Genomic DNA, 72089 nt, shown 5'->3' with positions numbered 1-72089 from the left:
AACCACCCAGATCTTCGGCAGGACCTCTACACGTACGCCAGGTGCAGCGAGTCACGGTGTTAGGGCCCATACTGTGAAAGGGCCGTACTTGAAAAGTGTTTTCGTTGTTTCGGGGCACCATAGGTCCCCTTTCTTATCGCAAAGATGGCCTTTTCCTCTGCTCCTTTGGCACGCAGGGAAAAGGACTTCACGGCGTTCGGCCTATAGCCACTCGTGGGAGGGCATCTTCCCATTAACTTTCGAGAGTGTACGCCTGCAGCGCCCTCGATCATGACTGTTCTTTGAACACACTAAACTGCACTCTCATTTCGAGGAGGGAAGGCACTGCATGGGAACTGCTTGTTCTCTGAGGGGAAGCGCCGGCGCCTGTTCAATGCCTTTGGAAACGTTTTTGCCTCGCCACTGTGGGGCGTACGTTGTGCCGCTAAGCTCACTTAGCATCTATATGTGCTAGAAACTACTCTCCGGGGGAACACATCGCTGCCCAGATCACGCTCAAGGTATCACTCTCTTGGCGAGGAGGCACCTTCCGCGAAAGCTGCGCGTTGGTAGCCTGCTTGCAAGTTGCGCGTTTCGTGACAGGACGCTCTTGGTGATGCTGGCCGAGCTGCCCTCTGCCTCCCTGCTCTTTGAGAAGCTGTTTGGAGGATACACTCAGCGCAGCCTGTGTGCAAATGGTAGGGCCTTCTGCATCTCTCAACGAACGAGTTGACCTGCCCTCGTCCCCGGTGCAAAGGGCCTAACCACAAGCGGACGCTCTGAGCCCCGAGGTCCACACGTCAACACTCCAAAGCCCTCACAGGCGTCACAGACGTCCTGCTGCCACCTCCCCTCTGAACGCAGCCTGCCACCTGGCTGGGCCTGCGGCTCTGCAAACGGTTTGTGGACAGAGCTCCTACCACTCTCCTAGCCGAGGGAGTCCAACGCAGGGTCTCCTGTAACGTTTGCAGGCAGCACCGTCTTGTGGCACATCTCTCTCGTTGTCCCTCACCGCCACCTATACGTCCTAAGCCGGGGCAACAGGCTACTGCGGGGATGGACGAGGCTCGCTTACTGCTTGGCCTCCGCCCCCAGAGAAGTGAGTGCGGCGGTAGAGAGGCCTAGTCAGAAGAGCTCCGGGACGTCTCCGTCCCAAAGTTGTCTTGCCCCAGAGCCCACAGATGTCTTCCAGCCCAGGACGGGATGCGCCGCTTAGGAGTTCTTTCTTAGGCTAAGCAGCGAACCGTGCCATTGCATCTGTCCACCTCGCGCCGGCCGTTGGCATCTCAGAGCATTTTCCCACCAAGCTCCTTGGCTCTATTTTTGCGGAGTCCACTCACTTAAGGACCGCTCTTACTTACCGATGAGCTCACTAAGGGACTACCGGTATTCAGTATGCCCATCGCCTGTAGCAAGCAAGCTGGCGCCAAAGCACTGGCCTAGCTGCATGCAACCTGGGGCCGAAACATGGCCCTGCTTGCCAGATACAACAGTCTTGACTGCACAGGGAGCCTCCGGAGCCTGGGGCCTGTGGGAGGAGGCGTCGGTTACAGTCCAAGTCACTACCTTGATCTCCGGAGAGTCTCACTGCCACCAGGGAGAATCTTTTAGTCTGAGAGGGCAGTCTGCCGATAACGCCTTTGCGGTCCCTGCATTCCTCTTACGCTCCGGACCCCTAAAAGTAGCGGGGGCCATGCATTCAACGTTCCAAGTCCCTTCCTGCGGACCACGCATGCTTGTGGAGCGAGGCAGCCCAAGCCGGGCTGCTTGCATCCAGTTCATGGTCCTTTGGCGTCTGAAAAGAAGGCATCCGGTAGCTCTCCTGGAAACCACCCAGATCTTCGGCAGGACCTCTACACGTACGCCAGGTGCAGCGAGTCACGGTGTTAGGGCCCATACTGTGAAAGGGCCGTACTTGAAAAGTAATGTCGTTGTTTCGGGGCACCATAGGTCCCCTTTCTTATTCCAAAGATGGCCTTTTCCTCTGCTCCTTTGGCACGCAGGGAAAAGGACTTCACGGCGTTCGGCCTATAGCCACTCGTGGGAGGGCATCTTCCCATTAACTTTCGAGAGGGTACGCCTGCAGCGCCCTCGATCATGACTGTTCTTTGAACACACTAAACTGCACTCTCATTTCGAGGAGGGAAGGCACTGCATGGGAACTGCTTGTTCTCTGAGGGGAAGCGCCGGCGCCTGTTCACTGCCTTTGGAAACGTTTTTGCCCCGCCACTGTGGGGCGTACGTTGTTCCGCTAAGCTCACTTAGCATCTATATGTGCTAGAAACTACTCTCCGGGGGAACACATCGCTGCCCAGATCACGCTCAAGGTATCACTCTCTTGGCGAGGAGGCACCTTCCACGAAAGCTGCGCGTTGGTAGCCTGCTTGCAAGTTGCGCGTTTCGTGACAGGACGCTCTTGGTGATGCTGGCCGAGCTGCCCTCTGCCTCCCTGCTCTTTGAGAAGCTGCTTGGAGGATACACTCAGCGCAGCCTGTGGGCAAATGGTAGGGCCTTCTGCATCTCTCAACGAACGAGTTGACCTGCCCTCGTCCCCGGTGCAAAGGGCCTAACCACAAGCGCACGCTCTGAGCCCTGAGGTCCACACGTCAACACTCCAAAGCCCTCACAGGCGTCACAGACGTCCTGCTGCCACCTCCCCTCTGAACGCAGCCTGCCACCTGGCTGGGCCTGCGTCTCTGCAAACGGTTTGTGGACAGAGCTCCTACCACTCTCCTAGCCGAGGGAGTCCAACGCAGGGTCTCCTGTAATGTTTGCAGGCAGCACCGTCTTGTGGCACATCTCTCGTTGTCCCTCACCGCCACCTATACGTCCTAAGCCGGGGCAACAGGCTACTGTGGGGATGGACGAGGCTCGCTTACTGCTTGGCCTCCGCCCCCAGAGAAGTGAGTGCGGCGGTAGAGAGGCCTAGTCAAAAGAGCTCCGGGACGTCTCCGTCCCAAAGTTGTCTTGCCCCAGAGCCCACAGATGTCTTCCAGCCCAGGACGGGATGCGTCGCTTAGGAGTTCTTTCCTAGGCTAAGCAGCGAACCGTGCCATTGCATCTGTCCACCTCGCGCCGGCCGTTGGCATCTCAGAGCCTTTTCCCACCAAGCTCCTTGGCTCTATTTTTGCGGAGTCCACTCACTTAAGGACCGCTCTTACTTACCGATGAGCTCACTAAGGGACTACCTGTATTCAGTATGCCCATCGCCTGTAGCAAGCAAGCTGGCGCCAAAGCACTGGCCTAGCTGCATGCAAACTGGGTCCGAAACGTGGCCCTGCTTGCCAGATACAACAGTCTTGACTGCACAGGGAGCCTCCGGAGCCTGGGGCCTGTGGGAGGAGGCGTCGGTTACAGTCCAAGTCACTACCTTGATCTCCGGAGAGTCTCACTGCCACCAGGGAGAATATTTAGTCTGAGAGGGCAGTCTGCCGAAAACGCCTTTGCGGTCCCTGCATTCCTCTTACGCTCCGGACCCCTAAAAGTAGCGGGGGCCATGCATTCAACGTTCCAAGTCCCTTCCTGCGGACCACGCATGCTTGTGGAGCGAGGCAGCCCAAGCCGGGCTGCTTGCATCCAGTTCATGGTCCTTTGGCGTCTGAAATGAAGGCACCCGGTAGCTCTCCTGGAAACCACCCAGATCTTCGGCAGGACCTCTACACGTACGTCAGGTGCAGCGAGTCACGGTGTTAGGGCACATACTGTGAAAGGGCCGTACTTGAAAAGTGTTGTCGTTGTTTCGGGGCACCATAGGTCCCCTTTCTTATCGCAAAGATGGCCTTTTCCTCTGCTCCTTTGGCACGCAGGGAAAAGGACTTCACGGCGTTCGGCCTATAGCCACTCGTGGGAGGGCATCTTCCCATTAACTTTCGAGAGTGTACGCCTGCAGCGCCCTCGATCATGACTGTTCTTTGAACACACTAAACTGCACTCTCATTTCGAGGAGGGAAGGCACTGCATGGGAACTGCTTGTTCTCTGAGGGGAAGCGCCGGCGCCTGTTCAATGCCTTTGGAAACGTTTTTGCCTCGCCACTGTGGGGCGTACGTTGTGCCGCTAAGCTCACTTAGCATCTATATGTGCTAGAAACTACTCTCCGGGGGAACACATCGCTGCCCAGATCACGCTCAAGGTATCACTCTCTTGGCGAGGAGGCACATTCCGCGAAAGCTGCGCGTTGGTAGCCTGCTTGCAAGTTGCGCGTTTCGTGACAGGACGCTCTTGGTGATGCTGGCCGAGCTGCCCTCTGCCTCCCTGCTCTTTGAGAAGCTGTTTGGAGGATACACTCAGCGCAGCCTGTGTGCAAATGGTAGGGCCTTCTGCATCTCTCAACGAACGAGTTGACCTGCCCTCGTCCCCGGTGCAAAGGGCCTAACCACAAGCGCATGCTCTGAGCCCCGAGGTCCACACGTCAACACTCCAAAGCCCTCACAGGCGTCACAGACGTCCTGCTGCCACCTCCCCTCTGAACGCAGCCTGCCACCTGGCTGGGCCTGCGTCTCTGCAAACGGTTTGTGGACAGAGCTCCTACCACTCTCCTAGCCGAGGGAGTCCAACGCAGGGTCTCCTGTAACGTTTGCAGGCAGCACCGTCTTGTGGCACATCTCTCGTTGTCCCTCACCGCCACCTATACGTCCTAAGCCGGGGCAACAAGCTACTGCGGGGATGGACGAGGCTCGCTTACTGCTTGGCCTCCGCCCCCAGAGAAGTGAGTGCGGCGGTAGAGAGGCCTAGTCAGAAGAGCTCCGGGACGTCTCCGTCCCAAAGTTGTCTTGCCCCAGAGCCCACAGATGTCTTCCAGCCCAGAACGGGATGCGCCGCTTAGGATTTCTTTCCTAGGCTAAGCAGCGAACCGTGCCATTGCATCTGTCCGCCTCGCGCCGGCCGTTGACATCTCAGAGCCTTTTCCCACCAAGCTCCTTGGCTCTATGTTTGCGGTGTCCACTCACTTAAGGACCGCTCTTACTTACCGATGACCTCACTAAGGGACTACCTGTATTCAGTATGCCCATCGCCTGTAGCAAGCAAGCTGGCGCCAAAGCACTGGCCTAGCTGCATGCAACCTGGGGCCGAAACATGGCCCTGCTTGCCAGATACAACAGTCTTGACTGCACAGGGAGCCTCCGGAGCCTGGGGCCTGTGGGAGGAGGCGTCGGTTACAGTCCAAGTCACTACCTTGATCTCCGGAGAGTCTCACTGCCACCAGGGAGAATTTTTTAGTCGGAGAGGGCGGTCTGCCGAAAACGCCTTTGCGGTCCCTGCATTCCTCTTACGCACCGGACCCCTAAAAGTAGCGGGGGCCATGCATTCAACGTTCCAAGTCCCTTCCTGCGGACCACGCATGCTTGTGGAGCGAGGCAGCCCAAGCCGGGCTGCTTGCATCCAGTTCATGGTCCTTTGGCGTCTGAAACGAAGGCATCCGGTAGCTCTCCTGGAAACCACCCAGATCTTCGGCAGGACCTCTACACGTACGCCAGGTGCAGCGAGTCACGGTGTTAGGGCCCATACTGTGAAAGGGCCGTACTTGAAAAGTGTTGTCGTTGTTTCGGGGCACCATAGGTCCCCTTTCTTATCGCAAAGATGGCCTTTTCCTCTGCTCCTTTGGCACGCAGGGAAAAGGACTTCACGGCGTTCGGCCTATAGCCACTCGTGGGAGGGCATCTTCCCATTAACTTTCGAGAGTGTACGCTTGCAGCGCCCTCGATCATGACTGTTCTTTGAACACACTAAACTGCACTCTCATTTCGAGGAGGGAAGGCACTGCATGGGAACTGCTTGTTCTCTGAGGGGAAGCGCCGGCGCCTGTTCACTGCCTTTGGAAACGTTTTTGCCCCGCCACTGTGGGGCGTACGTTGTTCCGCTAAGCTCACTTAGCATCTATATGTGCTAGAAACTACTCTCCGGGGGAACACATCGCTGCCCAGATCACGCTCAAGGTATCACTCTCTTGGCGAGGAGGCACCTTCCACGAAAGCTGCGCGTTGGTAGCCTGCTTGCAAGTTGCGCGTTTCGTGACAGGACGCTCTTGGTGATGCTGGCCGAGCTGCCCTCTGCCTCCCTGCTCTTTGAGAAGCTGCTTGGAGGATACACTCAGCGCAGCCTGTGGGCAAATGGTAGGGCCTTCTGCATCTCTCAACGAACGAGTTGACCTGCCCTCGTCCCCGGTGCAAAGGGCCTAACCACAAGCGCACGCTCTGAGCCCTGAGGTCCACACGTCAACACTCCAAAGCCCTCACAGGCGTCACAGACGTCCTGCTGCCACCTCCCCTCTGAACGCAGCCTGCCACCTGGCTGGGCCTGCGTCTCTGCAAACGGTTTGTGGACAGAGCTCCTACCACTCTCCTAGCCGAGGGAGTCCAACGCAGGGTCTCCTGTAATGTTTGCAGGCAGCACCGTCTTGTGGCACATCTCTCGTTGTCCCTCACCGCCACCTATACGTCCTAAGCCGGGGCAACAGGCTACTGTGGGGATGGACGAGGCTCGCTTACTGCTTGGCCTCCGCCCCCAGAGAAGTGAGTGCGGCGGTAGAGAGGCCTAGTCAAAAGAGCTCCGGGACGTCTCCGTCCCAAAGTTGTCTTGCCCCAGAGCCCACAGATGTCTTCCAGCCCAGGACGGGATGCGTCGCTTAGGAGTTCTTTCCTAGGCTAAGCAGCGAACCGTGCCATTGCATCTGTCCACCTCGCGCCGGCCGTTGGCATCTCAGAGCCTTTTCCCACCAAGCTCCTTGGCTCTATTTTTGCGGAGTCCACTCACTTAAGGACCGCTCTTACTTACCGATGAGCTCACTAAGGGACTACCTGTATTCAGTATGCCCATCGCCTGTAGCAAGCAAGCTGGCGCCAAAGCACTGGCCTAGCTGCATGCAAACTGGGTCCGAAACGTGGCCCTGCTTGCCAGATACAACAGTCTTGACTGCACAGGGAGCCTCCGGAGCCTGGGGCCTGTGGGAGGAGGCGTCGGTTACAGTCCAAGTCACTACCTTGATCTCCGGAGAGTCTCACTGCCACCAGGGAGAATATTTAGTCTGAGAGGGCAGTCTGCCGAAAACGCCTTTGCGGTCCCTGCATTCCTCTTACGCTCCGGACCCCTAAAAGTAGCGGGGGCCATGCATTCAACGTTCCAAGTCCCTTCCTGCGGACCACGCATGCTTGTGGAGCGAGGCAGCCCAAGCCGGGCTGCTTGCATCCAGTTCATGGTCCTTTGGCGTCTGAAATGAAGGCACCCGGTAGCTCTCCTGGAAACCACCCAGATCTTCGGCAGGACCTCTACACGTACGTCAGGTGCAGCGAGTCACGGTGTTAGGGCACATACTGTGAAAGGGCCGTACTTGAAAAGTGTTGTCGTTGTTTCGGGGCACCATAGGTCCCCTTTCTTATCGCAAAGATGGCCTTTTCCTCTGCTCCTTTGGCACGCAGGGAAAAGGACTTCACGGCGTTCGGCCTATAGCCACTCGTGGGAGGGCATCTTCCCATTAACTTTCGAGAGTGTACGCCTGCAGCGCCCTCGATCATGACTGTTCTTTGAACACACTAAACTGCACTCTCATTTCGAGGAGGGAAGGCACTGCATGGGAACTGCTTGTTCTCTGAGGGGAAGCGCCGGCGCCTGTTCAATGCCTTTGGAAACGTTTTTGCCTCGCCACTGTGGGGCGTACGTTGTGCCGCTAAGCTCACTTAGCATCTATATGTGCTAGAAACTACTCTCCGGGGGAACACATCGCTGCCCAGATCACGCTCAAGGTATCACTCTCTTGGCGAGGAGGCACATTCCGCGAAAGCTGCGCGTTGGTAGCCTGCTTGCAAGTTGCGCGTTTCGTGACAGGACGCTCTTGGTGATGCTGGCCGAGCTGCCCTCTGCCTCCCTGCTCTTTGAGAAGCTGTTTGGAGGATACACTCAGCGCAGCCTGTGTGCAAATGGTAGGGCCTTCTGCATCTCTCAACGAACGAGTTGACCTGCCCTCGTCCCCGGTGCAAAGGGCCTAACCACAAGCGCATGCTCTGAGCCCCGAGGTCCACACGTCAACACTCCAAAGCCCTCACAGGCGTCACAGACGTCCTGCTGCCACCTCCCCTCTGAACGCAGCCTGCCACCTGGCTGGGCCTGCGTCTCTGCAAACGGTTTGTGGACAGAGCTCCTACCACTCTCCTAGCCGAGGGAGTCCAACGCAGGGTCTCCTGTAACGTTTGCAGGCAGCACCGTCTTGTGGCACATCTCTCGTTGTCCCTCACCGCCACCTATACGTCCTAAGCCGGGGCAACAAGCTACTGCGGGGATGGACGAGGCTCGCTTACTGCTTGGCCTCCGCCCCCAGAGAAGTGAGTGCGGCGGTAGAGAGGCCTAGTCAGAAGAGCTCCGGGACGTCTCCGTCCCAAAGTTGTCTTGCCCCAGAGCCCACAGATGTCTTCCAGCCCAGAACGGGATGCGCCGCTTAGGATTTCTTTCCTAGGCTAAGCAGCGAACCGTGCCATTGCATCTGTCCGCCTCGCGCCGGCCGTTGACATCTCAGAGCCTTTTCCCACCAAGCTCCTTGGCTCTATGTTTGCGGTGTCCACTCACTTAAGGACCGCTCTTACTTACCGATGACCTCACTAAGGGACTACCTGTATTCAGTATGCCCATCGCCTGTAGCAAGCAAGCTGGCGCCAAAGCACTGGCCTAGCTGCATGCAACCTGGGGCCGAAACATGGCCCTGCTTGCCAGATACAACAGTCTTGACTGCACAGGGAGCCTCCGGAGCCTGGGGCCTGTGGGAGGAGGCGTCGGTTACAGTCCAAGTCACTACCTTGATCTCCGGAGAGTCTCACTGCCACCAGGGAGAATTTTTTAGTCGGAGAGGGCGGTCTGCCGAAAACGCCTTTGCGGTCCCTGCATTCCTCTTACGCACCGGACCCCTAAAAGTAGCGGGGGCCATGCATTCAACGTTCCAAGTCCCTTCCTGCGGACCACGCATGCTTGTGGAGCGAGGCAGCCCAAGCCGGGCTGCTTGCATCCAGTTCATGGTCCTTTGGCGTCTGAAACGAAGGCATCCGGTAGCTCTCCTGGAAACCACCCAGATCTTCGGCAGGACCTCTACACGTACGCCAGGTGCAGCGAGTCACGGTGTTAGGGCCCATACTGTGAAAGGGCCGTACTTGAAAAGTGTTGTCGTTGTTTCGGGGCACCATAGGTCCCCTTTCTTATCGCAAAGATGGCCTTTTCCTCTGCTCCTTTGGCACGCAGGGAAAAGGACTTCACGGCGTTCGGCCTATAGCCACTCGTGGGAGGGCATCTTCCCATTAACTTTCGAGAGTGTACGCTTGCAGCGCCCTCGATCATGACTGTTCTTTGAACACACTAAACTGCACTCTCATTTCGAGGAGGGAAGGCACTGCATGGGAACTGCTTGTTCTCTGAGGGGAAGCGCCGGCGCCTGTTCACTGCCTTTGGAAACGTTTTTGCCCCGCCACTGTGGGGCGTACGTTGTTCCGCTAAGCTCACTTAGCATCTATATGTGCTAGAAACTACTCTCCGGGGGAACACATCGCTGCCCAGATCACGCTCAAGGTATCACTCTCTTGGCGAGGAGGCACCTTCCACGAAAGCTGCGCGTTGGTAGCCTGCTTGCAAGTTGCGCGTTTCGTGACAGGACGCTCTTGGTGATGCTGGCCGAGCTGCCCTCTGCCTCCCTGCTCTTTGAGAAGCTGCTTGGAGGATACACTCAGCGCAGCCTGTGGGCAAATGGTAGGGCCTTCTGCATCTCTCAACGAACGAGTTGACCTGCCCTCGTCCCCGGTGCAAAGGGCCTAACCACAAGCGCACGCTCTGAGCCCTGAGGTCCACACGTCAACACTCCAAAGCCCTCACAGGCGTCACAGACGTCCTGCTGCCACCTCCCCTCTGAACGCAGCCTGCCACCTGGCTGGGCCTGCGTCTCTGCAAACGGTTTGTGGACAGAGCTCCTACCACTCTCCTAGCCGAGGGAGTCCAACGCAGGGTCTCCTGTAATGTTTGCAGGCAGCACCGTCTTGTGGCACATCTCTCGTTGTCCCTCACCGCCACCTATACGTCCTAAGCCGGGGCAACAGGCTACTGTGGGGATGGACGAGGCTCGCTTACTGCTTGGCCTCCGCCCCCAGAGAAGTGAGTGCGGCGGTAGAGAGGCCTAGTCAAAAGAGCTCCGGGACGTCTCCGTCCCAAAGTTGTCTTGCCCCAGAGCCCACAGATGTCTTCCAGCCCAGGACGGGATGCGTCGCTTAGGAGTTCTTTCCTAGGCTAAGCAGCGAACCGTGCCATTGCATCTGTCCACCTCGCGCCGGCCGTTGGCATCTCAGAGCCTTTTCCCACCAAGCTCCTTGGCTCTATTTTTGCGGAGTCCACTCACTTAAGGACCGCTCTTACTTACCGATGAGCTCACTAAGGGACTACCTGTATTCAGTATGCCCATCGCCTGTAGCAAGCAAGCTGGCGCCAAAGCACTGGCCTAGCTGCATGCAAACTGGGTCCGAAACGTGGCCCTGCTTGCCAGATACAACAGTCTTGACTGCACAGGGAGCCTCCGGAGCCTGGGGCCTGTGGGAGGAGGCGTCGGTTACAGTCCAAGTCACTACCTTGATCTCCGGAGAGTCTCACTGCCACCAGGGAGAATATTTAGTCTGAGAGGGCAGTCTGCCGAAAACGCCTTTGCGGTCCCTGCATTCCTCTTACGCTCCGGACCCCTAAAAGTAGCGGGGGCCATGCATTCAACGTTCCAAGTCCCTTCCTGCGGACCACGCATGCTTGTGGAGCGAGGCAGCCCAAGCCGGGCTGCTTGCATCCAGTTCATGGTCCTTTGGCGTCTGAAATGAAGGCACCCGGTAGCTCTCCTGGAAACCACCCAGATCTTCGGCAGGACCTCTACACGTACGTCAGGTGCAGCGAGTCACGGTGTTAGGGCACATACTGTGAAAGGGCCGTACTTGAAAAGTGTTGTCGTTGTTTCGGGGCACCATAGGTCCCCTTTCTTATCGCAAAGATGGCCTTTTCCTCTGCTCCTTTGGCACGCAGGGAAAAGGACTTCACGGCGTTCGGCCTATAGCCACTCGTGGGAGGGCATCTTCCCATTAACTTTCGAGAGTGTACGCCTGCAGCGCCCTCGATCATGACTGTTCTTTGAACACACTAAACTGCACTCTCATTTCGAGGAGGGAAGGCACTGCATGGGAACTGCTTGTTCTCTGAGGGGAAGCGCCGGCGCCTGTTCAATGCCTTTGGAAACGTTTTTGCCTCGCCACTGTGGGGCGTACGTTGTGCCGCTAAGCTCACTTAGCATCTATATGTGCTAGAAACTACTCTCCGGGGGAACACATCGCTGCCCAGATCACGCTCAAGGTATCACTCTCTTGGCGAGGAGGCACATTCCGCGAAAGCTGCGCGTTGGTAGCCTGCTTGCAAGTTGCGCGTTTCGTGACAGGACGCTCTTGGTGATGCTGGCCGAGCTGCCCTCTGCCTCCCTGCTCTTTGAGAAGCTGTTTGGAGGATACACTCAGCGCAGCCTGTGTGCAAATGGTAGGGCCTTCTGCATCTCTCAACGAACGAGTTGACCTGCCCTCGTCCCCGGTGCAAAGGGCCTAACCACAAGCGCATGCTCTGAGCCCCGAGGTCCACACGTCAACACTCCAAAGCCCTCACAGGCGTCACAGACGTCCTGCTGCCACCTCCCCTCTGAACGCAGCCTGCCACCTGGCTGGGCCTGCGTCTCTGCAAACGGTTTGTGGACAGAGCTCCTACCACTCTCCTAGCCGAGGGAGTCCAACGCAGGGTCTCCTGTAACGTTTGCAGGCAGCACCGTCTTGTGGCACATCTCTCGTTGTCCCTCACCGCCACCTATACGTCCTAAGCCGGGGCAACAAGCTACTGCGGGGATGGACGAGGCTCGCTTACTGCTTGGCCTCCGCCCCCAGAGAAGTGAGTGCGGCGGTAGAGAGGCCTAGTCAGAAGAGCTCCGGGACGTCTCCGTCCCAAAGTTGTCTTGCCCCAGAGCCCACAGATGTCTTCCAGCCCAGAACGGGATGCGCCGCTTAGGATTTCTTTCCTAGGCTAAGCAGCGAACCGTGCCATTGCATCTGTCCGCCTCGCGCCGGCCGTTGACATCTCAGAGCCTTTTCCCACCAAGCTCCTTGGCTCTATGTTTGCGGTGTCCACTCACTTAAGGACCGCTCTTACTTACCGATGACCTCACTAAGGGACTACCTGTATTCAGTATGCCCATCGCCTGTAGCAAGCAAGCTGGCGCCAAAGCACTGGCCTAGCTGCATGCAACCTGGGGCCGAAACATGGCCCTGCTTGCCAGATACAACAGTCTTGACTGCACAGGGAGCCTCCGGAGCCTGGGGCCTGTGGGAGGAGGCGTCGGTTACAGTCCAAGTCACTACCTTGATCTCCGGAGAGTCTCACTGCCACCAGGGAGAATTTTTTAGTCGGAGAGGGCGGTCTGCCGAAAACGCCTTTGCGGTCCCTGCATTCCTCTTACGCACCGGACCCCTAAAAGTAGCGGGGGCCATGCATTCAACGTTCCAAGTCCCTTCCTGCGGACCACGCATGCTTGTGGAGCGAGGCAGCCCAAGCCGGGCTGCTTGCATCCAGTTCATGGTCCTTTGGCGTCTGAAACGAAGGCATCCGGTAGCTCTCCTGGAAACCACCCAGATCTTCGGCAGGACCTCTACACGTACGCCAGGTGCAGCGAGTCACGGTGTTAGGGCCCATACTGTGAAAGGGCCGTACTTGAAAAGTGTTGTCGTTGTTTCGGGGCACCATAGGTCCCCTTTCTTATCGCAAAGATGGCCTTTTCCTCTGCTCCTTTGGCACGCAGGGAAAAGGACTTCACGGCGTTCGGCCTATAGCCACTCGTGGGAGGGCATCTTCCCATTAACTTTCGAGAGTGTACGCTTGCAGCGCCCTCGATCATGACTGTTCTTTGAACACACTAAACTGCACTCTCATTTCGAGGAGGGAAGGCACTGCATGGGAACTGCTTGTTCTCTGAGGGGAAGCGCCGGCGCCTGTTCACTGCCTTTGGAAACGTTTTTGCCCCGCCACTGTGGGGCGTACGTTGTTCCGCTAAGCTCACTTAGCATCTATATGTGCTAGAAACTACTCTCCGGGGGAACACATCGCTGCCCAGATCACGCTCAAGGTATCACTCTCTTGGCGAGGAGGCACCTTCCACGAAAGCTGCGCGTTGGTAGCCTGCTTGCAAGTTGCGCGTTTCGTGACAGGACGCTCTTGGTGATGCTGGCCGAGCTGCCCTCTGCCTCCCTGCTCTTTGAGAAGCTGCTTGGAGGATACACTCAGCGCAGCCTGTGGGCAAATGGTAGGGCCTTCTGCATCTCTCAACGAACGAGTTGACCTGCCCTCGTCCCCGGTGCAAAGGGCCTAACCACAAGCGCACGCTCTGAGCCCTGAGGTCCACACGTCAACACTCCAAAGCCCTCACAGGCGTCACAGACGTCCTGCTGCCACCTCCCCTCTGAACGCAGCCTGCCACCTGGCTGGGCCTGCGTCTCTGCAAACGGTTTGTGGACAGAGCTCCTACCACTCTCCTAGCCGAGGGAGTCCAACGCAGGGTCTCCTGTAATGTTTGCAGGCAGCACCGTCTTGTGGCACATCTCTCGTTGTCCCTCACCGCCACCTATACGTCCTAAGCCGGGGCAACAGGCTACTGTGGGGATGGACGAGGCTCGCTTACTGCTTGGCCTCCGCCCCCAGAGAAGTGAGTGCGGCGGTAGAGAGGCCTAGTCAAAAGAGCTCCGGGACGTCTCCGTCCCAAAGTTGTCTTGCCCCAGAGCCCACAGATGTCTTCCAGCCCAGGACGGGATGCGTCGCTTAGGAGTTCTTTCCTAGGCTAAGCAGCGAACCGTGCCATTGCATCTGTCCACCTCGCGCCGGCCGTTGGCATCTCAGAGCCTTTTCCCACCAAGCTCCTTGGCTCTATTTTTGCGGAGTCCACTCACTTAAGGACCGCTCTTACTTACCGATGAGCTCACTAAGGGACTACCTGTATTCAGTATGCCCATCGCCTGTAGCAAGCAAGCTGGCGCCAAAGCACTGGCCTAGCTGCATGCAAACTGGGTCCGAAACGTGGCCCTGCTTGCCAGATACAACAGTCTTGACTGCACAGGGAGCCTCCGGAGCCTGGGGCCTGTGGGAGGAGGCGTCGGTTACAGTCCAAGTCACTACCTTGATCTCCGGAGAGTCTCACTGCCACCAGGGAGAATATTTAGTCTGAGAGGGCAGTCTGCCGAAAACGCCTTTGCGGTCCCTGCATTCCTCTTACGCTCCGGACCCCTAAAAGTAGCGGGGGCCATGCATTCAACGTTCCAAGTCCCTTCCTGCGGACCACGCATGCTTGTGGAGCGAGGCAGCCCAAGCCGGGCTGCTTGCATCCAGTTCATGGTCCTTTGGCGTCTGAAATGAAGGCACCCGGTAGCTCTCCTGGAAACCACCCAGATCTTCGGCAGGACCTCTACACGTACGTCAGGTGCAGCGAGTCACGGTGTTAGGGCACATACTGTGAAAGGGCCGTACTTGAAAAGTGTTGTCGTTGTTTCGGGGCACCATAGGTCCCCTTTCTTATCGCAAAGATGGCCTTTTCCTCTGCTCCTTTGGCACGCAGGGAAAAGGACTTCACGGCGTTCGGCCTATAGCCACTCGTGGGAGGGCATCTTCCCATTAACTTTCGAGAGTGTACGCCTGCAGCGCCCTCGATCATGACTGTTCTTTGAACACACTAAACTGCACTCTCATTTCGAGGAGGGAAGGCACTGCATGGGAACTGCTTGTTCTCTGAGGGGAAGCGCCGGCGCCTGTTCAATGCCTTTGGAAACGTTTTTGCCTCGCCACTGTGGGGCGTACGTTGTGCCGCTAAGCTCACTTAGCATCTATATGTGCTAGAAACTACTCTCCGGGGGAACACATCGCTGCCCAGATCACGCTCAAGGTATCACTCTCTTGGCGAGGAGGCACATTCCGCGAAAGCTGCGCGTTGGTAGCCTGCTTGCAAGTTGCGCGTTTCGTGACAGGACGCTCTTGGTGATGCTGGCCGAGCTGCCCTCTGCCTCCCTGCTCTTTGAGAAGCTGTTTGGAGGATACACTCAGCGCAGCCTGTGTGCAAATGGTAGGGCCTTCTGCATCTCTCAACGAACGAGTTGACCTGCCCTCGTCCCCGGTGCAAAGGGCCTAACCACAAGCGCATGCTCTGAGCCCCGAGGTCCACACGTCAACACTCCAAAGCCCTCACAGGCGTCACAGACGTCCTGCTGCCACCTCCCCTCTGAACGCAGCCTGCCACCTGGCTGGGCCTGCGTCTCTGCAAACGGTTTGTGGACAGAGCTCCTACCACTCTCCTAGCCGAGGGAGTCCAACGCAGGGTCTCCTGTAACGTTTGCAGGCAGCACCGTCTTGTGGCACATCTCTCGTTGTCCCTCACCGCCACCTATACGTCCTAAGCCGGGGCAACAAGCTACTGCGGGGATGGACGAGGCTCGCTTACTGCTTGGCCTCCGCCCCCAGAGAAGTGAGTGCGGCGGTAGAGAGGCCTAGTCAGAAGAGCTCCGGGACGTCTCCGTCCCAAAGTTGTCTTGCCCCAGAGCCCACAGATGTCTTCCAGCCCAGAACGGGATGCGCCGCTTAGGATTTCTTTCCTAGGCTAAGCAGCGAACCGTGCCATTGCATCTGTCCGCCTCGCGCCGGCCGTTGACATCTCAGAGCCTTTTCCCACCAAGCTCCTTGGCTCTATGTTTGCGGTGTCCACTCACTTAAGGACCGCTCTTACTTACCGATGACCTCACTAAGGGACTACCTGTATTCAGTATGCCCATCGCCTGTAGCAAGCAAGCTGGCGCCAAAGCACTGGCCTAGCTGCATGCAACCTGGGGCCGAAACATGGCCCTGCTTGCCAGATACAACAGTCTTGACTGCACAGGGAGCCTCCGGAGCCTGGGGCCTGTGGGAGGAGGCGTCGGTTACAGTCCAAGTCACTACCTTGATCTCCGGAGAGTCTCACTGCCACCAGGGAGAATTTTTTAGTCGGAGAGGGCGGTCTGCCGAAAACGCCTTTGCGGTCCCTGCATTCCTCTTACGCACCGGACCCCTAAAAGTAGCGGGGGCCATGCATTCAACGTTCCAAGTCCCTTCCTGCGGACCACGCATGCTTGTGGAGCGAGGCAGCCCAAGCCGGGCTGCTTGCATCCAGTTCATGGTCCTTTGGCGTCTGAAACGAAGGCATCCGGTAGCTCTCCTGGAAACCACCCAGATCTTCGGCAGGACCTCTACACGTACGCCAGGTGCAGCGAGTCACGGTGTTAGGGCCCATACTGTGAAAGGGCCGTACTTGAAAAGTGTTGTCGTTGTTTCGGGGCACCATAGGTCCCCTTTCTTATCGCAAAGATGGCCTTTTCCTCTGCTCCTTTGGCACGCAGGGAAAAGGACTTCACGGCGTTCGGCCTATAGCCACTCGTGGGAGGGCATCTTCCCATTAACTTTCGAGAGTGTACGCTTGCAGCGCCCTCGATCATGACTGTTCTTTGAACACACTAAACTGCACTCTCATTTCGAGGAGGGAAGGCACTGCATGGGAACTGCTTGTTCTCTGAGGGGAAGCGCCGGCGCCTGTTCACTGCCTTTGGAAACGTTTTTGCCTCGCCACTGTGGGGCGTACGTTGTGCCGCTAAGCTCACTTAGCATCTATATGTGCTAGAAACTACTCTCCGGGGAAACACATCGCTGCCCAGATCACGCTCAAGGTATCACTCTCTTGGCGAGGAGGCACCTTCCGCGAAAGCTGCGCGTTGGTAGCCTCCTTGCAAGTTGCGCGTTTCGTGACAGGACGCTCTTGGTGATGCTGGCTGAGCTGCCCTCTGCCTCCCTGCTCTTTGAGAAGCTGCTTGGAGGATACACTCAGCGCAGCCTGTGTGCAAATGGTAGGGCCTTCTGCATCTCTCAACGAACGAGTTGACCTGCCCTCGTCCCCGGTGCAAAGGGCCTAACCACAAGCGCATGCTCTGAGCCCCGAGGTCCACACGTCAACACTCCAAAGCCCTCACAGGCGTCACAGACGTCCTGCTGCCACCTCCCCTCTGAACGCAGCCTGCCACCTGGCTGGGCCTGCGTCTCTGCAAACGGTTTGTGGACAGAGCTCCTACCACTCTCCTAGCCGAGGGAGTCCAACGCAGGGTCTCCTGTAACGTTTGCAGGCAGCACCGTCTTGTGGCACATCTCTCGTTGTCCCTCACCGCCACCTTTACGTCCTAAGCCGGGGCAACAGGCTACTGCGGGGATGGACGAGGCTCGCTTACGGCTTGGCCTACGCCCCCAGCGGTAGAGAGGCCTAGTCAAAAGAGCTCCGGGACGTCTCCGTCCCGAAGTTGTCTTGCCCCAGAGCCCACAGATGTCTTCCAGCCCAGGACGGGATGCGCCGCTTAGGAGTTCTTTCCTAGGCTAAGCAGCAAAACGTGCCATTGCATCTGTCCACCTCGCGCCGGCCGTTGGCATCTCAGAGCCTTTTCCCACCAAGCTCCTTGGCTCTATGTTTGCGGAGTCCACTCACTTAAGGACCGCTCTTACTTACCGATGACCTCACTAAGGGACTACCTGTATTCAGTATGCCCATCGCCTGTAGCAAGCAAGCTGGCGCCTTTCCTTACAGCCCAGGTCACTATCTTGATCTGCTGAAAGTCTCTCCGCCGCCCCCAGGGAGACCTTCCGTTTGAGAGTGCACTCGTTTGAGAACCCTTTTTTGCGCCCTTCATTCGTCCTACGCTCCAGACCCCTGAAAGTATCGGGGGCTTGTCAACGTCCAAGCTCCCCTCCTTGGGACGACGCATACTTGTGGAACGAGGAAGCCTAAGGCGGGCTGCTTTCTGCGAGTTCGTGTTCCTTTGGCTTCGTAAATGAAGGCGTCCGGCAGCTCTCCTGGAAAACTCACTAAATTCTGCAGGGCGTCTACAACTTTTCCAGGCACAGCGAATCGTGGTTGTTAAATCCGATACACTGAAAGGGCCGTATTTGAAAAATACTGTCGTTCTTTCTGCGCTCAGTAGGTCCCTTATCTTTTTCGAGAGATGGCCTTTCTGTTTTCTCCTTTTGCACCGAGAGAAATACCTTCACCGTGTTCGGCGTTTACCCTCTCGAGAGAGGGCAGCTTCTCACTGCACTTTGGAGAGTGCCCTCCTGCAGCGCTCTCTAGAATGACTGTTCCTTGATCATACTAAACTGCACTTTCCATTCGAGGAGGGAGCGCACTGCATAGGAACTCTTTGTTCTCTGAGAGAAGTAGGTGGCACTACTAGGCCTGTGTATTTTGTGGTTCACTGTCTTTTGAAATGTTTTCGCCTCGGCATTGTGGGGCATACATTGTGCGGCTCAGCTCCCTTAGGAATTACAAGTGGTAGAATGACCTTCCGGGGGAACACATCGGTGCCCCGATCACCCTCAAGGTATCACTTTCTTGGCTTGGAGGTACCTTCCTCGAAAGCTGTGCATTGGTAGCCTGTTTGAAAGTGCTCCTCTCTTGACGTGAACGCTCTAGGTCACGCTGATCGAGACGGCCGCCTGCTTCTCTGCTCTTTGAGAAACCTGCTTTTAGGATACAATCAGCGTAGCCTGTGCAAAGTTCAGCCTTCTGTTTCTCTCAACTCACGACTTTACCTGCCCTCATGCCCGGGGCAAAGCGCTTCACCACAATTGCGCACTCTGAGCCCGACGTCCACACGTCAGTATTCCAAAGCCTTCACAGGCGTACTGCTTCCACTTCCCCTCTGGACGCAGCCTGCTGCCTGGCTGGGGCTGCATCTCTGCAAACGGTTTGTGGACAGAGCTCCTACCACTCTCCTAGCCGAGATAGTCCAACGCAGGGTTTCCTATAACGTTTGCAGAGAGCACGTTCTGGTGCTCCTCTCTTTTTCCTCTTCCCTCACCCTTGTCTGTGCTTTGTAAGCTGGGAGAACAGTCTTCTGCTGCGGTTGACGGGGTCTGCTTACTGTTTGTCATACGCCCCAGAGAAATGAGTGCAGCTGTAGAGGACTAGTCAAAGGAGCCCAAGGACGTCTCAGTCCAAATGTTACTGTCCACGTCACTATCTTGATTTGCAGAATATGTCACCGCCGCCCGGCAGAACTTTAGTTTGAGAGCACACTCCGTTTAGAACGCCTTTGTTCGTCTTTCATTTCTCCTACATTCCTGACCCCTGAAAGTAACGGGGGCCATTCAAAGTCTCTCGTAGACTCTCCAAAATCTGCAGGTGGGTCTAAGACAGGCTGCTTTCAAATTAGTGCTTTTGCGCCTCTTCCCAGTGTGTGTGAGATTTTATTTGTGCCCTTTAAAATAGTCTTTCTCACATCCTTCTGGGTACCCGTGAATTTAAGCCCTGCTGCCCTTCAAAGCAAATTTCTGGCATTTCATCTTCCTAGTGCAGGGTCTCCAGACTGGGGATCCTGTTGCAGGTCTCAGACCCATTGCTCCTTGGCCAAATCTCTGCAGTTGTAATTATCCTCACATTTGTGCGTCACCCCCCCTGGAGGTATGAGTGTTGACTATTCCACAACTTCATTCCTACTACCTATCTCAAGTTTGGTTCCTTCTTTACATCTTTAGTTGTAGAAGATCTTTTTTGCTAGATTAAGGTCTTTGTCATCAGTAGTTGCTCTGTAAACTTGTAATTTTGATGTGAAGGAGGTGAGCGCAGGATCTTCCTGCTCCTTCCTCTTGACCAAGCTCCACTTTTTCATTAATTTAACTTTTTTCAATTTTTTTTAAAGTTTGTATTATTTCTCAGAACATGGTATATCCTGATCAATGTTCCATGTGCATCAAAAAGAATATAGATTCTCCTATTTTGGGCCTAGAGTGTTCTATGAATGTTAATTCTGTCAAGTTTTTGATAGTTCTGTTCAAGGCATCCATATTTTTAGTGAATTTCTGCCTATTTTTTCTTTCAGCTAATGCAAGAAGAGTATTGAAGTTCCAAGTATTATTGTGGATTTATCAATATCTCTCTTCAGATCTATTAACTTTTGTTGCATATATTTTGAAGTTTGTGTATGTGTGAAGGTTCATACACATTTAGGATTGTTATGTCTTCTTGGAGAATGGTTCTCTTTTCCATTTGTATTGATTGCTCCACTATATCCCTGACAGTATTGTTCTGAAGTCTAATTTATTTGAATAAATATGATGACCTCAACTTTCTTTTGGTTACTGTTTTCATGACATCTCTCAAATTTTTAACTTTTAACCCAAGGTTTCTCAACCTCAGTACTAATTAAATTTAGGGAGAAATAATTCTTTGTTGTGGGGGATTGTCCTGTCCATTTTAAGATATTCAGCAGTGTCCCTGGCCTCTACCCACTAGATGTGAGTATCACCTCCTCGTTTTGAAAACCAAAAAAGTCTTCAAACATTGCCAACTGTACCCTCGTGAGCAAAATTCCCCCACTCTCCTTTATAACTATTGTTTTAAGCTGTTTTTTTATTTAAAATATGTTTCTTATAGACCTTATAGGTATTACTTCGATCTTGCTTTTTTCCCCCAAATCTATTAACAGAGATTATTTAGGCCGTTTACATTTACGTGATTATTCATATCATTGGGTTAAAATCTAGCTTCTTGCTGGATGTTTTCTATTTATTCAATTTGTCTTATTTTTTTCCCTTCTCGTGCCTTTATGGATTTAACTTTATGATTTCTCTTCATCTCCTCTATTGACTTCTTGTTATTTAAACCTCTTACTTTATACTTCCCCTGTAATGTAGCAATCTTATACGTGTATATTCCCAATTCTTCCATCTTGTTGCCATTGTTGTCATACATGTCACTTTTAAATATGCTAAATTCACAATACATGCAACCTTTGCTTAAACAGCTTCTAGAGTGATAAAAATAAGGAATAAAAAGATTTCACTTTGCCTTTATTTATTCTGTTTCCAACGTTTTTCATTTCTTTGTGTAGATTCAGTTTTCTGATATATATTGTTGTCTTTCAGCCTGATTCACTTACTTTAAGTTTTCTTGGAGTGATGATGAATACTGCGGATGCCAAACAGTGACCAAAGCTCATAGCTTCCAAGAAGGTAGCCAGTTGGGAGTAGAGGGGGAAAAGGTGAGGTGGGTGCCTCGGTCCCGTTCATATGACCCACCCCACCCAGGCAAGTTATGGAGTAGACATACCTCAGATGGCCTGCAGTCCTCCCTCTTCCCCTCCCCAGATCCAGAAGCAAGGAAGAGTTTCTGAGATCTGAGCACAGGAAGTAAACTCTTCAACGAAAGGCAGCTGCCTCCAGGAATAAGGAGGAAGTGACCTGACGGGCCAAGTCCGCATTACCAATCCCAGTGGGGACATTCCCAGAACTGTACAGACAGGAAATATGGGCACTGCCCTCTTCTCCCTGCTGGACCAGATGCCCTAGACCTGATCTCTCCCAAATGATTATTTTTCTCTTTTCATGTAACCACTGCTTACTTCCCAACACATCCTGTACTCCTCAAGGAAGGTCGGGGTAAGAAGTTGTCTCTGTCCCCCACACTAGAGACAGGTAATGGGAGGGAGGAAGCAAGGGAGGCAAAGACCATTTGCAGCCACCCTACACTCCTGCCTGGTCCAGGTGCTATGGTTATTAAAGCATTTAATTAAAACTTAAAACCAAGTTCACCCAATGTTAAAGGATAAATGTAGGGGAGAAAAAGAAGAGAGCAGAGTGAGCCTGGGGAAAAGGAGGGAAAAGGGCAATTATAGAAAAGAATGGGGATGCAGGAAGGGAGAGAGAACCGTCTCTACAAGGTCTGAGGGCCAAGGGCCCAGATGAATGAATGTGCCTGGAAGACCTCTGACTTCCACTCTAAGGACAGGCAGGAGTTCAAGATTCAAGTTTCCTGGGCCTGGGACTAGGCCCTGCTGGGTCTGATATTTGTGGGAATGGGGCGGGTTCTGCGGTCTGGAAAATGCAGGAGACGGTGTGCCCAGGACAACGTGCCCTGAAGGAGTGTACAAGCTCCAGAGGAAGAGGTGGGATTTGAAGAGTCTAAAGCAAAACAAAACAAAACAGCAAGGGGGAACTCGGGGTTTGCTTTTAGCCCTAAGGAAGAAAATCCATCCTTCACAGGTCCCTTCAAAAACAAGAGACTCAAAGCCCCTGCTCCTGGTCCTGTGCTCCTCCCACTTCTCTTGTGCTTTGCCTCTGTGGTGAAAGGGGGACGCCAGTATTTCCACCCCGCTTCTCTTCAGAGTAACTGCTGGACCTGAGTGTATCTACCACTTCCTCTTTAAAGAAAAGAAGTTAAAACACGGTCCACAGGACTATGATACAACCAAACCTCTACTCTGGCTGACCCCACTGGGATCCTGCCCTGTCAATCTGAAGCCCAAGCACCAATTTTCATCCATTACCTCAGGCAAGTTGAATGTCTCAAGTTTATGGGTGATAAAAATTAATTCCCACAACTGTAATTAGTGGAGTTTGTGCAGGCAGCACCAAGCATTTCTGGGCACAGAGAGTGAGGATGGCTACACCTTTAAGCCCATCCTCCACAGTCCCCCTGCAGTTCCTGAGCTCACCTGCAGGCCGCCATGCAGTGTCGCAGTCTTAACTCTGGCCACTTCTCACCTGTGAACAAATCCCAGATCCTGGAAGCCAGCCTTGCCCCCACACCTGACCATGGTGCTGGGCCTGGGTCTCTGCCAGGATCCTGCAGTCAATGCTACTGCTTTATCTATTCTGCAAGTAAGAAAAACAGCAGGTTTGAACCACTGAAGCTATTATATTATGACTATTTTTAACTTTAAATATACACCCTGCCAACTTCCAGAAGCAGCAGCCACCTCTTCAGTATACTCTTGGGGATCAATTCCTGTCTGTTGGTATTTGGTCTTTAGGGATGATGTTCAGGCACCTGCAGCATCTGCTTAGGGGAGTGTCCCTTGGGCTTACAGTGGTATCAGAGGGAAATTTTCATTTTTCATACACTGAATTCCTGTGGGGAGGAAGAATTGCTGAAATAGCTTTTTTGTTTTTTTGGTTTGGTTTGGTTAAAGAAGTGAGGCGTGTTCAACAAGGGAGGGATATAGATAGATCACGTTAGTTACTTTCTCTTTTCCTGATTGGGCCAATGTTGGGTCGCATCCCTCACAGACCCTCTTGGACCGGCCCAGAGGCATTCTCTCCTGACAGCAAAGCATTGCCCCCATCTGGCACAGGACCTCCCTCTCACTCAGACTTCTCACTTCCAATGTGGTCTTAGGAGGGCAGAAAAGAGTGCGTGGACCCCCGGCACGGCCTCCAAGGAAGAAGCAGCCGGGGAGGCTCCTTGATTTGAAGGCTTTGCAAAGGCGTGACTTCTGAGTGTACCCAGAGCCCTACCCTGGACCGGGGAGAAGGTTCTGCTGCCAGGAGTGTTCTCTGGCTGGTGCGCTGCTGGAGACACCTAGCTTACCTAGAAAGATGTCAGGAAGTGCACCGCGATTAGATCTTCAGAGTCTACAGCAGGAGATCTGCAAACCAACGAAATACCTCTCCTGGGCGGCCAGCATATACTCAGATTCCGTGTCCAGAGTAGCTAGGTTTCAAGGCCAGGGGCTTCTGTGGGTGCCTGTCTTGTGCAGCGGCTGCCATGACCCTCACATTCCTCCCTTTCTGCAAGACCCTCTGCTCCCCACACAAAGGGGACAATGCCTGTAAGTGAGCTCAGAGAGGAGCTCAGCAGAGTGAGGACAAGTCTTTTGAAGTGGGGTGTTGGGGAATCTTCTTTCAGACACTTCTTTTCTTCCTGCATCAGAGGCTGGGTTAACATGTCTTCTTCTATCTTGGTATGTCTCAATGTCTGACAGGAATTTCTTGGATTCGAGATGAATCTCCAGCTTTTGACTCTCACTTGGCACTAGGAAGGTACCCAATAAATGTTTGCATGGAATTCTATAAGGATATTAGAATTCTAGCTTTGATAACTGAGAAGTCTAAGAAAAAAAGTAGAAATGTTTATAACAGCAAACGGGGAGGTGGTAGTGGAAGTCTTGGGGACTAAGCAGTTTGCCCTACCACATTGCTGCTAGTAGCTTGGTCAGGAGTCAATTCTATCCTCTGCAGATGGGTAAGAAGACCTACTTCTTTGACCTTGGGGTTCATGTCCCTGAGATGGCAGCGTTTATATGGACAATAAGCTGTCTCTACCCATGTTCCCCGTCACCTCCCTCACCTGACCAGGCTTAGGCTCCAAGCCTGAGTTTCTGAGGTGTCCATGGTTTCCTTACCCTGAGTGCATATGAGCCCATCTCAGTCTAGAAAATGCCAGAATTTCCCAGAGGTGTTCTAGCTTCTAGTTGAGATACTCTATACCAGCTCCTCAGGTTCTATTTGCTGGTACAGAGATGCCAGGGCTCAGATGGACCCAGAAGTCCAGCAAACAAATTGATAAGGGCACATTTTGAGCACCCTGAATTCCAAAGCCTTAGGCCATGTGGCTTCCTAGGCTTATCCAGACACTGAAGCTCCCAAAGACCCACACTCACATGCTAACACAGACACAAACACACACACACCTTCAATGATTCACCCTGTGGGGCTGACGCCTACCTTATTCCATCTTGGGCTTCTTAGCTGAGTGTTAGGAGAGTTGTAAAGGACCTCCTAGGCTTTCAGATGCCTAGTATTAAGGGAGTTGAATCTGAGGAGCATGTCATAGGGAGTGGAGAAAGGACCTCCTGGAGCATGAAACTGGAAAACTCTGAAGCTAATTGACCAAATTCCAAGAACACTGATTCTCCGAGCTGCTCTTGTTACCGGGACTTTGGGTTCAGCCTTTGTTTCTATCGTGAAAAAGAGTGAGCATTTTAATTCCAGGAGAATTTGGAAAAACCTGGAAAATAGAAGGAGGATTCGTTTGGAGGAACCCCTGGGGGGGAAAACCCACCCAGTACAGTCTTAGAGGCTGACACTGGGTCCCCTACTCTGGACCCAGCACTTTGAAGTCCCTCTCTGGTCCTCATCTAGCCGCTCCTGTCTCTACCAGGTGAGAATATTTCAAGGTCCAGGGGGCTTGCCACCTGGATCTGCAGCTCCTTCCCCCGCTTAAGTCTAATACCTAGGTCCCCTGTACCGCTATTTCCTGCCCTAATGGGGCTGATCTCGCTTCCTGTGTCTGCAAGACATTCCCAGGTTTCATCCTCCGAAAGGCAGCTGAGTCAAAGAGGAAGTCATTGAGCCGAAGGGGGCACTGTTTGCGCAGGTGGACGGTTCAGATAGCGCCTAGATGTGCAGTCTGGGAACGAGTGAACTGAAGAAGTCTCTGGTATAGGAGGGAGCAGACGCCAGGCAGGCAGTGGGCCGGGGTCTTCACGTGTTCTCCCGCCAATCTCGGGAGCCAGGAGCCCCCGGTATGGATGCCCGGATACCCTTTAGGCCGAGAGCTCAGAACCTAGAGAACTTGTCCTGCGACTGTGAAGGGACCAGGTGTTGTTTGCATTGGGCAGACAGCCCGAGGGCTGGAGAGGAGCCAGACCCCGGGACCAAGAAGTGTCTGAAGCACTTAGAAAGGCGTTGCTCGAGCTCCCGGGAAAGTAAGGATGGTAGAGCTAGAAGAGGCCCAGGCCTCAGTCCCCAGGTGTCTGGGAAGGGGTTTCTCACAGGAGCTCAATGTTTTAACTCCTCCGCTTTCTTAGGTCTGGTTGTTTTCATTGCGACGAGCATGCCCCGCCCGTTCCCAGCCCAGACCAGTAGGGTCTCCGGGATCGCACCTCCCAGCCTTGTAGGAGCACCCGAAAACTCCGCGGTTCAGCCCCGCGGTCTTCAGTAGCTTGCAGGAGCGCCCTAATTGTTTCCAAAGTCGCCTGGAGCAGTGGGCCCCGCTACGCCACCCCAGAGCTCCTGCCCCTTACGTCCTGCGCACTCATTTCGGACTCCACGTCATTTCGTTTTCTGAACTCGGATTTGGATCCTGCTGGGAATGGATCTCCCTGAAAAACCAGGGATTTAGATTTCCCAACGCAAAGAAGAATTTGTGACTTCTTTACCCTCACGTGGCTGCATTTCCCCTTTGGTTGGCAGGTATGAGTGAAGGGATGTTGCTGCTTCAAAGGCAGTTATTTTTCTTTTTCTTTTTCAACCCCATTCGGGGCAAAGATTCCAATCTTCTGCCAGTTTGAACTGTAAGGGTATCTCTAATCCCGAGAAGGAAGGACAGGGAAACCCAAAGAGTCGAGGTACGCCTTGCCATGCCTCTTGGGCTTTCTAAGGCCCGCAGGGACGCTGAGATGCCTTGTTAACCTCACCGGTCTCAGCCCCTCAGTTCAGTCGTTGGCATTATAGGCACCAGGACCCGTGCAGGCTGACAGCGAGAGGAGGGGGGCCAGTAGTGCGGAAACACCCTCTGCCTTCCTTCCTTCGCTCGCACTCCTTCCTCCTCCGTAGTGGGTCCGAGCAGCAGGACAGGAGGCTGAGAAGGGCTAAGAAGGCGAGAGTGAAGGGCACAGAGAACTTGACCTCGCATGTGCCATCTCACCAGCAGGTGTGATGAGGCCAAGGGGTACCCCGGGTGTGTGCCGCTGCCTGCGTGATCCTAAAAAACTAGTGGGAGAACCAACCCTCAAATAGAGAACCAAGAATAGATTTTTAAACCTCACACGAATTACTTTATGATATATGATAAATGTAGCAATTTGATTCAATGAATAAGGTAGTTTATTTAATGAATAGAGCTGGTATATTTTACTATTGATTTAGAAGAGACTCAGTCCCTTGATTCTCAGCATATACAAAAGTAGGTTCTGCATTTATTTTAGATTTTTAAAAAATCAAACCTTTAAAGAAATATTAGGGGGAAGTATTTTCTAGGCTTAAAGAAAAAAATTTAAACTAAACAGGACATTTTCCCTAGGTACACTTTTTGGTAAACTAATCAGGCTGTATCTTTTACAATTTTAAACATACATAACCCTTAACACAGCAATCCAACCTTGGGACATCTAGCCTACAGAAGTAAAAAGCACCTGGACCAGAGGAAACTGTAGGGGGAAAATGTGATTCAATGGAAAGCCATGCACTGTTTAGGGCCCACCTTTCCAGTTTATTTGATTTTGATTCTTTGTGCGCTCTGAGGCTTTCTTTGCCTTTGAACTAATTTATAATTCTGTAAATTGTAGATAACTGAGAGCAATGCAAAATAATTCTTGTCTATAGACATGTAATATATCCCATCCCCTGAAGGGTCAATTGAATTCCCCCCTCAGCTAGGAAAGAAGGCAATTTTGCCTCCATTTACACATTCATTTCACTATTCTTCATCTATAAATATGCATGGTCTTTGTCCTTCGAACTGGCTTTGACACCGGTTGCCTTATGAGTTAAAAAATTTACATATCTATGAAAGTCATGATTTTACCTTTTTTTTGAGAATTATTCTTTAATTAAACAACTACAGTAGCATTTGTGGTAGTAAAGCAAAACCAAATATCAAAAACTCTCAAATGATAGGGGAATGGTTAAATGGTTCATAAAATTGCCAGTTAATGGAATGAAAACAATAAAAATCTATGTGATCCCGTTGAAAGGTGTTTTTTTTTTTTTTTTTTTTTTTTGCGGTATGCAGGCCTCTCACTGTTGTGGCCTCTCCCGTTGCGGAGCACAGGCTCCGGACGCCCAGGCTCAGCGGCCACGGCTCACGGGCCCAGCCGCTCTGTGCATGTGGGATCTTCCCAGACCGGGGCACGAACCCACATCCCCTGCACCGGCAGGCGGACTCTCAACCACTGCGCCACCAGGGAAGCCCTTGAAAGGTGTTTTTATATCTATATCCACTTACAGTAGAATCTCAATTTTATTTTTAAAAAGGAAAAAATATTAGTGTATGTGTTACTGCATCCAAACTTGCTCTGCTTGCCACATAACAGGCAAATAAATCAGGAGACAAGGTGTTGAGCCAAGGAATGGTAACTTTATTTGGAAAGCAGGTTTCTGAGAAGATGGCAGACTAATGTCCTAGAGTAACATCTTATCAGGGTCTGGATGCCAGCTTTTTTTATAGAACAGAGAGGGGGAAGAGGTGAGGAAGTAAAGTAAAAGGCCATAAATCTTGCAAAATATCTCCTGGTTTTTGGCCATCCTCAGGGAGGGGCTGTGTTAATTTCTTCTTTTCTGCAGTCATTCACAGTTGGGCAGGGTCAGGGTGTTTCCCTGTGAGCTGAACAAAGGCACTTTAGTGTAATATTCAGGCAGAGGGGCAGGGTTCCCCGAGGGAGGCCATTATATATGCCTATAGCTATAGGCAACAGCATTTTAGTGATTATAGTAACAAAAAGTAATGGAGAGCAAAGGTTAAAGTAAAAGAAACAGTTCCAACATGGAGTCAGATTTTGTTCTTCCCTGTTCTATGTGTATGCCTGTATTTTTCTATGAGCATAATAAGTTGTGGACAGATACACACTACTAATGTTGTTTATCTCATGTTGAGGTGAATTTGCTTAACATGGGGTTTTGTGATTAATCCAGGTTAATATGTATAAATATATATTCATGTATAGTATATATTCATCTATATATGTCTTATATGTATATAAATCTTTTGGGTTGACTGTTACAAAGACCTTATATAACTTTTGTAATTTATAAAACTCTTATTAAGATTTGTTTTATAAAAAAATACCAAGATGTCTCCTGAGGAACATAAGAGAAATCTGGAAAAAGATACACTGATATCAGAATAGAGAAGCTAATTGGTGGGAAAGAATTAGGAGTCTACAACTGTCGCATATGAGATCTTAGTGTGGAAAAATGTTGTTACAAATCAATGTTAGACTGTTAATAAATTATATTGGAAAAACCAGCTAGCTGATTGAGGGGAAATTGGATGACTAATTTACTGCACAAACTAAAATAAATTTAAGGTGATTCAAGGCATAATATTTTGATCCAAATAATGAGTAAAACATGGGTGAAGCCAGTAAAATTAAGGGGAGATTTCTCACTTGGGGTTCCTCAAGCACTAATAAGAGATGACTAGATCAATACACAAATAACTCAGAAAAGCAATGCAGAGGAGAAAAAAATGTAAACTGCCAATAAACATGAAACTTTTAAACTTTCACTAGCAATCGATTAAATGAAAACTGAAAAAATAACCAACTAGGAGACATCACTCTCAGTTAAAAAATTGTCCAAAATGATCAATGTCGATAAGGATGTGCTGAAACTGACACTGACATTTTGGGAGGCATGCAAACCAGTATTATCTTTCAGAAAGGCAGTCTGGCACAAGGGGATAATTATATGGAAATGTAATTGTGCATCACAGAGGTTTCAATTCCAGACTTTTAAAATATAATACATACAAAAAACTGCAAATAAAATCCCTAGAGGCTTGTTTACTCAGAATTCTATGTATCTGCCCATAAGTGAGGTAGATCTACATATAAATAAGTAAATTATGAGTAAAATAAGTACATTAAAAGAAATATGGTATATAAATGGCAAACCAACTAGGCCACAGCATGTTTCTGTTAGGAGAGCTCAGACTAAAGCACTTCACAGCAGGTTTTTTCCTGGGAATGACCTCTTATGAACCTCAAGACTCACGGATTGCTCTTGGAAACGTTTGCATTTAATCAAAATGTTTCTTCTCTTATCACAAACTGAAACTGAGCCCCTCTAAAATTTAGTTCCTTTTGTGAGTTTATGATTAAGCTCTCTACTCAAAACTTTATTCCCTTGTTTGCCTCTTCTGACCTCAATCATGTGTTAACTGAACACTAATCAAACAGAATCAGATGACTAAAATTGCTATTGTCTGTAACATCAATGTACTAAAATTGCTGTTGTAGATATCATCATTAACACACAAACTCAGGTTGTTTCTCCAGAGCAGGATGAGCTCACAGATCCGCCAGGTGGCTAGAGAATTGTAAACTGGAAACATCCTGACTTCTACAACTATGCTTAAGAGATGTCACAAGATGATGATTAATTCCAACTTCTTTTTTCTTCTTCCTTAAAAACACTCCCAACTCAAGGCCAAGTTGGAGCAGATCTGAGGCTTGTCTCCCACTCACTTGCTTGGCGCCCTGCAATAAACCCTTACTTTACTGCAAACATCAGCTGTCAGAGTTTGGCTTTCTGTGCTGCAGTCACAGGAGCCCTTGCTCAATAACAAAACCACATGCAAGTGACTTAAAAGTTACGTTGAAGGTAACGTTGAAGACTCTTACAGGCTTAGCAAATCAGGTATTATTTATTTATTGCTTATAAGACACTGGAGAGCTAAAATTTGATGATCAGATTTACAAAGCCTGTTAGAAATGGGACAGGCTGGAGCTAAGGGAACCAAGGAGGAGAATTAATTAGAAAACGTGAGGCCAGAAAAAGCAGTGTCTGCTGGAACAGAAAGGAGAGGAATAAATTCAAGAGCTATTTCCAGGATAGAATAAACGAAACTTAATGATGGATTCAGATGGTGGTGATGGGGAAGGGTTGTATAGGTAGACTTTCAATAAAAAGCCTATTGAAATCAGCTAGAAACAATGGGGATGAAGGTCCTCAACTGTGATCTCAATGAGTGAAGTCCCAAAAGTTCTATCCCCTTCAACCATTTCCATCCACCAGCAGCAACCACTGCTTCCCTCAATGCCACTTTTCCACCAGTCACCTCCACTGGGGCTTTTTACCTATATCTTCCAGTAGTTTCACCTCCTTAAATTCACTCAGTTAATCAGCACAGTGAGCCTTCATCATGATCTCCCATTTTAACATTCCCAGTCTCTGAGCTGTCCCTCACCATATTGCTACTTCACCCTTAGAAGGAAAGGAAACCACCCAGTTTTCTCTGTTTTGTGAGGGCCACAGGCATGGAAATTACCTTATCAGTACTTGTTTAACTTTAGTTCCAGGACTTTGGTGGCTCAAGGCTAAGGGGAAGCATGGGTGGGGGTGGAGGGCAGGGCAGATGACCAGCAGGAGTTGGTTGCAGGGTGGGGTACCAGTCTTCAGACTGGTGGGGTCGAGCAAAGGAACCACCACTAGAGGGCTGAGAGGGAAGGGCATGGTTGTAGGGGTGAGGGAAGCAGGTCATTGAGGGAGGTGGTGTTGGGTAGGAGTAGGGGCAAGCAGGGCGCTCAGGCAAGAAACCAGAGAAGGTGGCAGGAGACAGATGGGCCAGTGGCTGGAGCAGTGACCTCTCTTGTTTCCTCTGCTTAGCTCTGCGGTTCTGGAACCAGACCTGAGGAGGAGGGAGAATAGCCACAATCAGAGCCTCTCTCTCAAATAGGTGGCATTGTCATATGCGGCTACAGACGTATAGGGCATAAGACTCCCCCATATCCCCAGAGGAAGTAAAGCTCTTGCAGAAGGCATAGTTGAGCCAGGACTAGTGACAAAGCAAGACCCACACCATTCCCCCATTCCATGTCTAAATTTGCCCTGCTACAACTTTGGGCGAGTAAGAAATGTCAACTTGTAAAAAGAAAGAGATAAACATGACACAGTGGCATTTCACCTCCACAGAGAATGGGAAATTTCCTCTAGGGTTATTAGAGACTAAGACTATGGACGAGTTTAATTGTTACAGACCAGGTTAGATTTAGGGTACAGTTTATTCTTAAGATTAACTAACTCTATGGTTAGAATTGAGCATCAGGTTGAGTTTCAAGGCCATGGTTAGGGACAAGGTTACATACGTGTGTGACTAGGACTGAATTTCTGTTGGAGTTCACATCACTAAGTTTGGGGTTTGATATTGAAATTCAAGTTAGATTAGGTTAGCTCCAAGGTTAAACTCAAGTGACATTCCTGATGTAGATGAGGTTATGCTGACTGTTGGGTAAGACTCTGTTCTGGTGAACATTTGGGTTAGGGTTATAGGGCCCTGAGAATTTATGCCCCAGTAGTTGCCAATCACCGAATCTGCATTTCTTCAGGGGATGGTAGGGGGAGGATCCTGGGCCATCACCTGGATTCTGGCCTCGCTGAGGCCTGTGTCCCGGGCGAGGCCTTCTCGGGCCCAAATGTCAGGGTACTGGTCCCTCCCAAAAGCTGACTCCAGCTGTTCCAAGTGCGCTGGACTGAAGGTGGTGCGGTGGCGGCGCCGGGAGTGTGGGCGACCCCTCTGTTCTCCTTGCGAGCAAAGACTTGGTCTCCCCACTCTTACACCAGAGAAGTTCCTGTAGGGCTGAGTGCTCATGTCTGAGAAGGAAGGGGGAGGGAGAATTTGCTGCTGCATGGACCACCCATCCATCCCAGACCACATATGCTGGAACCCCCAGATTCTACTAAGACCCAGTGTGTTGCTCATACACTCTGCCCTGACCAGAAATTCTTCAGCTTTCAGAATTAGCTGAATCCAGCTCAGCCTTGGCCCTGCTTCACTTCTGAGTCCCCTAACCCATGCTGCCCTCTCGACATGAAGTCCGCCCCTCAGACTCACTTGTCCTGAGCACTCACGCTCCCTCTGCCTCACTTCTGCAACTTGTGCCCACTACCTATTACACACCCCTGGATGCATCCGCATGTAAGGCATGCCCCTCCATAGCCTTTCACCTCTCTCAGCACACATACCACCTTCTTGGGTCTCACCCTGTGGATCTCCTATTCACTCTGACAACCTAACAAACTGCCCAGGTCTCTGTCTAAGACCCTTATGAGTTGCTCCCTGCTCTCATGGTTCACATGCAACTTAAACCTTTATATTGTTCCCATTGTCCTATTCCCTCCACCTGGGAAGATGAAACATTCCTCACTCTTCTACTCAGACACACCCTCCTCACACATACATTTCATCTTCTCCCATATCCCAGTCCTGGCCTGGCCACCAGGCTGCAGGAACCTGAGCTCGTGGGAAAGGCTTGCCTCTTCTCCCTACAGGCTCACTAAGCCCCCACACTAATTAGTCTGAGAGCCAGCTGGGGAATAGAGAACAGGAGCAAAAGGAAACACCTGGGAGGCACACAGAGAGAAAAGATATCTGGAGGATCCCATCCCCATGGGGACCCAGTGAGTAATCCCTACCCAGTGCTCACTGTCCACCTTAGCCCCCTGCTCTCCTCGGACCCAAAGCCCTGGACCCTCCAAATCTCTTCCTTGGAGAAAACAGTGCAGTGGGCAAACTGAGGTCAGGAGTGAGGAGACAGATTTCAGCTCTGCCTCTGCCCCCTCCTCATCAGTCAGGGCCTCAGTGTGCCACTCTGGAAAGCAAAGGAGTTGTATTACCCCATGTTTTCTAAGATTCCCTTGTTTTAAACATTCTAGGATTCTGGTTTTTTATTTCTCCTCTTCACTCTCCTCGTGGCGCACCATCGGCCCATGGAGCCTGGGCATAGAGCATGCACACCTGCTGCTTCCTCAGGACCACCCCAGAGATTCACTCACCCACCATGGAGGTCAAAGTCCCAGCGGCTGCGTAGCCCTCGGGCCAGAGACTGCTGCAAACTCGCCCCTTCTTTTGTTTACCCTGCTCACGCTTCCCTTCTGCATCCATGGCTCACAACAAAGACCAAAGACAGCCCAGTCTCGTGTCCCTGAGTCTCTGATTCTGGATCAGTCTTTCTCTGTTTCCGTTCCCCTCTATGCCTTGTATATCACTGCTTTCCCCCTGTTTATACCTCTTTCTGAATCTCTCTCCCTGTGTAGCTATAGATAGATTTTTATTCTCCTCTCTCCTTTTTCTAACTTTTATTTCTATGTCTGATTCCCCATTCCTTTGCTTATCATCTCATTCTGCCTTGTCCTCACCCTATTTCTCTGTCTTAGTCTCCACTTTTCTCCCCCTGCCCTTTCTCTCTCTGGGATGCTGTTCTCTCCTTTTGCTCTCAGCTGCCTACTTTCCCAGCTTGCAATCCCACACTAACTCTTTCTCCCTGAGCCTTGGAGCAGTGACCTCTTCCTCACCCTTGTGGGCCCATCCAATCATTGCCTGGTCACCAGAGCCCTCATCATCAGGGGAGGATCACAAGCCGGATGAAGGAAGGTGCTCTGTTGGAGGGTCCAGGGACTGGGGCCAAGAGCTCATATTCCCAGAGGACCAGATTCTTTTGTCCTGTTAAATCACCTCCTGGGAGCAGGCAGGGGAAGGAAGAGAAAATACATTCCTCTTGAGACCCCTCCTCAGAACCTCATCATGAGAGGAGAAGGAGAGGCTGTGCAAATGGAGACCAGGAGTAGGGCCTGCCTTGTGTCTCAGTATGTGGGTGATTCCCAAAGACTTCTTTCCAGGAAACTAAAAAACTAAAAAACACAAGTACATTCTGGCCCCTCATAGATATCCTGATTCTCAGAATACACTGGACACCCCGTCAGGACAACCTGAACCGTAGGATGAGTCTCCCGGACACCACAGTTCTCAAGTACTTTCTGCTTTCCTCTCCGAAATGTCACCTCCTCATTCACCCAGAATCCCCCAGGATTCCATGACCTTCCAAGGTCACCCAGCTATTCAGAGAGCACTTACCTCAAGAGCATCTGTATTCCAGGTGCATCCTGATCTCCCTGGACCTCAGGACTCTGCAGAAGACTGAGATTCCCATGACATCCTGACCATCTGATTCTTCAAGGAAACCCTGACATACCCAGCATCCTCGAGCAGTCAGGACACCCTGATATATGCAGTACTCTGCTTCTTGAGATTACTTAGAGCTAGGAAGTACATTCTGACATACTTAGGACATCCTGACCCTTTAAAGACAGCACAATACCCTAGGACTCTAGGGTCCTTTAGGACACACTGAAACCTAGAGCGTTCAACCTCAACTAGGAGATTATCCCTGTCCCCCGCCATGAAGTTCTGAAATGTCAGAATAGACTGAATCAATGAGGGCACCCTAATCCCCTCAGAACACACTGTACTCATAAGACTGATCCCCAAGGTTATGATAATCCTTCACACACATCCTTTAAAAGAACAATTCAAGACAGAAAAACATGGTACTCTTCCAGGATCCTGAGGTAAGCCATGGATCAGAAGTATAAGCAGCACATGAGAGCTTGTTAGAAATGCAAATTTTGAGGCCCCACTTCAGTCCTACTGAATCAGCATATTCACTGTAACAAGATCCCAAAGAAAACTGACTGTACACTTGTCTTCATCAGCTCTGGCTGCCATAACAAAATACCAAAAGCAAGGTGGCTAAAACAACAGATATCCATTTCTCACAGTTCAGCAGGCTGAGAACTCCATGATTAAGATGCCAGTTGATTCAGTTTCTGAGAGTCTTTTCCTGCGTTAGACAGCCACCTTCTGTGCCTTCACAAGACAGAAAGAGAACTCAGTCCTGGTCTCTTTTATATTCTTATAAAGACACTACTCTCATCTTGGGGCCTCACCCTCATGATCTCAACCCTAATTACCTCCCAAAGGCCCCACCTCCAAATATCATTGCATCACATTGAGGTTAGGACTCAACATATGAAGTGGTAGGAAGACACAAACATTCAGGTCATAACAACATAAAAGCCGAGAAGCACTGATTCAAATGCCAACCCCTCCCCCTCACCCCAGAGTATACTGTGACCTCCTAGAGAAAGCCGAGCTGCATGACAGCTTTGCCTCCCAAGATTCATGTAGTCAACTTGGATCCACAAGCACACACTGAATTCCAATACTCTTGCTGCCTGAAAACAGCCTAACCCTATAAGGGAACTCTGACCAGCCATCCAAAACAACCTGATGATCCCAGGACACTCTGATATTACAAAGAAACTCTGACCTACAACCCTGCTCCCCAAGACATTGAGACACTACAGGTTTGACTTGACATCCCAGGATACCATTATTTCCTAGGAGGCTGGGGAGGAGTTTGTTTTCCAGGGCATCCTGATTCCCACTCCCAACGCTGACCTTCAAGGAAGCCTGATACCCAGGGTTCTCTCACCCTACAAGAGTCAGGATGGTGTGGTGGGAAAGAATACAGGTTCTGAAGCCAGGCTGCCCTGGGTTCAAATATCAGCTATACCACTTACTAGCTATATGAAACCTGGCTCATTACTTTTTATCTGCACCTCAGCTTTATCATCAAGGGATAATAATAGTCAATTCTCTTTATATAAGTAGTTTTGTTCCACAAAGTCATGATAAACACTGAATTGGTGAATACTGAATCACTGCTATTAAGGGAAATAAATAGGTTCCTGTGAGCCACTGGCCACAATATTTTTGGTCAACCAATCAATACATAACATTGTTGTAGGTGTGTCTCAGTTTAAATATACTCTACTAATATATATTGTAAACTCATTAACATTGAACTCATGACCAACAGCACTTCAACTCATGCCTGAACAAAGATTACTTTCTCCGTTAAACACCTCATGGCCCTCCTGCACTTAGGAACACTAGACAGCATTGCAGGACCATGCTTGGGGCCACTTTGAACAGTACTATTACCTTCAAAAGACAAAAATGTATAAAATGTTGGCTTAAACAAGATAGAAGTTTATTTCTATCACACACAAAATAAGTTCAGAAGTAGGTATTGAAAGGCTGGTACAGTGGATCTAAGATGTCATCAGACTCCCAAGCTCAGAAATTTCTACTCCACTATCTTAGGGTAAGTTTTCTATCCTCATGGTCCAAGGTGGAAGCTGGAGGTACAGTCGTCATTTCCATATGACAGGCCAGAGGAAGAAGGAAAAGTAGAAAGGCGAGCATCCACATGCCACGAGGGTAGTGCACCCCAAACTCTGTGGGACAGAAGTTCCTGCACTCAGGACCCTTCCTGACCTTGCCCTGTCCCTGTGTGCCTCTTCCTCTGGCTGTTCATTTGTGTCTTTTATAATATCCTTTACAATGAACCAATAATAGTAAATAAACTGTTTCCTAGAGTTCTGTGAGACATATAGCAAATTATCCAATTTGAAGATGGGGTCATGGAAACCCCAATGTGTAACCAAGTTTAACAGAGTATGAGTAACCTGGGGGCCCAGTACTTGTGATTGGTATCTGAATGGGTAGCTTTGTGGGACTGAGCCCTTAAACTATGGGATCTGTCCTAGGTCAGGATAGTTAGTATCTGAATTAAATTAAATTATAGGACACCCAATTGGATTGGAAAGGAAAAAGTCAAATTGTCTTTGTATGTGGACACAATAATCTTCCATGTAGAATTTTTGATGGAATTATAAGGAATCTATTATAGCTAAATAGTGAGGTAGGCAAAGTTTCAGAATTCAACATCAATATTTAAAAAAATAATCATATAGCAACAAATAATAAATAATTTGAATTAAAAACACTACCATTTACAGTAGCATAAAATATGAAACATTTAGTGTTAAAATTGTCAAAAATATGAGCAATCAGTACACTGAAAACTAAATATAATATTCATGAGTGGAATTAAAGGAAGCCTTTTACAATGAAGAAATATGCTATGCTTTTGGGTCAGGAGACTAATTGTTGTTAATTCTGCAATTGATAACATTTCATGTGATCTCAAAATTTCATCAGACTTTTTCATAGAAATTGGCAAACTGATTCTAAAATTTATATAACAATGCAAAAATCCTAGCATAGCAAAAACAGCTTTGAAAAATAAGTTGGAAGACTTACACTGTCCAAATTCAAGAATTATTATATTGTAATCAAGACAAATGGTACTGCCTTCAGTATAGACAAATATATGAATGGAAAGGAAAGAATTCAGAAATAGACCCAAATACAAAGGCAATTTAGTGAAGAAAGTCTAGCTTTTTTAAACAAGTAGTGCTAGATCAGTTGGCTATCTAAATCATTTGGGGTGAGGGGGGATGGAATTTGGATCCATACCTCATACAATATTTTAAAATTAACTGGACCACAGATCTGAATGTAAAATCTAAAATTATAAAACTTCCAAACATAGGCAAAAAATCTTTGGATGGCTTCCCTGGTGGCGCAGTGGTTGAGTCTGCCTGCCGATGCAGGGGACACGGGTTCGTGCCCCGGTCTGGGAAGATCCCACATGCAGAGAGGTTGGGCCCATGAGCCGTGACCGCTGAGTCTGCACGTCCGGAGCCTGTGCTCCGCAACGGGAGAGGCCACAACAGTGAGAGGTCCACATACCGCAAAAAAAAAAAAAAAAAAAAAAAAAAATCTTTGGGAATTTGGATTACATAAATATGTCTTAGATATGACACCAAAAGACCATATATAAATGAACAAACAGGTAAATTGAACATCAAAGTTAAGAACTTCTGCTCTTCAGAATACACTGATAATGAATTAAAAGACAAGTTACATACGGTAATAAAATATTTGCAAATCATATAGCTAATAAGAACATTTATCTGTTAATTCATATATCTGATAAATGATAACTATGCCTAATATAAAAATTCAAGAATGTAAAGACAAACAATGTAATTTTTTAAAATGCAAAAAATTTGAACAGACAATTCACCAAGAAATATATGCAATACAGCCACCTTGGAAAAGAGTTTGGCAGTTTCTTCAAAATGTTAATTTCTTAAAATGATCCAGACTTTCCTCTTCTAGTTAATTAATCCAAGAGAAGAAAAAGCATTGATCCATACCAAGTCTTGTAGTTGAATGTTGCTAGCAGCTTTATTTCTAAGAGACAATGCAAGTCTTCATAGACAGAAGCTTGTATGAGCAGTTGTGGTATAGCCGTGAAATGGAATATTACCAGCAATAAAAAGGAATAAACTACAGCTATAGCATGGATGAATCTCAAAACAATTATGCTAAATTAAAGAAGCCAGACAAAAGTGTACATGTTATATTATTTCATTTCTGCAAAACCCAAGGACAAGAGTTGGCAAAAGCACAGCCTATAAGCAAAATCCAGCCCTCTGCCTTGTTTTTTCTTTTTTTTAACAAGTTCTTTGGAACATAGCCATCATCCTTTTCATATTATCTATGGCTGCTCTCCTTCTACAATGAGAGAGGTGACATTGCAACATCTTAGAGTACTCAGTAACTGGCATTTTACAGTAAAACTTTGCTGACTCTTGCTTTAGTGTACGTGTTTAAGTACATAGAAAATACAATGGAATCTACAGAAACATTCCTAGAATTAATAAGCTAATTTCAGAGTACAAGGTAAATATGCAAAATCAACTCTGTGTCTATATGTTAGCAATAAAAGATTAGAATTCAATCCTCCCCAAATTAATCAACAGATTCAATACAACCCAATCAAAATCTTAACAATTTTAAAGAAATCGACAAGCTGATTTAAAGGTTTATAATGAAAAGCAAAGGACCTAAAATAACCTAAAACCTTGAAAATTAAGAACAAGTTCAGATCACTTACATTATTGATTTCAACATTTAACATAAAGATTCAATAATCATGACAGTATGGTATTGGCGTTAGATAAACATAGAAATGAATGGAACACACAGAAACTCCAGAAATAGAATTGAATTTCAACAAAGGTACAAGTATAATTCAATATGGAAACAGAAATCTTTTTAGCAGGTGATGCTGGAATAGCTGGTTATCAGTATAAATAAAAACTAACTCTATTTTTTACCTCACACCATATTCACTCACGGAAATGAATCAGAGTTAAAGACAAAATTCTATTAAACTACTGGAAGAAAACATGGTACAAAATATTTGTTACACTGACAGGCAAAGATTTCATGAATAGGACATAAAAAGCATAACTTTGGGCTTCCCTGGTGGCGCAGTGGTTGAGAGTCTGCCTGCCGATGCAGGGGACACGGGTTCGTGCCCTGGTCTGGGAAGATCTCACATGCCGCGGAGCAGCTAGGCCCGTGAGCCATGGCCGCTGAGCCTGGGCATCCGGAGCCTGTGCTCCGCAATGGGAGAGGCCACAGCAGTAAGAGGCCAGCGTACCGCAAAAAAAAAAGAAAAGCATAACTTTAAGGGGAAAGAGTGATAAGATGAACATTAAAATTAATTTTTTTCCCTTCATAAGGCATAAGAAAATTAAAAGCAAACCAGAAACTGGGAGAAAATATTTGCAAAATTTACAATTGAGTCCAGAAAGAAAACAAACTTACAACTGAAAAATGAGAAGAAAAACAACTCAATAAAAATCGGCAAACAACCCATTAAAAATGGGGAAAATATATCAACATAACTTCACAAAAGAAGATATATGAATAGGCGATAAGTATAATATGCTCAACATCACTAGTTATCAGGAAAATGCAAATTAAACCCACAATGACATATTATTATACATCCAGTAGAATAGTTTATGTTAAAGACTAACAATACCCAGTGTTGATAAGGATGTGTAACAATTAGAACTCTCAAATATTGCTGATAGGAATGCAAACTGTACAGCTATTTTTTGCAAAACCAGTATTGCAGTTAAAACATTTACCATAAAACCCAGTAATCACATTCCAAGAAAAATGAAAACAATATGGCCACACACAAACTTCTACAGAAATGTACATGGTGTATTATATACACATTGTATACCTATATAGAGATATGCATACAAATTTATACATAATAGTTCTAAACTGGAAACAACTTCCTCAACTGTTGAATGGTTATAAAAATTGTGGATCTCCTTACTATGGAATATACTTCACAGGAATGAAAAGGAACACAATGTTAATAAATGCAACAAATTTGTGATACATTGACAACATGGATTAATCTCAAAAGCATTATGCTAAGTGAAAGAATTCAAACACAAAAGACCACATACTGTATGATTCCATTTATATTAAATTCTAGGAAACAAAAAACTGTAGTGGAAGAAAGCAGATCAGTGATTACCTGATCATGGGAGGGTGCTAACTACAAAGGGAAACAAGAAAACTTTTTAGGGTGATATAACTGTTGTGTTTCTTATTGTGGTAGTGGTTACATGACAACATGATTTTAAAATTCATTGAAGTGTAACTTAAATGGGTAATGTTTATTATCTATCAATTATAACTCAACCCCCCCCCAAAATTAATTTCACAATATGGGAAGAAAAGAGACATAAAAATTAAGCAAATGAAAAATAATGCAATTATTTTTTAAAAATAGGCAATTATGAACTCCAGGAACATTCAAAAGTTGTGCAGGAAAAAACAAAAAAGATTAGTACACCAACAGTGTATAACAGAATCAGAAAGTCAATAATAGATATTGACATACCTCCAAATTGTGATGTACCTGTAATTGGAGCATTTGAGGAAGAGGTAAAGGGATGGTGAAGTGGTATTAACTCATCACCTGTCAAAATGGGAAGACAGTGTATTGTAAATCAATGAACAAAAATAGCATTAAAAGCATATTATTTAGAAATATATAAAAGTATATTGGGAGTTGGATCATGGAGTAGAAAGATAGGTAGGGAACTACCTTTCTCATTTAAAGACTTGTTTAACTTTTAAAGCTATGCTAATATATTTATTTGGCTAAAATAATTTTAAAATAAAAATTATTGATTAAATACTTGATTTATTCAGTTTTTATATTCCTTTATTATTAATAAGAGCATTTAAGGCTATTTTTGCATAGATTTTTATCTCTAATTTATGATGATTTGGTTTTTGTTTTGTTTTGTTTTGTTTTTGGCATACTGTAGGACTATTTGCCATGCCCCGAGGCAATACTTTCCATTGAAATCTCCTCATGGGTTCCTTAAAATTTAAAAGCTAAAAGCAAAACGTTTTCTATCTTCAGGGAACAAAGGAATAGTGAAAAAACAATCTTTTAAATCTATAAGATGATAATTGTGTGGTATGACTGTTGGAGAGGGTAGGCCTGGTTGAAGAGCTCCCATTATTAGCATATTGACAGCTCTTAGATCCTGTAGTAACCTGTTTTTCAGATTTTCTTTTTTTAATGGTGATTTTTTTTTTTTTTACATCTTTATTGGAGTATAATTGCTTTACAATGGTGTGTTAGTTTCTGCTTTATAACAAAGTGAATCAGTAATACATATACATATGTTCCCGTATCTCTTCCCTCTTGCATCTCCCTCCCTCCCACCCTCCCTATCCCACCCCTCCAGGCTGGTAAATGTTTTAACTTTCTGTAAGAGTTGCTCCACGTGTAAATGTATTTCTGGTGTATCTGTGGGGAGGAAGGTGATCTCCGCGTCTTATTCTTCTGCCATCTTCCCCTCCCTCTCTGCCATATTTTTAAATTGACTACTTGATCTATCAAATTCTGGGAATTGTGTATTAAAATCCATCATTAAGACATTAATCAACTTCTTTAAAAAATTTTTATAAACCTTTGCCTAACCTATCTCTATTATACATTGCTTACATTGTTATTGCAAACAGTTGCTACATTGTTTTGTTTGATTTCATAACTGTGATTTTTTTTATGAATTTGTCCTTTGTTATAAAATATCCCTCTTTTGTGATTTATCCTTGTAGTTGACTTAATTATTGCTTTGTCTGTAATTAATCATGCCACCAATGTTCTCTAATTTTTGCACTTGCCTAAAACTTCTTTGCCCAATTTCATATTTGTGTTCTTTCTTTTTTAAAAATTGGCTTTAAAACTCACTTTGTAAAAATTTTGCTATGTATATGCACACAAATAGAAACTTAAAAATACACACCCAAGTTCCAATAGCCAACAGATATTATTTAGATGACCACATATATAGCCCACACCCAGTATTCCCTACCCCCATCCACAGGCCAGCATTTCTAAGTGGTACCTCTGTTCCTATGTCAGGTACACAGCAACTATTACAGAGATTAATTGAGACAGAACTTAGGTTCTGTTTTTAGACATTACTTTCTTACTATAAATTGACAAACCTTTTATTTGAAAGAAGAAAAAGTACAGAGTCCTAAAGACTTAAGGATTATACAAAAGGGGAGTCAGTGTAGAATAAAGAATGGAGCTACCATGAATATCTGTGGTCCAATTTCACCGGCTTCACAATTTTTTTTCAGGTTAATTCTGAGCACAGAGCAAGGGACCAAGTATATTTTGTCTCTGACATGGGCGTGAGATGTACTTGATGCAATGGGAAGCAACAACTCTGAGCACTAAACTGATTTCCCCTCAGGCTGAGATATCTGTATCCAGAGAGGATAGAAACAAAGAACAGTTAGTAAGTGTGCCTTTAATGAGGAGCTGTGGGGAATCCACCTTAGAGGCACCTGTCTGAATCTAAGTGTTCTCCAGTGAGAAAAGCTTTTTTACTCCCCCACTAGCTGTGACTTTCTCACGATTCAGGGTCAAGCAAGGAGCCAGTGGAGACAGGGGTCCCATGATAGCCTCTCACAGCAGCAGAGCAGCCAGGTAAGAAAATCTGGGAAAGCAGGTGAGGACACAGATCACCAACAAAGACAGATTCACATAGACCAAAACACATACAGTTACATTTGGAGAAACACACACTAAATTCTTCAGCATCTCACCAAGTTCAAATGGGAAACATCACCTGGTTTAACATGTACAAGCCTTTCCTCTTTCAGGATGTACTGCCCATTACAGAATAGAGCAAGCATCTTTCCAAGGTGGAAATAGAAAATTAAGCAGTGGGAAAGCAAAGAGTTAACTAAGGGCAGCAGTGCTAAGATCAGTGATGGCAGGCTCTTCGAAATTCTGGCCAAAAGCTCCGAGCCAAGAGCCACCCTCCTTCCTCACAAAGGAGACTCTTCTCTCAGACATTCAAGACCCTCCTATTCTGCCCTTAATCTCCACCGTTTTATTAGTTGCTTCCCTGTGTACCTTCACTCTGGTCTATGACCACATTACAGAAGTGTCTCAGAAGGAGGTTGCTTGGATGCTACATGGAACCCCACAGAGGGGGTCAGCTTGACCTGGGGTCCAGGCACTAAGCATCCTCAGTTTTAAGGTCCAGGAACACAAACACTCAGTGCTGCAAAACATCAGATGTCTCAGAAACAGTCACAAACTAAAGAGACTCGCAAGGGAGTATGAAACCAGGCCTTTTTACCATATTGACTTGGGGGTTGTGGGCAACGTTGATTGTACTCCTGATAGGACTATCCCAGCAAACATTGACAAGAAGTGGCTAACCTTAATGCTGGCAGATCTCTCGACATATAGTCTGGGTTATTTAGAGCCTGTAGACCTGTTTTGGCCTTTACCAGTTCCCAGACAACAGGAAAAACCCTACCACCATCCTGCTATACATCTTTCACCTTCTACTACCATCTCCATTACGGGAAATAGCTTATACTTAAGACCCTAATATCAACATCTACTCTTTGGAGCACAATGATAAAGTTGGCACAAGTAATGTTTTGGTTTTTCCTTGATGCAATCCCTGTACCCCCCACTTCTACATTCTACATCCTTTCCCTGAAGTACCTTCTTTCAATAGCTCTGGGTACTGCCAACTACTGCCTTTCTACCTTTTAATTCTGTGATATAATTTATAGGAAAAATGGCTTCAGATCTCAGAATTTTCCATTGGTTTTACTAATTTAACTCTCAAAATGCTAGGATACTTTATAGTCACCATACTATATACATCCTGCAACCACTCTCCTAAAAGTATAGCCTGTGACATCCTTTATCCCAGTCAGTCAAGACATTTAACCTGTAAATCTCCTCCCCTGAAATGCCATCTCTTCTCCTCTTTACTATTTGAATACTGTGAATTCTTACAGATTCAAAATGCTCTGACTCTTCCTGCCTGCATTAATTCCTTAAGGCTGGGATTATCACTTGGATATGCCCCATAACTTTACTTTCTTTATGAATCTCATTTTCCTCTTCAAAAATAATACCGAGGGCTTCCCTGGTGGCGCAGTGGTTGGGAGTCTGCCTGCCGATGCAGGGGACACAGGTTCGTGCCCCAGTCTGGGAAGATTCCACATGCCGCGGAGCGGCTAGGCCTGTGAGCCATGGCCGCTGAGCCTGCACGTCCGGAGCCTGTGCTCCGCAACGGGAGAGGCCACAACAGTGAGAGGCCCGTGTACTGCAAAAAAAAAAAAATAATAATAATACCGAATACCAGTGATCCTGTTTTGGCAAGCACAGGGAGAAAAGAAGTCTCTTCATAGAATCCAGTACTTTGCAAACTCACTAGCATGCTTAGCTCATCCAAGCCAATATCTGTGAGCTACTACAATGACATTTTGATGCTATCCAGTTACAAGGTTGAGGGAAAACTGCCAGGCAGATCCTTCAATGCCTAGAAGTAGTATAATCCTGAGAAAATAAGAGAGATCCAGGATGAATTTGAGTGAGTTGTATAAAGTTATTCTGGTAAAAGAACTTATGACTTTAAACAAATAGCTAAATCTCATTGCTTCATTTTTCCCTTCTGCTTAATGAAGCTTGTTATTTTTAAAATTTACATATTTTAAATCTGTAAGAAAGGTATGTAAAGCAGGAAGACACTGCCTGGCACTTGGTTATAGTCTTAATAAATGGTTGATAATTGAAACTTGGAAGTAAAACTAGGGAGGAATATAAAGAAAAGGGCATTTCAGCTGTATCAAGACTATAAATGGTATGCGTTCTTTCAATCTAATCTGTCATCACCTAATTTCTCTGAATCCCAGATTCTTCATCTCTGATTCTTCTCAGGGTCCTCATTTATGAATGATGGATTACAGAAGTTCCCTTGTGGCCTAGTCGTTAGGATTCCAGGCTTTTACTGCTGTGGCCCAGGTTCAATACCTGGTTGGGGAACTGAGAGCTCAAAAGCCATGTGAGGCGGCCAAAAAAAAAAAATATATATATATATATATATATATATATAAATGATATGGATTAAAAGAAATTGTGTATGTGAAAATAATTTGTATATACCAGATATTCATTAACTGTTAGTTAAGTATGAATTAAGCTGCATGAAATCAAAGATAATTAAACACAAAATAAAATTATAGAAATTAACCAGCTATTTATTTCATTAAAACTCGTTTCATAGAATTATTTAATGTGAATTAATTCTCAATGACAAAACAGTATCATTAAAAATTTGCTCAAATTATGACATTATCAATCTCATCTACTTTTATATTTGAAGTATTATTAATTAAGAAATAAATTTTGGATCTGGTACCATTAACAAATTGTAGGGCTTCCCTGATGGCGCAGTGGTTGAGAGTCTGCCTGCCGATGCAGGGGACACGGGTTCGTGCCCCGGTCTGGGAAGATCCCACATGCCGCAGAGCGGCTGGGCCCGTGAGTCATGGCTGCTGAGTCTGTGCGTCCGGAAACTGTGCTCCGCAACGGGAGAGGCCACAACAGTGAGAGGTCCTCGTACTGCAAAAAAAAAAAAGAAAAATTGTAATCTCTAAACAATATATGGAGCCTAATTAAATAAATATTTCCTTTTACTTTTTTTTTTTTTTTTTTTTTTTTTTGGTACGCGGGCCTCTCACTGCTGTGGCCTCTCGCGTTGCGGAGCACAGGCCACTCCGCGGCATGTGGGATCTTCCCGGACTGGGGCACGAACCCGTGTCCCCTGCATTGGCAGGCGGACGCTCAACCACTGCGCCACCAGGGAAGCCCTTCCTTTTACTTTTGACCACATTTTCTCCCCTGCAGAAACAGGCAGAAACAACCAGACTGGAGTCACAGAATTCATTCTCCTGGGACTCTCTGGGCAGTCAGAGCAGGAGGAGGTTCTCTTTGGGCTGTTCTTGTGGATGTACCTGGTCACCCTCATTGGGAACTTTCTCATTGTTTTGGCTATCAGCTGTGACATCTCCAAATACCCATGTACTTCTTCTTGGCCAACCTCTCCTGTGTTAACATCTGCTTTTCATCAGTCACAATCCCCACGATGCTGGTGAATCACATACTGAAACAAGTCTATTTCTTACATGGAATGTATGACCCAGATCTACTTCTTCATCATTTTCATCAACATGGATGTGTTCCTCCTGAGTGTGATGGCCTATGATGATTATACTGTCATCTGTTGCCCACTCCACTACACCATGATCATGAAGCCCAAACTCTGTGTCCTTCTGGTGGTTGCATCTCAGGTCAGTACAAATCTGCATGCTCTCCTACACACTCTTTTCATGGTCCAACTCACATTTTGTTCCAACAATGCTGTGTATCACTTTTTCTGTGACCCTTATCCTATTCTAAAACTCTCTTGTTTGAATACCTTTATCAATGACCTGATGGTATTCACTGTGGGTGAATTGGTATTTATGACACAATTTACAAGTATCATCATTTCATATGATTACATCTTCTCTAATATACTGAAGTTGCTATCTGCCCATGGAATAAGGAAAACCCTGTCCACGTGTGGATCCCACCTCACTGTGGTCTCTCACTTCTATGGGGCAATCCTGGGGGTCTATAAGCACCCTTCATCCTCCTACTCAGTACAAGATGTGTTGACTACTGTCATCTTCACAGTGGTGACTCCCCTCGTCAATCCCTTCATCTACAACCTGAGAAATCACGACACAAAGGGAGCTTTAAGGAAACTAATTTCATATTCTATAATTTAAAAATTATAGAATTGAGAGGACTCTTGGATAGCATACATTTTTTCATTTTACAAACCAAGAAACTGAGTCCCTATAGGTGTAAATTTACCTATGACTATTCCTCTAATTAATGATATGTTATCATGGTCATGTTTTTAAATATGAGGCTGATAGGTGCTCATAAGTCATAAAACCATTAGTTATCTATAAAAAGGTGTGATTTTAAAACACTCATTTTAAAGACAACAAAAATTCAGGAAAAGACAGGATTGGGTCCAGCAACCCTATAAGACCGTGGCTACCATATGGTCTGAGAATTTCAGAAAACTTTAGAGCTGGCTCTCCTCAGTGTCACCTGTCCTCTATGGCCTTACATTAGGAGATGTTAAATTATCCTCAATATGCTGAGTCACAGAAAAGTTACCTTTTCCAGGACTGTACAACTGGCAATTATTGGTTACAAATGGTCCTGTTACTTTCAGGGTCTTTTGTCATTACTGAATTAGTTAATTTTTCCTCTGTCCTAGGCTCAATTCCTACCCTCACTTCTCACAGCTCAGAACCTACCCCTGCACTATTCTTCTTCCCCCACCACCAATCTAACTTTTTGGTGCTTTATTGCCTGGCATGGGTGTCAGGGATGGGTATCAGAGGGTGAGCCTCAGACAGTAGCTAGACTTCCTCATATAAATCTCGGTATCCCTTCAAATTTAGATGTGCTAAGAGAAGCCGAGGTTCCCTTAATGCTAAAGTGTCCAGAGTTACTATAGCACCTTAGGAACATGAAAACATGAATTAAAATTACAGGATTTGGATTAGAACCCAGAACTTCTGACTCCAAGTCCAGAGTTTGTTCCAATCCATGGGGCAAGTTTCCAGGAGCCCTTGCCTCTTTTCCTACTGTACATCTGAGGGCTCCCACCTCGTCTTCCTTTGTGTCCAGAGAACATTCACCTAAATCTCCAGTGGTCATTCTTCAATAGCCTTCAATTCCTCATTGGCCTTCTCTCCTTTCTCAATCTTCTCTACTCTCATGAAAAATCAGTACTCATTGTGCTCACTATCACCTCCTTTCCCACGTGGTCCCAACACTGACCAGCTCTTACCATGAGCACAGCAACAGGCTTATAGTGGTTCTGACTGCCTCCTGCCTCCCCCTACACATACCTGTCCTGCACACAGGACCAGTTTAATCCTCCTAAAACATTGATGGCATCCTGTCAGCCAATCCTTATAGAAATATTGAAGCAGCCATGATAAATCCAAGTATTACCTTCAAATACAATGCCCAAGACGACTTGGCCCTGAGCCATACTTACAACTTTGTCATCAACTCACATAATTATATGTTCCATGACTTTCTCCTAATTCTCTTCCTCTTTCTTTCATTCATCTGCTGAAAGACTCCCTTGATTTTGTTAAGACTCTAATAATCGTGCATTCCCCTTAACTCCTTTACTAATTACATCTTACAGACGTGTACTGAGCACACAGCATAGGTCTTCTTGGATGTAGTAAATGAACTCCCAAATGTATGTTGGTGCCAGTGGGAACCTGACTACATGTGATAAAATCAATGTAGTGTTCTGAACTGTTTTATTTTAGAAGTAGTTTAGTGCAAATGTTCGAGATATAATAACATGGACTAATGTTGGTATTTAAGGTTACGTGACTCATTTGGTCTCATCATATTCTTCCTTGCATTACCCATATCTGAATACATGTCTCCTCTGGTTATTACATTACATATTCACTTTGATAAAATACCATAGATTATACATGGGCACATCCCATACAATGCTCAGGAGAGTTTCTGTTCGTCCCAAATAATCACGTATTGAAAAATCACTGATGATGTGGTAGGCAAGTCTAATGGGAAACTGGGAAGTGAACATTCCTAGACACAAAAAAATCAGAAGGGTAAAAATTTAAATCTAGGAACTAAAGTACTGAGAAGGTTACTCCAGAACACAGAAAGATTTCAATGCATTTTGGGACCCAAAGAAGCAGCAGGGTTGAATGAAAAGAACCATGTTTGGGATATAGTTTTATTGCTCATCCCTCTCTCCCTCAACTCTCAGTCAAAAGTTGGCTGTGAGAAGGAGCATGAGGATAGAGAGAAATCAGTGAACTTACAATAGGGTACAAAGTCAAAGGGAAAATCACTCTCTATCTACATGGTCCCCACTCGTTCATCTCAGGTGAGAAATCATCATTCACCAGACAGAAGATCCTGTCTGAAGGGGAAAAGAAATCTCAGCAGTGTGGTGTTAGCAAAAAGAGGAAAGGCCTCTGTCTTGCTCAGACTGGCTGTGGTGTGAAAGGTTATTATGTTGTTTAATTCTACCACAGCCTCAAATCTTTAATCCTCCTACTGCTGGGGACCACCTTCAACTCCATCTTCACTGGCTCCCTGCATTACTTCAACCACTTAAGGGGAATGAAGAGGAAATAAGAAAAGGGGTTTACTCTAGGGTCCAGGTAGAATCAGCCTCTGTTGTGGTTTCCTGCATGTGCGAGTCACACATGACATGAAGTGGTCATAAATTAAAGCTCAGCCTCATGCAGGGCTTCTGTGCCCTCTCCCCATAGAAGCAAAGCAGTGCCAGGCTGGCAGTGTACCCCCTGGGAGCAGCCAGGAAATCAGGATTGTGTCTGGGAATTCACCCTCCAGGGCCTGAGTTAGCAGAGGCCAGGCCTGTGCCAGGAGCCTCTTCTCTGCAGCTGGGACTCCCGAAAGGCACCGCCCCCACTTCGCCACAGGCAACTTCCATCTAGCACTAGTTAGCCAACAGGGAACAGCGCTTTGTGAGACAATTAAAACCATTTGGACCCAAACCACTTAGAGGGGTGGGATAGGGAGGGTGGGAGGGAGGTGGACGCAAGAGGGAAGCGATATGGGAACATATGTATATGTATAACCGATTCACTTTGTTATAAAGCAGAAACTAACACACCATTGTAAAGGAATTATACTCCAATAAAGATGTTAAAAAAACACAACAAAAACAGGGCTTCCCTGGTGGCGCAGTGGTTGAGAGTCTGCTGCCGATGCAGGGGACACGGGTTCGTGCCCCGGTCCGGGAAGATCCCACATGCTGCGAAGCGGCTAGGCCCATGATCCATGGCCGCTGAGCCTGCGCGTCCGGAGCTTGTGCTCTGCAACGGGAGAGGCCACAACAGTGAGAGGCCCGCGTACTGCAAAAACAAACAAACATAAAACCATTTGGAGAGAAAAGTTGGACTTCACCTCAGTGAATGTTGAAATAAAGGTTCATCCTTCTTCCTGGCACATTTCCCCAGATACTGTTCTCCCTGGAGGGAACAAGGATTGCTCCATGTCACGGCCATTGGAGGTATTTTCAAGTTTCATGGAATCATTTTCCTCTAACTTGTCCTTCAAGTGTCTGTTCCAAGGCCACGGTTTCCATCAGAGTCCAGCACCACCTCTCATGAGCTGAAGAAGCCCTTCCTGCTAGTCCCCAGTTATTGTAGCCTAGTAGAGATTCTTAATGTTCTGCCTGTAATATCTTGTCTCCTTGTGCTTGAGGGCAGAAAGCTAGGCTTTATATGAACTTTATCTATCACATTGTCAATTGGCCTTCAAGCAGATGACTTTGTTCTTGGCATTGACCTTTTGTCACTTGAATATTGAAAGCTGGCTATGTCTAATTTATGAACTCTGATTCCAACTGAATCTGGTTTTCTAGATTAACTTTTCATTTGTGAACCACACAGAGCTACACAGTGTATTGCCAAGCCCACTGTCAAAACAGCCCAACTTTTATTCATTCTAAACTTCAAGCATATCCTGTTGTTCGTCAAAAACTACTGGTTTAGGTTCATCATGATCTCTAAATGTGAGATACAACTGATATAAAGGCACAAACTTGCCCCTGTATTGTGGATAGATATATTTGCCAAGAAGGATGTGAGGTTATTTTTGTTGCATGAAAGTAGCTGCACATGTCCCTTAAGAATTCAGACTTGATGATGCAGATCAAATCCCACAATACAAAGCCATGATTACAACACAAACTCCCTATAGAACCTAAAAAGACCAAAGAACTGCCTAGTGATCCAGTTGTTTCAAGAAATTTCTATCGTAAACAAATTCAGCTTATATTATTTTTTTTAAGGTATGTACATTGCTTTGATTTTTAGACACAATGCTATTGCACACTTTTTAGACTACAGGATAGTGTAAACAATTTTTACATGCACTGGGAAACCAAAAACATTCACGTGACTCGCTTTATTGCGGTGGTCTGGCACTGAACACGCAGTATCTCAAAAGTCTGCCTCTAACGCTAATGTTTCCTCCTTTATTTGCCCATAGAACTTAATTGCCTGCATTGGGCATTATTATTTTTTTTTAAGGCACATTATCTTAGCACTTTTTCTTTTAACATCTTTATTGGGGTATAATTGCTTTACAATGGTGTGTTAGTTTCTGCTTTATAACAAAGTGAATCAGTTATACATATACATGTGTTCCCATATCTCTTCCTTCTTGCGTCTCCTTCCCTCCCAATCCCACCCCTCCAGGCAGTCACAAAGCACCGAGCCGATATCCCTGTGCCATGCGGCGGCTTCCCACTAGCTATCTACCTTATGTTTGTTAGTGTGTATATGTCCATGACTCTCGCCCTGTCACATCTGCTTATATCCTTAAAAATTGTCATAATGAAGCCAAAAGTAGTCTCGAGAAATCATATCTAATATAATATTTTGGTAAAGAAATCATTCAAAGCCAAATAGGTAAATTACTCTGACTTGACTACATGAAGTGTGGAGTAGAGGATCAGGAAGGAGGGAACAGGGACATGGTATAATACTGATGACATTTATATGGTCAGGCCACTCAAGATAGGGACTCTCTTACTCTCTGTACATCCCCTGCTCAACCACTGCCTGCTTCATCTATACCCTACTCACACGACTGACCTTCCTACATGCTTGCCCCAGGCCCAGGCTAGTGATTGTCCTTATCAAAGGGGTAGTATGTGTCCTGGTAACTAATGCGCCACACTGACGTAATTCTCCCCGTAACTGGCAATCTACACCTCCTACCATCCATTAAGCCACTGATGTCTCTGTTGCTGACTCCAGGCTTCTTCTTTGGTCTTAAACTGGGCAAATGTAGGCATTATAGCCCTGCTGGGTGCAGCCCAACAGTTGGCAGAGCCAGCCAGGAGAACAAGGAATCTCCTATGAGCACTGAGATGTTGGGAAACACAGGATGGGGAACGGAATGTTGCAGGGGCTGTCCACAAGCTGGTGGGGTCCGAAAGTTGTGGGCTTTATCCCGGGGTGGCCGGCCATTCACACAAGGGGTCCAAAGATTGAGGGGGTAATCCTGAAAGTTGTAGGGGTAGTACTGCAGTGGATGTCTACTGGAATGTGGACCCTGTAGTGGCTTGTGCATGATGAATGGGGGCTGCCAAGAGATCTGGAGAAAAATGGCCCCTCATGGCTCTGCTATTGTGTCAAAGTGAGCCTTCTGTAATTGGTTAAGCTAGCTCTCTAGAAGGAATTGGTATTTCTCTTCCTGTACCTTTGAGATGTATTTGATCTACCTGGGTTCTCAGGAAGTTTAGTCTAATCATATGTGATCTCTAAGAGTAACTGAAGAAAAAGGAACAAGGTTTTTTAAAATCTTCATGGGAATAATTATGTTTTGGGAATGTCTATCTAAAATAGTCTGTCAAGATTTTGGTAACTTGAAACTAAACTAAGTTACATGAAGAGAATTCATTGACTAAGTCATTTCAAAAAAGGTAAAATATTGGAACATTAATTGCTGGGCAGGTCTAAGTTTATCTACTTTTGCCTGCTTAGGAGCATAAGACTAAAGCATTAAGCTTTCCAATCAGGAAATGCACAATTGTTTCTTGGTTTTTGCCAGGGATTAAGGTTTTTGAGGGTTAAGATTATAATCAGTCATAATTCTAGTTATAACCAAGTTTATCACTTACATTGTGATAAGATGTTTAACTGTGACTTTTTATATCTTTTGTCTTTTATAGACAGTTATGTACTCTGATGCTTTTGCAAAAGTGCTTTATCGTCAAGATTCATAGGAACGACTTTTGACAATAACAATTCTCTGATAAATTTCAGATTACACTGCAGAACTGGGTAAGAACTTAAATAATCCTAAAGGAAAACCCAATGGCTTCGTAAGAAGTTAATGGAAGGATTGGTTACTGAGTGAACTGGTGAATATGGTTATAATATTTATGGGTTTTGTCTGGAATGTTTTGATATGTGTTTTCCAGATAGAGGGATGCCCTTCCCCTCAAGTTAGTTGTGACTTACAGCAATTGGGTAAACTACTCCTAAAGGTAGAATTGAAACATTTTTCTTTTCTCTCTGCCTAGTCCCTCCAAAAACTGGGACTCTTGGTTTCTAAGCAGCCTTATCAGGTGAATGGGAAAGACTGTCTCCTGACATGTGCACGAATCTTGATATTTGGGGGACCTCTAGAAGAGAGAAATACACTGAGGTGGAGGCTTATGACAGGCTTTTGTCATGGCTTTCCTGGCCTTGAGAGGCCTTTGCGGAATTCAGTCTGAGACTCCTGAGGACTTCTACCTCAGCCAGTTTGAAGGAGCTGATATGGTCAATTGCAAACAAACTAGTTTTGATTTTGCTGTGTTTGGTGGAGATGGGGGTAACTTCAGAGAGAAAAAAGAAAATGTTTTAGTGGATGTTAAATTCTAGTTCTGTTAGTTAAGGTCTGTATTTATGACAGTTATTGTGTTAACCATGCTTTTGCCCTGATGTTCTGGATGGAAAGAAAATTATCTAGTGAAATTTTCAGATTATAACTACTCATGAAATGTGACATTGCTTGCTTTAAGCTAATAGCACATGTGCAATGCTTGTGAGGCAATTGAGTGTAAGTGATAAAATGTATAGCCTATAAAGTGTTTCCCAATTAACATATCTCTGAGCCTGTTCATGAGTTCAGATTAGTTTTCCCCCAACGTGAATGACTAGGTTAAAATAAAGGAGACCTAACAGCGAGCGACATGATCTGAACCTGGGGTAGGAGCCAGCACCCCAGCATTGAGGGATGGATATTTTGAGCATCATTGCTTTCTATCAAAAGATTTGCAATCAAAAGGGGAAATGATGGAAAATATGCACATATTCAGATATGGGGGAAGTCAGAAGGCTTATGCGTGTTATAACTTAAATTTTACTGACCAGGGAAGCCTGTTTTGCAGACTTTCAGACATGCATTGTGCATCTGCTTTGGCCACTGAGGGAGGAAATGCATTTGAAAGTCAAACTGGAGTGACTGTGGTTCAGACATCCAAGGTAAAACTAGGTGGCCATTGTGTAGATCATTTTAGACACGTTCTTGTATTACTGAGAACTTGAGTTTTCTGAATTGTATTGCAGACTAAGACAAAAACCACGGGTGGGTGTGGTATTATCTCAGAATGCGGGTACTGCTGGTATTTTGCTTTATTGTCATGATCTCCCATGTGTTGTACCTGTTAGATGTCTTACATTTTGTCCTTAGTCTGAGAGAGGATCTCTATTTGAGTACTGAGCAGCAACACGGGCCTCACTGCAAAATGAGTCTAATTCCTGCGTCTACAGTGAGATGGCATTGTCATCCTCCTCTGGACTTCCATGAAAAATCAAACCGGCTAATGTGACTATGTGAGGATGACTGAAAATAGGGGAGAAAGACTCTCACCACCTTCCTGTCTCACATGCCAACACATCAGAAGGACCCCCATCGGTAAACTTACTGTACAACTGACTGCCCATGAGCCCCCTGGGCTATGCTGTGTGGAGTGGAATAGGCTGGCCTCAGAACACACAAGTCCAACTAGTGGGATTAACTGTTTTTTTGTTTAGAAAGACTTAATGGATCCACTCCTAATGGCACCCAACATAATATTGGGTGGCAGACCTGTAACTGTGCTGACTCCTGGCTACGCCAACAGAATGTTTCTTTTAAAGCTGGGGCCTTCCCCTCCCCATGGGAGTGGCTCTGGGTTTGTGAAAACCAGGGGTGGCTTTACCTTCCTTATAACTGCACAGGGCACTGCTGCTATTGACTCCCTCTACATTGACCTGGTAAGTGCTTGTCTCCAAAATTTGCACACATCATGGCAAATGACTGTCCTGAGCATACTAGGTCTCTTACTCTTGAGGCTCTCTGGCTGCTTCTGTCTGTATTGTATCTGTGGTATCTGGTGGCAGTGCCCCCTACATACCTGACCACAGGGATATTGTGGAAGAGGGGAAGACCAAGATTTTAATGTGATGCTGGGTATGTAGGGGTGGAGTGTATTGTCATGTCACTCAAGATGGGGGCTCTCTTACTCTCTGTACATCCCCTGCTCGACCAGTGCCTTCTTTACCTATACCCTACTCACCTGACTGACCTTCCTACATGCTTACCCCAAACCAGCTAGTGATTGTCCTTATCAAAGGGGTAGTGTGGGGCATGCCTCTCTGCTAGTTTCCCTGGTGACTAATGAGCCAACCTGACTTAATTTCCCCTATAACTGGCAATCTCCTTTCCCCCCTCACCTGGGAATGAAGACTGCCACCATGTCCTGCCCACTGTGTGCCACACATGGTAGGGTGTCACTCCGGAACCTGGTTTCAGACATGTAGGATCCCCCATTCATTAAACCACTGATGTCTCTGTTGCTGACTCCAGGCTCTTTCTTCAGTCTTAAAGCTGGGCAAATGTAGGCCTTGTAGGCCTGCTGGGTGCAGCCAAACAACATTATGTTAAATATTTTATTGGATTTTCTGCTTAAAATTATAGACCTGAACAACTCTGCATCTAAAATCAAAGTAAGATTTCCATAACCTACTGAACTTTGTCCAAATTCTTCATCCCAGATTTCAAACGTCCTTCACTAAATTATGAAACTGCCTGGGATAAGAAAATTTCCAGAAATGATTGCTTCCAGCAGATACTAGAGAGGATGGAGCGTGGAAAGTGAGTAGACTTTTTCCAAGTGATTCCAGAGGCCAGAACAGGAAGTGACCACAGCTATAAAAATCATGCTGATGTGGGGCAGCCTGGAGAGTAGGGCCACTACTCTGCTCCTCTGGGAAAGTCATTTAGCTCTGCTGTGCATTCCCTGCCTCATGTAGAATGGTGGCATGCATACTGACTGCACAGGAAGGCTTTGAGTGATGCCTGGGCATCTGTGTTCAGAGCTAAGCACAAGGAGTACTTGTGAGTATTAGCACCTCTCCTTCTCTAGCTGATTTCTGCTCTCCAAGAACAGGAGTCCAAGGACTCCAGGTCTGCTAGTTTTTCTAGAAGAGGCAGAATTCCAGATTTTATATAAAATCATTGATTTCTAAAAATGTCAGCAAATGTGAAATGTTTCATAAAACATTAAAGCTTCACACCAGGTCTTCTGGCAGGCTGCATCTGGCTCACAGGAGCCAGTTTGCATCGCTCTGGTCTATAGTGGTCACAAGTCCTGGGTCACATCAGCCACACAATTCCTTCTCCTTATTCACACATTTGAGGAAATTCCCACTGACATGGAACCTTGGGCTTACCTACATTGACAATGATGACACTACCTCTTTTCCACTCCACTCACTTAGAAAAGCCTGCATTTTATGCTTTAAGCCACAATTTTGTTTCTTAATTGCATTCATTAACTACAACAAAATATTTCCCACTCAACACAGGGTCTTGATTTTGTCCTGGTGACTTTGGTGTGCAATACCTTTGTGAAAGTTCATTCTTTTATTTGACTACTTTGTTGAGCACTGACCATGTGCTAGGTATTATTCCAGGCACTGGTCACCTAGCAGTTAATGGGATGGACATGCCCTGTTCTCAGGAGGACACAGCCTCATAGGGAAACCACACTACAAACAAGTTACCTGACAAACGAGATCACCTCCCACAGAGATACAAAGACAATAAATCAGCCATTTGAAGGTTCAGGCAGAGAAAATGCCAGGCCAAGAACAGCCAGTGCAAAGGCCCTGAGGCAGGAAGGGTATGAAATCCCATGTGGCTGGTAGGAAATGCAATCAGAGGAATAAATAGGAACAAGGTCAGGAAGGGCTTGGTCAGTTGAAATTAGAAAGCTGGACTTTATGTACATCGACAGATGGATGGGTAACGAAGATGAGTATATATACAATGAAATATTACTCAGCCATAAAAAAGAATGAAATAATGCCATTTGCAGTACCATGGATGGACCTAGAGATTAGCATACTAAATGAAGTAAGTGAGACAGAGAAAAACAAATATGATACCACTTATATGTGGAATCTTAAAAAATAATACAAATGAACTTATTTACAAAACAGAAATAGATTCACAGACATGGAAAAGAAATTTATGGTTGACAAAGGGGAAGGGGGAGAGGGATACATTAAGAATACGGGATTAAAAGAAACACACCACTAGATATAGATAAACAATAAGATCCTGCTGTATAGCACAGGGAATTATATTCAATATCTTGTAATAACCTATAATGGAAAGGAATCAGAAAATATGTATATATGTATAACTGAATCACTTTGCTGTACAGGTGACTAACACAATTGCAAGCCATATATCAGTTAATGGGTTAATATATAAAATATATAAAGAATTCATACAACTCAATACCAAATAAACAATCTAATTTTTTAAACAAGCAAAGGACCAAAAAAATATTTTTCCAAGGAAGAAATCCAAATGGCAAACAGGAACATGAAAAGTTGGTCAATATCACTAATCATCAGGGAAATGCAAATAAAAACCACAGTGAGATATCACCTCACACCTGTTGGAAAGGGTATTGTCAAGAAGATAAGTGATATCAAGTGTTGAAGAGGATGCAGAGATAAGGGAACCTTTGTTCACTGGGAGGGATGCAGATAGGGAACCTTTGTTCACTGGGAGGGATGCAGATTGGCTCAGCCACTATGGAAAACAGTAGGAAGCTTCCTCAAAAAATTAAAAATAGAACTACGTATGATTTAGCAATTCTTCACCTGGGTATATATTCAAAGTAAATGAAAACAGGATGTCAAAAAATACGCACGGCCATGTTCACTGCAACATTATTCACAATAATGAAAATATGGAAACAGCCTAAACGTTCATCAGTGAATGAATGGACAAAGAAATTATGATATATAATGGAATATTATTCAGCTATGGGAAAGAATAAAATACTGCCATTTGAGACAACATGGATGGACCATGAAAGCATTATTCTGAGATATGTCAGATGGAAAGAGACAAATACTGTATTATATCACTTATATGTGGAATCTAAAAAAGCCAAACTCTGGGCTTCCCTGGTGGCGTAGTGGTTGAGAGTCCGCCTGCCGATGCAGGAGACAGGGGTTCGTGCCCCGGTCCGGGAAGATCCCACATGTCGTGCCATGGCCGCGGAGCCTGCGCGTCTGGAGCCTGTGCTCCACAGCGGGGGGGGCCACGGCAGTGAGAGGCCTGCGTGCCGAAAGAGGAAAAATAAAAAAATAAAAAATAAAAAAATAAATAAATAAAAATAAAAAAGCCAAACTCATAAAAACAGAGGATAGAGTGGTGGTTACCAGGGGCTGGGGAGGGCGTATTCAGTATATGTTGATTAAGGGTACAAACTTGCAACTAGTAGATAAATAAGTCCTGTAGATCTAATGCACAGCATAGTAATTATATACAACAATACTGCATTATAAACGTCAAAGTTGCTAAGAGACTAGATCATAATTATTCCCACATTAAAAAAATGATAATTAAAAAAAAAATGATAATTACGTGACGTAATAGAGGTGTTAACTAACACTATGGTGGTAATCATATTACAATATATAAACGTAACAAATAAACATGTACACATTAAATTTACAAAATTCTATATGTCAATTATAACAAAAATAAATTGAAAAAAATTTTAGATAAAGGTAAACTGATTTTACTCCTACCGAAAGGCAGAAATTGTCAGATTAGATTTAAAAATACAATTCATCTGTATTCTTCCTATAACAAATTCACTTTAGATACAAGGACATGAAGAGGTTGAAAGTAAATGAATGGAAAAAGATAGTTCATGCAAATAGTAATCATAAGAGAGCTATAATGTAATGGCTATATTACTGTCCGAAAAATAGGCTTTAAGTCAAAAAAGATAAGAGGGACAAAGAGGACATTAAATATTGATTTATTAATTGATTTATTAAATATTGATAAAATCAATATTGATAAAAATCAAGTTAATTGATTTATTAAATATTGATAAAAGGTTCAATCTAACCAGAAAATGTAAGACATAAATGTATACACATCTAACAACAGAACTGCAAAGTATATGAAGCAAAAACTGACAGAACTGAAAGGAGAAATAGATAATTCTACAATAGTATAGGCTTAACTCTATTGTGTTTTGCTTTATTGTGCTTCATGGATATTGCATTTTTTACAAATTGAAGGTTTGCGGCAAGCCTGCATTGAGCATGTCTATCAGTGTCATTTTTCCAACACCATTTGCTCACTTAATGTCTGTGTCACATTTTGGCAATTCTTGCAATATTTCAAGCTATTTCATTATGATTATATTTGTTATGGTAACTGGTGATATTTGATGTTACTGTTAAAAAAAGATAATGACTCACTAAAGAAAGACTCAGATGATGGTTAGAATTTTTTAGCAATAAAGTATTTTAAATTAATGTATGTACATTGTTTTTTAAACATAATGCTATCACACTCTTAATAGACTACAGTATAGTATAAACATAACTTTTTTATATGCACTGGGAAACAAAAAATTTATGATGTTTGCCTTATTGCAGTGGTCTGGAACCAAACCCACAGTATCTCTGAATTGCCTGTAGTTGGAGATTTCAATACATTCTATTAAATAATGGATAGAACAAACAAATAGAAGATTAATAAGGAAATAGAAGTCTCAAATAAAACTATAAACCATCAAATTTAACAGACATACATAGAACACTTCACCAAATAGCAGCAGAATAGACATTATTCTCAAGTGCATATTGAACATTCTTCAGTACTGACCATATGTTAGACCACAAAACAAGCTCTAATAAGTTGGGGAAAAATCATTTTGATCTTTTCTAATCAAAATTGGAAAAAGATAGAAATCAGTTACAGAAGGAAAACTGGAAAAGTCACAGATATGTGGAAATTAAACCACACCCTCTTAAACAACCAAATGGTCAAAGAAGAAATAAGGGATAGTAGAAAACATCTTTGAGTTGAATAAAAATGAAAACAGAACACACCAGGACTTACCAGATGCAGTGAAGAGGCAATAATAAGAGGGAAATTGATAGCTGTAAAATCTATATTAAAAAAGAAAGATCTCAAATCAATAATCTAATGATATACCTTAAAGAACTAGAAAAATAAGAGCAAATTAAATCCAAAGCTAGCAGAAGGGAGAAAATAACAAAGATTATAGGAAAATAAAGAAATTAAAAAATGATAAAGGAAATCAACAAAAGCAACAGTTGGTTCTTTGAAAAGATCAACAAAATTGACAATGTAAACAAACAAGTGAGCTTGTTGCCCACTCTGCTATGGAAAGACCAAGTACTCAGGCAATGGTCTTGAAAAGAGACTTTATTGCCGGGCAGCCAAGCAAGGAGACAGGAGGCAATGCTGTGACCTGTCTTCCTGATCAGCTGTTAGTAAGATATTTATAGTGAAAGTAGAGAGCAAGAGGGGGAGGGGCTCCGAAATGACTAGGGGAGAGTAATTTATGTTTCAAGAATTCTCTGTATAGGCTTGACTATCCTTCATGCCTCTTCATGGGTCACATGTACAATTTCTGGGGGTTGTATATGTTGCATGTGGTGGATTTTTGGCTTGTGATGTCTGAAGTTCACTATCAGTCATCCTAGTCTCTGAATGAGCCTGCATGATGCTCAGTGGAAAGGGCTATCAGCAAGTTGTTTCCATATCTGCAGTTTCCTTGGTACTCTGCAAAACAAGTTTGGTGTTCTTGATGTATCATTTTGTTGCTATTTTTTTCCTACCTCATGGACCTTCAGTGTGTAAGGTACAGGGCATGGTTTCAACAAATCTTTAGTTAGATTGACAAAGATAAATCATTAAAAGGACACAAATTACTAAAATCAGAAGTGAAAATGCGGACACTATGACCAATTTTACAGGTATAAAAGAGATTATCATAGAATAGTATGAAATATTGAATGCCAACAAAGTGGACGTAGATGAAGTGAACAAATTCCTAGAAACACACAAACTAGTAAAACTGCCTCAAAAAGAAATAGAAAATCTGAATAGATGTATAACAAGCAAGGAGATTAATAGGAATTCAGAAACTTCCAAAAAAGAAAAGCCCAAAATCATATAGCTTCACTGGTGAATTGTACCAATTATTTAAAGAAGAATTAACACAAATCCTTCTCAGACTCTTCCAAAACACTGAAGAAAAAAAATGTTCTATTTCATTCTATGTGGCCCTGATACTGATGACAAAGACTCAATAAGGAAACTACGGACAAATGTTTTTATGAGTATAGATGTAGAAATTCTCAATAAAATGCTAGCAAACTAATACCACAACATATAAAAATGATTATACACCATGATCAATTGAGATTTATCCTCTCAATGCTAGGGTAGTTCAACAAATAAAAACCAATCAATGTAAAAGAGCACATTAATATAATGAAGGGGAAAAAAGAAACACACGTGCATTTCAATTGTTTCAGAAAAAAACTGACAAAATCCAATATATTTTCCTGGAAAAAATACTAAAAACACTAAGAATAAAAGAGAAATTCTTCAACATTAAAAAGCCATATATGAAAACCCTACAGATAACATCATTCTCAATAAAGACTAAAATGTTTTCTCCTAAGATCAGGAATAATACAAGGATACCACTTTCACCACTGTATATTAGAAGTTCTAGCGAGAGCAATTAGGCAAGAAAAAGAAATAAATGTCATCCAAATCGTAAAAAAAGAGGTAAAATTATCTTTGATGTCAAATAACATGATCTTATATGTAGATATCTCGAAAGAATCCACAAAGCACTGCTAGAGATAGTAAATGAATTCAGCAAAGTTGCAGGATACAAAATTAACACTAAAAATCAGTTTTATTTCTATACTTTAGCAATGAACAGTCTGAAAAGAAAAGAAAATTATATCCAATAGCATCAAAAAGAATAAAATGCTTAGGAATAAATTTAACCAAGGAGGGGAAAGACTTGTACACTGAAAACTATAAGACATATCTGAAACATTAAAGAAGAGTTAAATGGAAAGATATCCTGTGTTCATGAATTGAGAGACTTAATATCGTAACAGAGAAGAACAAACCTGACTCCATATTGGATCTATTCCTTCAGCTCTAACCTTTGTGCTGTTGCCTATGCTTAGTCACGCTGGCTCTGCACCTTTGTAAAAGAATGTTGCCTACAGCCTGAAATATACATAATGGACATTTCTCAAGGCTTTGCCTCCCAGGCTTGACCTTTAAAGTTTCTTGTTCATAGAGAGATAAAAAGTTGAACAGAAAATAATATTTGTCTTTGGAGGTTTACAGGAACATCATGAGCAGACCACATCCCCTTCTGGGTGACACCAAGAAGTCTGCAACAACCAGCCACAACCCCTCCCTTTTAGTATAAAAAAAAGCCTGGATTCTAACTCAGGTGAGATTGTTCTTTGGACACTAGTTCACCATCTTCTCAGTCTGCTGGCTTTCCAAATAAAGTCACTATTCCTTGCTCCAACACTTGTCTCTTGATTTATTGGCCTGTCATGTAACAAGAAGTAAGAGCTTGGACTTGGTAACAAGTGCCCAGAAATAAACCCTTATAAAAGTAGTCAATTGATTTTTATTTTTAAAACTTTTTGCCTTCTGCACCCAATCACTCTCCTGGGCCACTGCCTCCTCAGCAACTTGTACATCTCCCATCAGACTACTTACCCCTATCAGACCCACACTGGCTGCCATGGCATAGCAGCCAAAATAAGGCTGGCCCTTTTTGCCCTTCTCTAGAATCTGCCTATAGTCAATTGATTTTTTTTTTTACAAGGGTTCCAAGAATGAGGAAATAACAGACTTTTTCAATAAATGATGGCTATATATTCATACGTCAAAGAAATAAATTGGACCCTTACCTTCTACCAAATCAACTGAAAAACAATCAAAGACATAACTATGCATTCATCAAAAACCTATAGAATATACAACACAAACAGTGAACCTTACCGTTATGGGCGGAATTGTGCCCATCCTCCAAATTCATATGTTAAAGTTTTAACGCCCATAACCTCAGAATGTGAGTGTATTTAGACATACACTCTCAATGTACTCTCAATTACCTTTAGAGAGGTAATTAAGGTAAAATGAGGCCATATAGATGGGCCCTAATACAATATGCCTGGTGTCCTTATAAGAAAAGATTAGGACACAGGTGTGCGCATTCACAGAGGAAAGATCACAAGAAAGGGAAAAGGCCATCTATAAGCCAAGGAGAGAGGCCTGAGAATGGAACTTCTAACTTCCAGAACTTAAGCCACCTTCTCTGTAGTATTTGTTATGGCAGCCCTAGCAAAAAATAAAATACACTTACGGGCTTCCCTCGTGGCGCAGTAGTTGAGAGTCCGCCTGCTGATGCAGGGGACGCAGGTTCGTGCCCCGGTCTGGGAGGATCTTGCGTGCTGCGGAGCAGCTGGGCCCGTGAGCTATGGCCGCTGAGCCTGCGCATCCGGAGCCTGTGCTCTGCAACGGGAGAGGCCACAACAGTGAGAGACCCGTGTACCACAAAAAAAAAAAAAAAAATACACTTACTATATGTATGTTTTTAAAAAAATAACCAGAAAGACAGAGGATTCCAGGATGGAATGCAGACTCTGACATGTGAATCTAAGTGTTTTACAGATATATGATATAACCTCACTGAAGAGAGATGAGATTAAGAGCTGTCATAAGTAAATTTGGGAAAAAGTATTTTAACTGGATATTATAACACTAAAGACAAAGGATTTGTACATTAACACTGAATTGCAAATAGTAAATTTGTTTCTTACAGGGTGACAGTTTAGCAATTCTGAAACTACTTTACACATATATTTGGCTTGAACAATAAGTAAATTAATTATAGATAATGGAAATAAGGTTTCTCACTGTCAAATAAAGAAGTTATAAATAAACAAACATTGAGAGAAGGCTAGAATAAACATTATAGTGCTGGATTAAAATAGAGATGCCAGCATGAACTCACATTAATTTAAATTTAGATAGATGGATAGATAACATTGGTTAGTATACATACATTTATTTCCTTGTTCAGTCTACTAATAGGGTCTAGAAGCAGTGACATTCCAGTATCAGTAAGCATATCCAGTGCTCAGATATTGGTTTCTAAATCCTGTTCTCCTTGGAAAAGTGGCTGATCCTAGGGGTAGGGCAAGAAAAATAGATGATCAGTCTGAAGCATCTTGTAGTGCCACAAAGTATAGAAATGCAAAAAAAAAAAAAAGTATGGAGCATGTCAAAAGGATATAGGAGCCAGCTGAAATAGTTCACAACGGCCAAAGCTGGAACAATTTGAGCCACAAGATGATTAATGACAGAATTAGATTATAAGCCTAAAATAAATATTCATGATTATATACTGGTATTAATAAATCATTAAATAAAAAATGAATTGGGAAGAAGGAGCCAATCTTCCTTATGAAGGATTCCCAATAATATGTTTAGATACTATCCCCCTCAGGGAGGTGAAGTTTAACTCTTCTCCCCTTGAGTGTCAAATGGATTCCACCTGCAAAGAATAAAGTATGCACAGAAAGAAATAGTAACTTTACAGTGGAGAAACCTAGCAGACACTACTTTAACCAAGTGATCGATGTTAACATCATGAATGATAGGTTGATATTCTATACCGTTTATATGCTGTGCTGAAAAGGGGACCTTACTTCCATGGTGCTCTTCCTCAAAAATTTATAACTACCATCTGATCATGAGAAAACATCAGACAAACTGAAATTGTGGGACATTTTACAAAATACTTGACTAAATACTTGAGTTAAGCACAAAATACTTGACTGAAAACTGTCAAAACAAAACAAAATGAAAAGGACATTTGTGGGAAAACTGGTCTTTGGATTAATTAATAATATTGGATCAATGAGAATTTCTTATCTTTAACAAATGTACAGTAGTTATGTAAGATGTTAATGTTAGGGAAGTTGGTTGAAAGGTATATAGGAACTCTGGACTACCTTTTCAAATTTCTGTAAATCTAAAATTATCCTAATTTTTTAAAAAACAAACTACAGTGGTTATATTAATATCAGACAAATTAGATTTAAGATTAAAGAATATTGTCAGGGTAAAGAAGTTTATTTCATAATGATAAAAGTACCAGTTAATCCAGAATACATGAATATACTAAAGTATTATATATCTAATGAAGCAAAAATTGATCTGCAAATAGAACTAGACAAATCCATATATATAGTCAGAGATTTCAATACTCCTTTCTCAATAATTGATAGAATATGTACGCAGAAAATTAATAAGGATATAGAACATTTAGACAGCAAATATCAATCAACTAGACCTAATTGACATTCATAGGAAACTCCATCGAAAAAGCAGAATACACATTCTTTTCAAGTGCATATGAAACATTTACTAAGATAGACCGTATTCTGGGGCCATAAACTCATTCTCAAATTTTAAAAGATTCATGCCATACAAATTCTGATCTTTAACCACAATGGAATTGAATTAGAAATCAATAGCATGATGATATCTTAAATATCCCCATGTATTTGAAAACAAAATAACATACTTTTAAATAACCCATAGGTCACCGAAAAAAATCAAACAGAAAATAGCAGTTCCTAAAGGGAAAGTTATGGCACTAGACACTTCTAATAGAAAAGAAGAAAGGGGTCATATCAATGACTGACCTCAGCTTCTACCTTAAGAAACTAGAAAATCTAAGCTGATTAATCAGAATAAAGAGGAAAAGACACAAATTAACAATATCCGGAACAAGAGATGCTGTTACTGCAGATTCTACCGACATTAAAAGGATAATCACATAGTATTATGAACAACTTTATACCAATAAATTTAACTTACATCACATGATAAACCTCTTAAAAGACACAAACTACTATAATTTACTCAAGAAAAAATTTAAAGTCCAAATAAATTACCTTCATAGTTAAAGTCCTTCTCATTAAGAAAACTTCAATCCCATATGGATTCACTGGTGAATTCTACCAAACATTTAAGGAAGAAATAACATCAATAAACTCTTCCAGAAAATTAGAGAAGATGGAGTACTTCACAACTCATTCTATGAGGTCAACATTACTCTGATGCCAAAAGCAGATAAAGATACTAGAAGAAAAGTAAAGTAGAGCCCAATGCCCCTCCTGGACATAGATATAAACATTCTTAGCAATATTTTGAAAAGCCCACAGCTAACATCATACTTAATGGGACAGACTGAATGCTTTTTCCCTAAGATCAGGAATGAGGCAAATACATCCACTTACATCTTTTCTATTCAACATTGTACTAGATATTCTAGCCAGTTCATTAAGGAAAGGACAAGAAATAAAATTCAGCCAGATTGGAAGAGAAGAACTAAAATTATCTTCTTTTCATAAATGACAATCACCGACATGAAAAAGACTATGGAATCTACAAAAAACAAAAACAGTACTAGAACTTAGCAATGTCATGTGGGACACAAGGTTAATATTTTAAAAATCAATTGTATAGACCAACAACAAATAATTGGAAAGTGAAATAAAAAATGGGACAATTTACAATAGCATAAAATGTATGAAATACATAGGGATGTATCTGGCAAAAGATGCATAAGACCTGTAAACTGCAGACTAATGCCAAGAGAAATTTAAGTAAATAAAGAGATATACTGTTTTCATGATTAGGAAGAGTCATTATTGTTAAGATGTCAATTCTCCCCAATTTATTTATAGGTTCAATGCAATCATAATCAAAATCCCAACAGTTTTTTTGTGGGATTTGACAAGCTAATTCTAAAACGGATATAGAAACGTAGAAGGGCCAAAAGAAAAAATTTGCAGAATTAACAATATCTGACTTCAAGGCTTACACTAATGCAAAAACACAGTACGGTATGGGCATGAAGAGAGACAGATGCATAAGTGAAACAGAACAGAGTCCAGAAAAAAAGCTCACGCATATAAGAGCAATTGTTTTTTTAACAAAGCTGTAAAGGCAATTCAGTGTAGAAAGGATAGCTTTTGCTACAAACGGTAGAGGAACAATTGAATATCCATAAGGCAAAAAAAATTTTTTTAAGTATTTCCATCTATATTTCATACCACATATGAAAATTAACTTAAAATGGACTATAGACCTAAATGTAAAACCTAAAATTACAAAACTTCTAGAAGAAACATAGAAATAAATCTTTGTTGCCTTAATTTAGACCAGGTTTGAGGAGGTATGGGCTACTGACCAAATATAGCTATGGCCTGTTTTTGTACAGTCTTTGAGCAAAGAATTGTTCTTACATTATTAAAGGGTTGTAAAAGCAAATAAAAACAAAACAAAAAATGAAAAAAATGCAACATGTAACAGACACAACACTGTATATGTGGCCCTTTACAAAAATATTTTCCAACCACTGGGTTAACCATGACACCAAAATCATAATCCAAAATAAAAGTCAAAAACAAGGAGAAGTTTGTTTGCAAATCACCCACCTGACAAAGGACTTGAATCCACAATGTATGAGAAATCTCAAATCTCAGGAGTAAGAAAAACAGCTCAATAAAACCAGGCAAAAGATTTGAAAGTACACTTTCCTGAAGAAGATACTTGGATGGCAAATAAGCACATTAAAACATGTGCATTATTAGTTAATAGGGAAATATAAATTAAATCCAGGATGAGCTACTACTAAAATGTCTAAAAACAAGAAACAAAAAAAACAAGAATACCGGGCTTCCCTGGTGGCGCAGTAGTTGAGAGTCCACCTGCCGATGCAGGGGACACAGGTTCATGCCCCGGTCTGGGAAGAACCCACATGCCACGGAGCGGCTGGGCCCGTCAGCCATGGCCGCTGAGCTTGCACATCCAGAGTCTGTGCTCCGCAACGGGAGAGGCCACAACAGTGAGAGGCCCGTGTACCGCAAAAAAAAAAAACAAACCCAGCAATACCAAGTGCTGGCTAGGATGTAGAGCAAATGGAGCTCTCACATGTTGCTTGTGGAGATGCAAAATGGTACAGCCACTCTGGAAAAGTATTTAGCAGTTTCCTATAAAGTTAAACATGGGGGCGGAGGGGAAAATGGCGGAAGAGTAAGACAAGGAGATCACCTTCCTCCACACAGATATACCAGAAATACATCTACACGTGGAGCAACTCCTACAGAACACCTATTGAATGCTGGCAAAAGACCTCAGACCTCCCAAAAGGCAAGAAACTCCCCACGTACTTGGGTAGGGCAAAAGAAAAAACAGAGACAAAAGAATAGGGATGGGACCTGCACCAGTGGGAGGGAGCTGTGAAGGAGGAAAGGTTTCCACACACTAGGAAGCCCCTTCGTGGATGGAGACTGCAGGGGGCGGAGGGGGGCGCTTCGGAGCCGCGGAGGAGAGCACAGCAACAGGGGTGCAGAGGGTAAAGCGAGGAGATTCCCGCACAGAGGATCGGTGCCGACCTGCACTCACCAGCCCGAGAGGCTTATCTACTCACCCGCCAGGGCTGGCGGGGCTGCGAGCTGAGGCTTGGGCTTTGGTCGGAGCGCAGGGAGAAGACTGGGGTTGGCTGCGTGAACACAGCCTGAAGGGGTTAGTGCACCACGGCTAGCCGGGAGGGAGTCCGGGAAAAGGTCGGGAGCTGCCGAAGAGGCAAGAGACTTTTTCTTCCCTCTTTGTTTCCTGGTGCGCGAGGAGAAGGGATTAAGAGCGCTGCTTAAAGGAACTCCAGACACGGGCGCGAGCCGCAGCTAAAAGCGCGGACTCCAGAGACGGGTGCAAGCCGCGGCTAAAAGCGTGGACCCCAGAGACGGGCGGGAGACGCTAAGGCTGCTGCTGCCAACAAGGGGCCTGTGTGCGAGCACAGGTCACTATCCACACCCCTCTTCCAGGGAGCCTGTGCAGCCCGCCACTGCCAGGTTCCCAGGATCCAGGGACAACTTCCCTGGGAGAACGCAAGGCGGGCCTCAGGCTGGTGCAACATCACGCTGACCTCTGCCGCCGCAGGTTCGCCCCGCACTCCGCGCCCCTCCCTCCCCCCCGGCCTGAGTGAGCCAGAGACCCCGAATCAGCGGTTCCTTTAACCCCATCCTGTCTGAGCAAAAAACAGACGCCCTGCAGTGATCTACACGCAGAGGCGGGGCCAAATCCAAAGCTGAGCCCCTGGGAGCTGTGAGAAAAAAGAAGAGAAAGGGAAATCTCTCCCAGCAGCCTCAGAAGCAGCTGATTAAAGCTCCACCATCAACTTGATGTACCCTGCATCTGTGGAATACATGAATAGACAGCGAATCATCCCAAATGGAGGAGGTGGACTTTGAGAGCAAGATTTATTATTTTTTCCCCTTTTCCTCTTTTTGTGAGGGTGTATGTGTATGCTTCTGTGTGAGATTTTGTCTGTATAGCTTTGCTTCTAATATTTGTCCTAAGGTTCTATTCATCCTTTTTTTTCTAAATAATTATTTTTTTAATTTAATAACTTTATTATATTTTACTTTATTTTATTATACTGTATCTTCTTTCTTTCTTTTTTCCTTCCTTCCCTCCTTCCTTCCTTCCTTCCTTCCTCCCTCCCTCCTTTCTTTCATTCCTTCTTTCCTTCTTTGCTTTCTTTCTTTCTTCCTTTTTTACTTCCTTCCTTCCTTCTCTCTTTCCTTTCTTTCTTTCTTTCTTCCTACCTCTACTAATTCTTTCTCTACTTTTTCTCCCTTTCATTCTGAGCCTTATGAATGAAAGGCTCTTGGTTTTGCAGCCAGGAGTCAGTGCTGTGCCTCTGAGGTGCGAGAGCCAACTTCAGGATACTGGTCAACAGGAGACCTCCCAGCTCCACATAATATCAAATGGCGAAAATCTCCCAGAGATCTCCATCTCAACACCAGCACCCAGCTTCACTCAACGACCAGCAAGCTACAGTCCTGGACAATCTATGCCAAACAACTAGCAAAACAGGAACACAACTCCACACATTAACAGAGAGGCTGCCTAAAATCATAATAAGTTCACAGACACCCCAAAACACACCACCAGATGTGGACCTGCCCACCAGAGAGACAAGATCCAGCCTCATCCACCAGAACACAGGCACTAGTCCTCTCCATCAGGAAGCCTACAAAACCCACTGAACCAACCTTAGCCACTGGGGAGAAACATCAAAAACAACAGAAACTACGAACATGCAGCCTGCAAAAAGGAGACCCCAAACACAGTAAGATATGCAAAATGAGAAGTAGAAAAACACACAACACATGAAGGGGCAAGATAAAAACGCACCAGACCTAACAAATGAAGAGGAAATAGGCAGTCTACCTGAAAAAGAATTCAGAATAATGATAGTAAAGATGATCCAAAATCTTGGAAATAGACAAAATGCAAGAAACATTTAACAAGGACCTAGAAGAACAAAAGAAACAAACAATGATGAACAACACAATAAATGAAATGAAAAACACTCTAGATGGGATCAATAGCAGAATAACTGAGGCAGAAGAACGGATAAGTGACCTGGGGGATAAAATAGTGGAAATAACTACTGCAGAGCAGAATAAAGAAAAAAGAATGAAAAGAACTGAAGAGAGTCTCAGAGACTTCTGGGACAACATTAAACACACCAATATTCGAATTATAGCGGTTCCAGAAAAAGAAGAGAAAAAGGACTGAGAAAATATTTGAAGAGATTATAGTTGAAAACTTCCCTAATATGGGAAAGGAAATAAGTCCAGGAAGCACAGAGAGTCCCATACAGGATAAATCCAAGGAGAAATACCCCAAGACACATATTAATCAAACTGTCGAAAATTAAATACAAAGAAAACATATTAAAAGCAACAAGGGAAAAACAAAAAATAACACACAAGGGAATCCCCATAAGGTTAACAGCTGGTCTCTCAGCAGAAACTCTGCAAGCCAGAAGGGAATGGCAGGACATACTGTAAATGATGAAGGAGAAAAACCTGCAACCAAGATTACTGTACCCAGCAAGGATCTCATTCAGATTTGATGGAGAAATTAAAACGTTTACAGACAAGCAAAAGCTGAGAGTTCAGCACCACCAAACCACCTTTACAACGAATGCTAAAGGAACTTCTCTAGGCAAGAAACACAAGAGAAGGAAAAGACCTATAATAACAAACCCAAAACAATTAAGAAAATGGGGATAGGAACATACATATCGATAATTACCTTAAATGTAAATGGACTAAATGCTCCCACCAAAAGACACAGATTGGCTGAATGGATACAAAAACAAGACCCATATATATGCTGTCTACAAGAGACCCACTTCAGACCTAGAGACAAATACAGACTGAAAGTAAGGGGATGGAAAAAGATATTCCATGTAAATGGAAACCAAAAGAAAGCTGCAGTAGCAATTCTCATATCAGACAAAATAAAAACTATTAGAAAAGACAAAGAAGAACACTACATACTGATCAAGGGATCAATCCAAGAAGAAGATATAACAATTGTAAATATTTATGCACCCAACATAGGAGCACCTCAGTACATAAGGCAAGTACTAACAGCCATAAAAGGGGAATTCAACAGTAACACATTTATAG

At 45.1% G+C, this 72089-nt stretch overlaps 1 protein-coding gene and 1 pseudogene across 1 annotated transcript; one reads left to right on the top strand and one right to left on the bottom strand.

Annotated features, from left to right (window-relative positions):
* Positions 1-30182: 30182 nt before the first annotated feature.
* On the bottom strand, positions 30183-33799 carry PROP1 (PROP paired-like homeobox 1). The gene is made up of 4 exons (XM_065874614.1): positions 33323-33799; positions 31908-32140; positions 30819-31178; positions 30183-30277 (listed from the first exon to the last, which is right to left on the bottom strand). Exons 1-3 carry the CDS (start codon positions 33429-33431, stop codon positions 30840-30842), a joined length of 681 nt encoding a protein of 226 aa, XP_065730686.1. The 5' UTR covers positions 33432-33799; the 3' UTR covers positions 30183-30277; positions 30819-30839.
* A 1071-nt stretch (positions 33800-34870) lies between these two features.
* LOC136120334 (olfactory receptor 1f45-like) lies at positions 34871-47303 on the top strand (annotated as a pseudogene).
* The last annotated feature ends 24786 nt before the right edge of the window (positions 47304-72089 follow it).

Source organism: Phocoena phocoena, chromosome 3, assembly GCF_963924675.1.
Source record: "Phocoena phocoena chromosome 3, mPhoPho1.1, whole genome shotgun sequence".
NCBI classification, from domain to species: Eukaryota; Metazoa; Chordata; class Mammalia; order Artiodactyla; family Phocoenidae; genus Phocoena; species Phocoena phocoena.
This window is presented reverse-complemented; position numbering and strand designations above follow the sequence as displayed.

Excerpts from the sequence above, each read along its gene's own strand:
- PROP1 (XM_065874614.1), bottom strand. The coding sequence starts at position 33,431 with ATGGATGCAGAAGGGAAGCGTGAGCAGGGTAAACAAAAGAAGGGGCGA. Across the intron at positions 32,141-33,322 it reads GACTTTGACCTCCATGGTGG|ACATGAGCACTCAGCCCTAC; the intron begins GTGAGTGAATCT and ends CTTCCTTCTCAG. Across the intron at positions 31,179-31,907 it reads TCAGCGAGGCCAGAATCCAG|GTCTGGTTCCAGAACCGCAG; the intron begins GTGATGGCCCAG and ends CCTCCTCCTCAG.